At 41.4% G+C, this 72089-nt stretch overlaps 1 long non-coding RNA gene across 1 annotated transcript; it reads left to right on the forward strand.

The window, feature by feature from the left end:
* The first annotated feature begins 19564 nt into the window (after positions 1 to 19564).
* LOC122474284 lies at positions 19565 to 58348 on the forward strand. Its single transcript, XR_006294882.1, has 4 exons — positions 19565 to 19853; positions 40476 to 40517; positions 47963 to 48031; positions 58054 to 58348. It is a non-coding gene; the product is annotated as an uncharacterized LOC122474284 (long non-coding RNA).
* Positions 58349 to 72089: the final 13741 nt, after the last annotated feature.

Consider the following 72089-nt stretch of genomic DNA (forward strand, 5'->3'; position numbering starts at 1 on the left):
ACAGTGGTTGCTCAAGTGTTTCTTTCCCTGAGAAGTGAGGATGAGGGAATATGAGGTCCCTGGGGAAAGGGAAGCCACCTGGTTTGGGTGTTTTATCCATGAGCAAGTAAGAGAAAACCATCGTATTACAAGTCCTTCAAAGCGTTGATAGGAAAATAACTGTAGAAGAATTATGGTTTATAATCTTCTTCTGTACAATAGCCCCTCCAAAAATGAAGAGAGGAGAGGAGTAGGTCTGGGACTTAAACCATTTCTTGTTTCTGGCTCAATTACCTCAACTGTGGTGGCAGGCAGGGTGGCGAGTGTTGTGAAGGCCAGGGCAGAGCTTAATCTGAGTATTAATGAAATGTGGGAGCAACTCCCAGCACCAGCAAAATTGGAGAAGACTGTGGAGGTGAAAGCAGGCATCATGAAGGGAGCAGGAGTCACATTCCTGGGCAAAGAAGAGAGGTGTCACCAATCAGAGGAAAGGTGTGTCGCCAACACATCTGAGAAACATCTGGGACCTGGGCAGGTTCATGGTGAATAATTCAGACCAGTGAAGGTTTGGACTCATCCACTGGCCCCCAAAACCGGACTCTCGCTTACTAAGCTCTAGCTTCCTACCTCCAAGCCCCAATAACAACAGGAGAGGAGCCTGGCTTATGGAAGACTTCTAGATCCCCAACAAGCCATCTTCCAAAATCAGGAAGAGACACTGGTGCAAACCTAGGTGGGAGAATGGCAGGCGCCAGCTCAAGTTTGAGTTTGGTGAAACAGGCGTACATGAGAGCTCCTTAGGGGAGTAAACACAATGGGAAGATGACAGGGTTTGCCCTCCATTCTCCCCCTTCTGATTCCTACTCTAGGAAGGTTTGTTTTAATATGTCTCAAGTGACTGACTCAGCCTCTCCCACTCCTCCCTCATGGCTCGGTCTTCTCAGTAACAGCAGGGAGTCGAGGATCTTCTTGATGTCCAGGTCTCCAGAACTGCCAGGAAGCAGATCCAGGACTGGGGAACAATACATAGTTCTCATGGTGGGTGGCAGGCTTAGATGCCCACCCCCTTCGTGGGAGCTGTAAATCAGGCCTCTCCAGATCCACAAGTAACCCCAGAGCCACCTCCACGGTCTGTGTTCACACGGGGAAGCCTAGTTGTGAACATTCCAGAACAAGAGAAGGTGGCCTTAGCTAGAACTGAGAACTTTCCTATGAGAGTTCCTATGAACTTTCTACTTAGCCTATGAGAACTTGAACACTAGACTCTGATGCCTTTGGTTCTGGGCTTTTCCTTTAGTCCTGGGCTTCTACAACCAGCCCCAAGTCCAGAATATCTATGAAAATGCCATAGGATTTACTGAGTGGACCTGGAAAGGAACCAAACTAAAATGACCAGATGAAAATGGTTTCTGGGCTCGATCCATGTGGTAGTTTTCCAACTAGTTTGTCTGAAAGTTTTGTTGCATAATTCCCCACCTGTAAATGTTCCTTTGAAAGACAATTTTCCTATGCTTCAGATAATAGACATCCTACCTATGAGTGGCTCTAAAACTAATATCAACCAGGAATTAGGAATATCAGTTTTGATGAAACTGAGAATGGGGTGAGCCAGCCCAATAAAATACACGCTTAAAATGTATTTTACATTAGATTTGCAACAGTAATGGTATTTTAAATGTCTGTTGAACAACCTTGTACCCAGCATCATGGACTGAATGCTTATGTTCCCCACAAATGCATACATTGAAATCCTAACCCCTATTGTGACAAAATTAGGAGGTGAGGCCTTTGGGAGTAATTAGATCATGAAGGCAGAACTCTCATGAATAGGACCTTTGCTTTTATAAAAGACACCCCAGAGCTCTCTTACCCCTCTGTTCCATGTGAGGCTACAACAAAAAAACTGGCCCATCTGCAGTCAGGAAAAGAGTTCTCACCCTGATCTCAGACTTCCAGCCTCCAGAACTGTGAGAAATAAATTGTTGTTGTGTATAAGCAGCCCAGTCTATGGTGTCCTGTTATTCCCAGTAATAGGTTTATATAAGAAGTGGTAATTAAATGAATTAATGCAGTGACTTCCCAAGTCTCTCCATAGCCTACAAAGCCCTACTTGATCTGGCCCCTGGCTTCCTCCCCGACCTCCTCTATTGTCAATCTTACCTTCTCTTGCTCTGCGCAGCCACACTAGCCTTCTTGCTATAACTACAGCATCAGGTAGCATGACCTGACTTCAGACCCTCACCTCTTCCTCAGCCTGTATCACTCTCCAGGAGATCCACATAGCTCCATCCTCCTATCCCCAAGTGCTCAGCAAGGTCTTCCCTGGCAAGGCTACCTACAATAGTAGCTGTTTTCCCTCCATCTCTGGGTCTGGCTTCCTTCTTTATTATCACTTTAATCACTACCTGGCGTGATGTTCCAAAGCTTTTTGTTATTTTGCATCTGACTCTTCCACTTAGAATATAATCTTCATGAGGCCAAGGACTTCAGTTCTTGCTTGATCCTCAATGCCTGAAATGGTACCTGGCATAGAGAGTCCTCTTAATAAGTATCCACTAGATTAATTTTTAAAAAGTTAGCAAGTGAATTTTTTTAGTGTTTTAGTCTTGTCAGATACCATGGTAAACATTTTCATTTATGTAATCTCAAAAATGCCCTCTCAAGGATTTTCTTTTCTCCACCTCCTCCATTTCCTTCCATCCATCTTGCCGTCTCCTAATGGAGTTTATTGCCTAACTACCTATGATTTCAAAGAGTGTTGTCTGGTTTTCACCCACAAAACTTAACACGTTTATTTCTTCTTGTCTATACCTGTCTCTCCCTAGATTTTATGCTCCTGGAAGATAGCAGCATGTTCTTGTTGATCTGTTTTCCCAGAGCTGAGCCAATTCCCAGGCACATCTAAGTGTTCTACAAATATTTACTGAATGAACGAATAAATGAATGAATGACCTTCCACGTAAAGAGAAAAGAATAAGCAGAGACACAGAGAAGACAAGTATCTAACTCTTTTTTAGTTTTCAGAGGTAGAGTATTTGGAAATGGAATTTAGAATCAGTTAGATTTATATTTGAACCCATCTCTTACACTTACAAATTCTTTAGTCTTGAGCAATTTACATATTCTAAAATTTGATATTCCCTTCTGTAAGCCAGGAATAGATCTCCCTGCTCAAGGATTAAGTAACATAGTATAGGTAAGTACCTGGCATGCTAGTTCCTTTTCTTCCATGTGATGCAAAATAGTTATACATTCTCAGAGTGTCATAACCAATCGAGTTGGATTACAGCTCTGGAGAGAAGGGAGAGAATGGAAACAGAGAAGCTGATTACCCATCTGTCTCTATAATGGCTTTCCCTATAGGTGGTTTTTGCCACTTGCATATTGGTGACGACAGATGCAATTCTTAGGCCAGTGAGAGTTCCTCCATATTGCTTTAGCGCTGAGGGTCCCTTCAACCTGGAAGTGTACAGACATTCAAGATATTTCTATGGTCATATGAGGAAAGCCTGCTCCTCACAGGCTTCCTGGAAGTAAGACATGTACACGAATCTCTTCATGGGCCTTTCCTTTGAATTTAATTACCTGTCAAATAACAGAATCTTAAGAGGCCTTGGGAGAGTCTATCTTCAGTGCAGCATTTAAAAATCCTTCCAACAGTCATTTGTTTTAGTTCAAATTTTTTGTCTCAAAAGAAGATTCTTCTCCGGAGTGATCTATTTCTCCTGTATCTCACAATCAGGAGAGGAAAGGTTTCTCCAACACTAAGCAACAATTCTGCTTGCAGAGTTCTTTGGAGGCTGAGTAGGGAACCAATAAACACACCTCTCCCATTTGAGTTCTGAATCTATTTAAGAAAGAAACACTGGGGTCAAACAAAAGTCTAAATATTACTGTTACTGATGGAAAAGTGGTATTGGAAAATGTGAGATGAGAGGTTTATATGAACTTCTATTCTTTTTTCCTAAGTTCTAGATCTTGAGACAAGACTTGAAGCAAGTCGGGTCTGGCAGCTTCCAGCTACAAGAGCATCGTCACTTGCCTTATTGAGTATAGAAAAGCCAAGACACAAAGGTCACTCGTGAATAGCATTGTTTATCTTATCCAAAAGAGAACTCTCCACCAAAGTAGACTTTTACTTTCTCACCAGAGTCAGGAGCCAAGAAGCAGAGAAATGCTTTTAAATGTGAAGAAGTTCCTATGTTATGGGCTGGCAGGAAGATGGGGATACTGCTCTGGTTGTCCTGGTGCCTTTATCCTGCCTTAGTAAATCCTGGGCCCCTCATGTGTTATTCCCCCAGAGTATAACAGAGCACATGGCCTCCTACTGAGCCAAGGCTTATTTACAGTATGCCAGATTTCTCCTTCCTCACATTCTCTTTTTTAGAATCAGTGATTGTTTTTGTCACCTTATCCCTAGATCTTCTCTAAATTCCATATTTTTAAGTCAAAGGATCCTCAAAAATAACTGCTATGGCTAAGATCAACCATATGGGAATTAGGTTTTCCAACAATGGAAAAACTTTCTGCACACTGTCTGATGCCGACACTTGTGATTTATTGTGACTGAGTACTTCTTTCTTATTCAATAGTTTATTTCTCTCTCCTAAGTGACTATGTTGTACTTCCCCCAGTGGTCTTCACCTACCCATTTGGCCAACCCCCAGGGTCAAGAACATTCCTAATTGTAGCCCAGCTTTCCCAAGGGCTTACTGTCATGCCAATTTATATAAGAGGCCAATTTAATGAGGATAGCTCCATTCATGTATCAAAGATGTTAATTAAATTGCCAAATACCCCAACTTCCTCCAATTCACTCAAAGGAGAAAAGAGCCCTTGAATAGCCACCAAGTACCTGATCGAATTCAGACCCTAATTTCTGGGAGCCACAGGAGCACATGAGCAATTCTAGAAATGAGTACTGTGGTCTCAAGGATCAAGAGAGAAAGGAAGGAAAGGTTTAACTAGCAGGAGGGGGACGGTGATCTGCTGAGGGTAAAGAGGACCAAACACATCACAATTGTCCTTTGGCAACTAATAACAAGTATGGCAACAATGATAATAGCCCCCTACATAATATTACACCATAAGTCCTTCCTTTTCATGGGGAACCGTGAGTCTGCTACAATTATCTGGTTAATTAAAGAGGCAGCTGCTGTTAGATAGACTATGCACTAGCCTTGGTATCAATTTTCTGGTGCTACCATACCATTCTTAGAGCTGTGACCTTGGGAAAATCACCTTCCTCATCTGGAAGATGGGTATGGTAATACCTATGTCACAAGGTTGTTGTATTGCTCAAATGGGAATGAGGATACAAAAGCACTTTGGAAACTGAAGGACTACACGAACTGAAGGTATTTTTATTGCCAATAACAGCTATTATTCCACCATCACTGAAAGGCCTATAAAGGGATGAATATTACATTACCCATTTTACAGACAAGAAGGCAGAGGTACAAAGGACCCAAGTGATTATAACATTGGAAAGTATCATGAGCTTCAGAATCAGGTGGATTTGAATCCCATATACTAGCTGTGTGAGCTGGGGGTAGTTACTTAACTTCTCTGAACTTTAGTTTCTTACATAAAATTGGTGTTTTTGTGGGAATTGCCCAAGATAATACCAGTAAAGTACACGATACATTTATTTAACACCTAACAAGTATTTAAGAAATGGTAACTGTTATTGTTTAACCAAGTCTACTCTACACGGCAGGGTTGTTTCAGCCATCCTTATCTTACTGAATCACTTTCATCACTTTTTGTTATTTCTGAAAGACCGAGATGTGCACAGCCCTTAACTACTTTTACTTCTTGACTCAATTTGTTTTCATGGAATACACTGCCAAAAAAACAGGGAGGCAGTCACACAATAGAAAGTTTAGGAGAGACTGTGTTTTAGCTGGACAAGCATGAATGAACGGTTTCCCCTTTGGATATCCACAGGCTCTTACTGGTAGCAATGCTTAAAGGCCGAGTTAATTGGTATCAACTATGTACTATGTAAAACAAAAGGGTTTCCCCCACCACTTAAAGATAAGTTTTTCAATAAAGGAGAAAATGATGTAACAAGAAAGAGCCTTTGCAGCTGCAAATGGAAAGGCTTGGGACAAAGTGGCCGGTCACCCCAACCATTCCTCCAGCCTTTCCTAAATCACAAAAAGTAAAAGCTTAGCTGAGACTGGGTGAGGGTGAGCATACCCCATAGTTCTGGGTACTGTGACTCTCAGCTCCCATCTGTTGGCTGTCCGGGTTCCCCACACCTCACCCACCTGCTATGATAGGGTCACACCATGTCAGAGACTCTGGACAGCTGGTGAGATAATCTCATTTAAAACTTGTCTGTGCCTCCTAGAGAAAGGGGCCCTTGGGTATCAACATTTTAGGCTCAGCTCAAAGCACAGAGTCCCACTCTAATCTGGGCAAGATAATAGCATGTGTGTGCCTCTGTGTGTGTGAGGCATGTTTATGCAAGCGTGTGCTAGCATCTGTATGTATGTGCATTTATGCGTGTGTGTGCACACATACAACTTCCATTTCTGTGGAGCCCACTTGCTGCCTCAAGAGAGCAGTGAAGAGAGAGGCTATGGTGAGGTGAACCCAGAGCCATGGGGTAAATGTGGCTCAGGGAGGCCCAGGTTCTGGCTGCCTCCCATAGCCTCCTGTGCTTCAGACCCTCTGCCTTTTCCCCTTTGCGCAGTGAACATCTCATCCTTCCCTTCTCCAGTCAATGGACCTTTTCCAGTGAACCATCCTTGATCTCTAGAACTTAGTCAAACCCTCCCTTATTTCAAACTCCAAAACTGTGTTCCTTTCCCTGAGTAAATCACTCTCCTTCATGACATTTACCAGGAGCGCATTTTGACATTTTTTGAGTGATCAGTTGTCTCACCCACTAGGTGGAAATCTTCATGAGAGCAGGACAACATCTGTTATTGTTTACTAGTGTGTCTAGGCACATGGCAGATCCTACAAAAATACTTGGTACTTCAGGGAACCTTGAGTGGAGTCATTCCTAGTCTCTGCCTTTAGTACCTCCTTCTAGTAGGCAGAGGAAACTTGCAAATAGATCCTTACATTAGAATGTGCCAAGGGCTAGGGTACAAGTTTGTACTAGCAGCTGTAAGACTCAATACAGATAAGGAAAACTTTCTCTGCTTGGGTAGATTGTTCAGGGAGGACTCTATAGGGGCCATGCATGAGTTCCACTTTGACACACAATTCAGAATCCACCAGGCAAGGGAAGTCTAGCCCAGAGAACTAACAGCATGCCCACAGATGAGGGATGTGACAGCAAAAGCAGGCTTGGGACTTTTCCATATCTAAGAGCGGAAATGATGTAGGCTGCAAGATGATATGGAAAACGATGCCAGAGAGGGCAACCTGACTTGCATTCCTGCTTCAGAGGAGCAAGCCGCTCCCAAAATTCTTTGATGGAAGGAAAGATCAGAACAATGGCCACCTGAAAGAATGTGAAAAATGATTTTAAAAAATCGGCTACCGGCAGCTCCTTAGACTGAAGCAGCTGGAGCAGATGGTTTAGACCAGTGGTTCCCTAAGTGTGGCCCCCCAATCGGCAGCATCTCTGGGGAGCTGGTTAGAAACGCAGATCTTCAGGTGCCCCTCCAGAACTGCTAGATCAGAAACTCTGGGTGTGCAGCTCAATCAACTGTGCTTTAACAGACCCTCCAGGTGATCCGACACAGTTGGAGAACTACTGGTTTATGGAGGTTCCCAGAGGGCTGTAGCTCTTTTTTTTTTCTCCAGGATATAATTCACAGAGGTTGATATAAGAAGGAGTTCTTGAAAATAGCATTTTATTTATTGGCAAATAAACAAGGGCTTTGACATATCCAAGGGGCCTTCAGTCTTAAGGTACTTCCCCTCAGGGAGACTGAGTTCCGCCAGCAAAAACAGTGCCTCCTGTTGCAAGACAGGTGCTTCTGCCTAACAGGGGAGAGGAGGAAGCCTTGCTCAGGGCATGAGGGCAAACCTGGGACCTCCTCTGGCCACAGCCTGCCAAGCCTGCCTATGGGTCTGGAAATCAGGACAAGACAAGATTCCCACGTACAAAATTAGAACTTGGAATCAGATTAGTTATCTTGGATAGACTTAGCAGGGAGGAGTGTTATCACTGCACACATCTACACACAGGTCTATATGAAACTGAACTGAAACCATACAGTCTTCCAAGAGAAAGCCACCAGCCAGGGACAGCAAAGGAGTTACAGGATGCCTGTGCTACCCCTTGCCTAGAAAATTCAGGAACTGGTTTTCTATGGATTGTCTCAGGTCAGCCTCTCCCCCCTGCATTGCCATAGCCTGCTTTCCCATCCAGTCTGGGTTGGATGTAGCCTTCAGGGGACACTTCTAGATGTGTAGGACTTTTGTAATCACCTGTCGAAAGGAAGTAACATAAAGTCCAAGATACAGCAGCCAGTTGCGGTGTTTTATTTTTTAGACGAAGACTGTAATTACCCCTCAAAATGACTGAATCACAAAGCACTGTGGTGTGGCTTGACAACTATGAAGGAAGCATTGGATGTTGTATAAGTATTCTTTTCTCTCACCCAGGTCATTAACTTTTAGCACCTCATTCTTTGGCTGCCTCCCTTTCCACGGTGATCTGCCCACTTCTATGGCATAAAGGGGAAACACAAGGGGTTTAGAATGGGATGGACCTGGGCAGCTCCAACATTCACCAGCTGGGTGACCTTGGATAGGTCATTTCACTTCTCTGAACTCCACTTATCTGTGAAATAGGGAAAATAAGAACCTGCCATTTTTGTGAGGATGGAAGGAGATGATGTTTATGAAAAGTCCAGGATAATGACTGGTCCACTCTAAGAGATCAGTACATGTGGTACCTCTCCTTCCCGGGGGGTTGTTGTAAAGACTACCTGAGATCGTATGTGAGAGGCATTTAGTGTGCTGTGAACATGTTATTGTAAGTGTTGGCTGTTGTTATTCCTCTTCTCCTCTTTCCTTCTAATTTTTACCTCCAAGCTTTTCTTTACCATAGTTTTAGTTTTCATGGCAATTACACAATATTAGCTTTAAAAAGACACCCACTAAGTGTCATGCCCACAGCTACATGCGTCCCATACACTATCTCATTTAATCCACACAATGATTGGTTAATTCTCCCCCTTTTTTTAGAGCTAAGCAAATGCAACTCCAAGGAGTTACCTGTGGTTTAGGGGGCTCTGCAGTCAGGACTAGCTTTTGAGCCTGTCTCAGTCTGATGCTGCACATGGTCTCCCTGGGAGAGGCCTTGAAGGTCTTTGTCACCCAATCCCAATGCTGTAGCCACAAGGGACTTGTCCAGGGTCACATAACAAATTACAGGAAGCACCAGGGTTCAACTCACAGCTCCCAGTGCTCAGGCTCCAAGATCTCTGCTCCTATGTCTGTTTCAATCACACTCTCCAGACTCAGGAGAGGCAAGATCTAAATCATCCTTTCCCAAACTATCACCGAGGAGTCTCTAGTTTGACAAAGAATTCTCCTAAGGTGCTTTCTTTGTGGAGCTTCTAATCCCAGAGTGAGGTGGGGGGGGCGGGGGGTAGAGGGAGATCTTCAGGAGCTTAGTTCCTGTTTATCCACGTGTCATTCTTCTAGTCCCTGGGGTTATAATATCCATTTAGAAAGATTAAATCAAACAGGATTGGGGACAGAGAATGGGAGCTAAGACAGAGGCAGAGAGAGAAGAAAGTGGAATTCTCTAAGCATTAAAATAAAGAACCTAAGACATTACTAATTCTCAAATAGGTATCACTTCTTAAAGGCAAGCTGCTCCTTGGGAAATCACAGGCAGGTGAAGGCAGTTTGGGTGATTATTTTTTGTCCATGAACATGGCTTTTCTTTCCAGCATTCTCAGGTGCACTGGAGGCCCTGGGAAGAGAGAGGACTTTTTCAAAAGACACTTCCACCTCCTAATCCCTGTGCCTACAAACCAAATATTGATCTATTTAGTAAACCAGCCTGTGGGAGGAGAGATTGTAAAGCCCTGTTTACTCAGCAGTTGGGCCCCCCTGACAGCTGTTCAATGGGGGATTATGATGTCACAGTGGTAATTACACTATAAACAAGGGATGGGGAGAATAAAGCATGAAAGGAAACTGTAGGGCTAGTTACCAGGCAACGCAAAATATGTAACCTGAAACCCGACAAGCATGTTAATTTCCTTGCAAGCCTCCCAGATGTCCTCACTTTATGGCCAACGCTCAGTTTCAGTTTCAATTTGTTTATTTGCCCTTCTTCAGTCACAAATGTGGAGCTGAAAATACTGGGAGAGGAGAGAAGGCAAGGAAAAACGAGAAAAGGAGGGCTTGTGCTTTCCTCCTGGGATGTAAGCAGTCAGGAGAAAGCTAAGAGGTTTGGACTTCTTAGAAAGATATGGAGGTCATTGCCGAAGGAGGGAGCAGAACCAGGTAAAGCCGCAAAAGGCAACCGAGCAAGTGAGCCAGGAGAGAGAGGAGGAAGAGGGGAAAAAGGAACAAAAAGTGAGAAGATGAAAGTGACTAAATGAGAGAAAGACAAGGAAGAAGACTCCACTTCAGGATCAGCAACCAGAGGCTAGAAGGGGCCCCAGAGCCCCGCTGCACAGCCCCCCCTAGTGGTTGCCCCCACATCTTCTTCCATCCCTTTGGTGCCGTAACACTCCTTATAACGCCCAGCAGTCCTGCAATCCTTTGGGCAGCTGCATCCACAAGTTCTTATGTTGAGCTGAAATCAGCTTCCCTGTTGTAGACACCTCCCCTCAGGCTCAGGAACAGTAACTCACAGCCCCACAGAGACTGGGAAACAGGAACGAGGTATACCCTGTGTTTTCCTGCTCCTGGATTCTCATCGTGTCCACAGTTCTCCCTCCCAAAAGTGTTTTTGTTTTTTAAATCAAATTCTTCCTTCCGCAACCCCCCCCCCCCCCCCCCCCCCCGCTCGAGCAATTTTCAGTTTGTCAATGTTCCTCTTAGAATCCTGGCTTTGAAACTAGACACCCCCTCAGGAGAGGTCCGACCTCACAAAACTAAGTAGGATGGACCTCAGCCCCACCTTCAGGCCCCTCTCTTCAGACAGCTGCAGAGGTGTGCTGGCCAGGGCTGGAGCAGCCTCAGGAGAACTGTGAGGTTTCCAGCAATTCCGTGAGTTGATTTTTAAATCACTGGTAGCTTGAAATCTACCATGGTGACAGTAGTTACACCGTAGATATTGGCAAACACGACAAATCAGGGCTGCCCTTCCCCATCCTCCAGAGAGCTAATTTACCAGCTCACCGCTGTTCCTGGCCAATCACATTTGGCCTCTTTTGGGATTCAGTGATTCACAGGGGATTGACAGAAACCTGTAGCCGGGGACCCCTGCAAACCACAGACCTCCATACAAAAGCTACAGAAGAAGGATTTGTGCTAGGTAGATAGATGTAAAGAGTATGGAACAGGATTTTAATTCCCCTTGACTCTTTTCATCTATAGTGACCACCTTTGCTGACTGAGACCATTTCTCTTGGGACGGATTTCCACAGGGCACTTCCAGAGCCAGATGCCGAATGACCAAGTTGGGGGCCCAGAGGGAGGAGGGGAGTTCACTGAACTGAATTGTAGAAGCTGCGGTGCTCCTGGTATAGGCACAAAAACAGCAGCGGGTACGATCAACAGCTTTTCTGCAAACTTGAGGATTCTGTCACATTTCTCCTCCTCCTAAATTCTAATAATAACTGTCTAGAATGACAGTTTGGTGACAAGGCTAAATTCCAGTCCTTGCTCGGCCACTCCCTCGGTGTTTGATTGGAAGCCTATGCTTGTCCCTCTCTGGGCCTCAGTGTCCCTGTCTGTCAGCAGTGAGGATGGAGTCTGAGGACCTCTGAGTCCAAATGACTTTTGCAGCTGGCTCCAACATGGGCCACAGCACTGATATTCTCACAGGCACGGCAAGCTGAGCTCGGCACTGGGGGAGGAGTGTTTTTCCACACAGCAATTCTCACTGTGAGGACTTGTTTCTCGCCTCCACTCCTCCTGTTGTCCTGGGGATGCTTTGTTTGTTGTGGCTCTCCTCAGATGCACTACAAGTCGTCCTTGATATTGCAGCCTTGGGCCACGTTCTCTCCCAGGGAATCTCACCCGAGTCCAAGCTAACTTCCAGTCACTTCCTTAAACCCAGCAACCAAGCCTCAGATGGAGCGGAGACCTGGAGGAACTTGGCAGAGATCTTCCCTTTGGCTCTTACCTGAGCTGTTCACAAGGGAAGATGCACAATGTTTTCCTCTGCCAACATTATGACAACTTAGGAAGCATCCCAGTCCTGGTGCTCAGCATCCTCAAGCCGCCTTCCTCTCGAGAGTCCAGGTTTTGAAGTTAGAGTTCAACATCACTTGCCAGCCCATGCTGATTTCCTCTCCCGTTGCAGCCCCTGCTTCCTGCTCAGCATCTGTATACCTCTTGCCCCCACTTCCCGATCACTCTTCACACACATGTCCCTGTGACCTGATTCCTTTGAGGGTCTGTTCAGATGTTACGTCCCAGGCTTGCCTCTGACAGCTCTGTATGAACAGCAACCCTCCACACATCCCTCCTTACTCCCCTCCCGGTTTGGTCTGTCAGACTGTCACCATCAGATTGATGTATTTACCTGCATTTAACCCTTTCTCAAACATTAGATCCATGAGCACAGGACCTTTGTTTTGTTGACCTCTAAATCCCCAGTGCCTGGAACAGTGTCTGGCAGATGACAGATATACTATTAATACCTGCCAAATGACTGAATCTACAGTCCTCATTATTTGCAGATTCCATGTTTGTGAATTTGCCTTGTCCCTAAAATTTATTTGTAACCCCCCCAAATCAATATTTATGGCCATTTCATGGTCATTCACAGACTTGTGCGGAGGGGTGAAACATTTGATTTGCCTAACGCACCTGTCCCCAGTTGAAGTTGAGCACAGTGATGCTCTGCCTTCTTATTTCAGCTCTCTTTTGTTTGCAGTCTATCTGGTGGCACGTTTTTCACATCTTTGTGCTTTTTGTCGGTGATTTCACCGTTTAAAATGGTCCAAGCACAGTGCTAAAGTGCTGTCTAATGATCCTAAATGCAATAAGTCTATGATCGACCTTACAGAGAAAATACGTGTGTTAGATAAGTGTCATCCAGGCATGAATTATAGTGCTGTCAACCATGAATTCAGTATTAATGAATCAACAATATTAAATAATGTCCTTAAACAGAAATACACGTGAAACAAGGTTACGTATTGAATCTCCTGATGAAAATGTTCTGACCAGAGGCTCACAGGAGCCTAACCCTATATTTCCCTTAGAAGCAATGTTCATATTGTTTAACTCAGTGTCCACAGGCACTTTATAGCTATCATGAATAATGAAAATCATTTGTAGATGGGTTTGAATTTTGAGTGCTAACCCATTAAAAGCCGTGGTGATCTAGTGGGTGACTATGACTCTCTGAGCCTTAGATTCCTAACTGTCAGTTGATCATAATAGTGCCTATCCTCATAGCTGTTCAAAAGAATAAGTTAGATGATTAAAGTAACTAAATGCCTAGTGTAGCACATGGCCCAATGAGAGTAGACCATAATCACCAACTCCTCTTACCTTTCTCTTGTTCATAAACATATTTGCAGTCCACAGGACAAATACATTTTGCTTTCCTGCTTATCAAAAGCATTTCTCCATGTAGTTCTCAGGACTTTGAAACAGCCTATCAGTTGTCCTGATCCTTTCTCTTACTGTTGGACAATGAGCTTACATCAAATTTTGAATTATGCGATGAACAACTTTTTTCGTTGTTAATGTAACTTTTCCTCTTTCTTAAGGAATTTATTTCTTTAGATGAAAGTTCTAGGAGTGGAATTACTAATTCAATAGGTACAAATAGCTATAGAGTGCTGAAAGTAAGTTTTGATGGTGGTGATAAGAAGAGACTTCTTGGCAGATACTTGGTTGGGTGTGTGTGCACAAGACTTAGAGGTTCACCAACTGATTCACCCATTCTCCTGCAGCTTTCAGCTTCTTAAGAGAATACAGACCTGGGAGAAGCCTTAGCAACTACCTCATTATATCAAGAGGGAAACTGAGGTTATAGAAAAGAAATGGCTTGTCCAAGGGGATATGACCAGTCAGTGCCAGATAAGGACGGGGCTTCAGGTCCACTGACTTTCAGATCAATCTTCTTCCTACCACCCCTTGGCCATAATGAAAAGTAAAGTTTTCCTACTAGGCGTAGTAATGCTACTTTCTCAAGCTTTTAGGACCTATCACTTTGAGGAAAGGAAATGTGATAGATAAAGTTTGTTTCCTACTGAGAAATTTAAATGTGCTATTCTGTTCACTTCTTCCTTTAACTTCTGTGTTGACATAGTGACTAGCAGGATAGAAAAAGAGGCTTTGTGTTCAAGAACATGCTTCAATTTCAGAAAGACCGAGGGAGAATCTAAAGCCGACCAACACAGTTCTGTCCCTGCACCTGTTGTGGAAACACTTTTCGCTCAACTGTTTCCTGTAGGAGGTACCAAGACTACAACTTTTCTCACGAGACTGTGAAGCACAAACTAAGCAGCACTTTTCTGATATGAAGATAGCAGTATGCACATAAACCATCATGACAGTAATTAATGGTTCCTAGAAAATGACAAGGCCTTGAGGAGTCGTCTGCTCTATTAATAGTTTTCAAACCACTCTAAAACCCAGTTGTCTACTTTGCCTCAGAAAGTTCCCAATGACATCAGAACAGAACAAAGCACAATTAGAACTGTTCAAGTTTCATATGGACCTTTTTTGATCTTAGAAAACAGTTCTTGTTCAATTTCAGTTAAGAAAGAAAATTCCCCAGACGTTCATGGAACCAGTCTTCCCGATGGGCCAAGTAAAGCCAATGACCCTCAGGTTGACATTGAGTATGAGAAGAGTTTCACAGAAATGTGTGCCTCACTTAAAATCTTGGGATGAGGATGAGATGGGTTTATCTGCCATCAGAATAATTGCAATGACATAAGAACAGACTTTGCACCTTTTCTCTATAGAAGCTAGCAGCACCATGTGTTTGCCTAAGGTTGCCTATCTTTATAGGAAGGAAGGAAGGAAGGAAGGAAGGAAGGAAGGAAGGAAGGCAGGCAAGCAGGCACAGAGGGAGGGAGGGAGGAGGGAAAGAAGAGAGGGCAAAAGGGAGAGAAGGAAGGAAAGGACAACCTTTGAATTCCACAGAAATTTCTCATACAAAAGAAAATATACATTGACTCTCCAAAAAGAAATTCCTATCCCATTTCCTTACTATTTAGTAAAAAATATTTTCTTTTAACCAGAACCAAAGACTTCTTCTCTTTCCATTTGGATATGATTAACTGTCTTTTATTTCAATCAGCAGCTGCCACACGCATCTTGGATAAAGGGTCAACTTCTTCTCCCTAAAGCTAGTTTTTTTCCATAAAGACAGGTGTCTACTCTAACGTTGGTACCAAGAATAGTAGTGAAGATTTTAGCTATGTTTAATAAGGATCCATCAGCAACTATGTGTTTAGTATCCACTGAATACTCAGCACTGTCCTAGGCAATGGAAGATGTACAAAGAATTGAACAAAAAGTTATTCAATATTATTTAGCTCCTGCTCTATGATGACAAAAATGTTCCCATCCTAGATCCTGCTCTTGAGGACCCCAGAAGGGAAATGGACAGATAAGGGGGGAAATTAATATGATGTGACATAGCAATATAAAGGAGTATAAGTTATAAAAATAAAACAAAAAGAGAAATAATTGTCAGGGAAGTGGGGGGGGGGTGATTATAGAAGATTACATTCAGGAGGGAACTGCTGACTTGTGACTTCCGAAGAATAATTAGGAATGCTCCAGATGAATGACCTGGAAAGGGAAAGCACACAACAGCCAATTGGAACCTTCAACATAAAGGCCTTGAACTGTCATCCAACAGAGGGAACATTAGATTGGAGGTATAGGTAAAGGGCCAATGATAAAGGCCACTGAATGTCATGGTGCACATTTTAGACTCACAGAAGAAGCCCCCAAAGGATTTTGAGAACTCTTTCAGGCAGCAATATGAAGGGTAAACTGAAGGGGTCAGACACTAGAGATAAGATATTATAGGTAAGAAAAGGTCTTTGCCATGGCCTCATAGAATAGAAGAGAGGAAGGGAGAGCAGGGGAAACCATGTCAGGACACTCGACCACAGATAATTTCCCAAGGAGTGAAAATCCTATACAGCAGGTCAGCATTTCATAGCAGAGATCAGGAAATGCCCACACCCGGTAACAAACTGCAGTAGGGCAGTTTTAGACACCCACCTCTAGCCCCTGAGCTTTCCTTCCTCAACGAACTGATTCACAATCCTTCAAGTGAAAGAAAGCAGATACTGCTCATAGGTTTTCTCTGGGTCCAATGGATGTACAACTCTCTGACTTGGAAGGAGTATTAGTAGAAATCAGCCTAGGTTGAGTCTCACTGCACAACAAATGCCAAGGTGAGACCTCATGGTCAACAGGACTGTAATATGGCAACTGTCAATTAGAAGGTGACTCTGCAAGGAAATATTGAGAAGCCAGGAACACAGCCTTCTTCTCTCCATGCCCCGAGGCTAAAAGCCAGGGAAGCTGGACACGGAATGCTTGCTTGATGGGCTTCCTGAGAGGAAAGAGATGGTAAGACCACAGTAGCATCTCAAGACTCTGCTTTGGTGGGAAATATTCCATTTGATCCACTGCTGGCTACTTCAGTAAATTATGTGTGCCTTTCTGAAAACCACTGGGAAATGCTGAAAAGGAAAAAATACACAAATCAGGGTTCCAACATCAAAGATGGGAGTAGAGATGTAGCTCTCATGACATGTATACATCCCCTCCTCTTTAATCCCGTTGGTTCTATCAGGTGTCTCCCTAGAGAGTGACCAAGCAGACAATCCCATTCATAGTTCTGAAAGTGATTGAGGCCTTATAAGATAACCTAAGGTAACCTCACTAACTGTGCTGAATTCTATCCTAAAAGTTCAAAAGGGCATAAGGATAAAGTGGCTTAGTAAACAATGGGGCAAACAAATAATGAGGGTTATAAACCATCATTCTAGGTGATGCACCATAGAATATACTGAGAGCATTGTTAAATTTTTTATTAGACCAGTCTTTGAAAGAGCATGCCTTGTTGTTTTAATTTCAAGTACTATAACTCACATCACTGGATTCTTGTTATACCAGCCCTACTACTCAAAAAAAGTTTACAACAATTGACAATTCTTTTACCTGAAGGCCCACAAATTACACTAAAAAGAATCAATAATTTTCCCTAATCATTTATTTTGAATAAGCCATGAATGGAGATGAACGTGGAAGCGAAATATCTTATGAACCTACCAATTTTGATCTGAAGGACAGATTTGTCACCACATCAAAGCACAGTGGGTAATTACCAGGTGGTTGAAATGACAATTAACTCCATCGTTAATAATTATAATTTGACAGACAATAAATCAAGATGCCAGCCATCTGTAAATAAACACCCACAGAGCCAGCTGAATAGTATTGCACAATAGCTTAACCTCATAAAACCAGCAAACTAGTTCTGACTAGCGAGCAAGTAAATCTCCCAAAGACCAGAGAGAAGCAAATTTTTGGGTCACCATGTTCCTACACTTGTCAGCTGGATACAATTGAGGGCCCAGTGTTGTTTTATTTTGTTTTGTTTTGTTTTTATTTGATTTTTTCTAAGATAATTATTATTTTCCACAAAACACTCACTCATTTTAAAATATGGGATTATGACTTTTTGATGCAAATGAAACGATTCTCTCAAATAGCTCTACCCTGGAGCCTAATCTCCTCCTCAGGATACTTAGCCCTGACCACAGAGCAACATCTACAGAGTTTACTCTTCCCTTTCTTGAAGACCTCTCCTCACTTATCTTCCATTACACTCCCCTACTTTTTCGACTTTTCAGGAGTCCTTCCTGGATTTTGACGATAACAGTGATGTTAGTAACAACAACGACTACTACCTATATTCTTTGTTACTGTCTGCTAACTGATTTCTATGCACGTTATTGGTTAATTCTCTTAACACCCCTCTGACGTGGAGATCTTTTTTCTAATTACCCTTGAGGATATGGAGGCCAAGAATCATCCAGTCACTTCTCCATGGTCATAAAGCTGGTAAATGGTGGAGCAAAGGTTTTTAACTCGAGTCTGTAATTCCAGAGCCCTTGCTTTCAACTCTGCCACTTCATCTGTACAGTCTCTAATTATTACTATTTTTTTCCAAGTTTTATGTTGGCCTTCTTTTTTTTTTCAAATCTCACTCAATATCTTTTCCTTGGTCTGTCTTAGCTACTCCCACACATCTGTGACCTCATTGCTAAGGATTCCAAATCTATCTTTAACCTAGATCTACCTGCTGAGTACCAGCTCCTTGCAGCAACACACTGCTATGGTCCCCACTTGAATTAATTCTTTCATTCAGCGGATATCTATTGAACAACTTGTGGTCAGGCACCATTCGAGGTATAGGGAACAGAGAGGGGAACAGTACAGGAATCAGGGCCATCATGACACATGTATTAGAGATAGATGCAAGAGGGTGGGGGGAGACAAATAATAGATAAAAGCTAATGGTACATAAGAGTATGATAGATGGTGATATGTGCTAAAGAAAAAATGCAGAAAAGCAACGGATGCACTGGGAAATCAGAGGTAAGAGGGACCTGCCGATTTTAGTAAGGCAGTCAGAGAAGGCCTCACTGAGTAGATGACATTGGAGTGAAGACCTGAGGAGGCGAGGGAGATGACTAGGTGAGCATCTGAGGAGAAGCCGTTCTAGGCAGGGGAATAGTCATTGGAAATGCTAATAGGTAGAAGGATGTCACACATGTCTCAGGAACAGTAAAGAATCCACTAGGGCAGAGAGGTGCCAAAGAGGATGGGAGTAGGAGTCTAAATAGCATTAGAGCCAGGAGCTCTGAGGGCTGCATCTTGCAAACCATCACTGTAAATACTTTGGGATTTTGGTCTGAGCAAGATGGGAAGGATATAGAAGCTGTGAACAGTGTAGTCATGATCTGACTTCTTTTTATGAGGACCACTCTGGGGGTGCCTGGGTGGCTCAGTTAGGCATCTGACTCTTGGTTTCAGCTCAAGTCATGATCTCATGGTTGGTGGGTTTCAGCCCCACATTGGGTTATATGCTGACAGTATGGAGCCTGCTTGGGATTCTCTCTCTCTCTCTCTCTCTCTCTCTGCACCACCCCTGGTTGTCTCTCTGTCTCTCTCTCAAAATAAATAAATAAACTTAAAGTAAAAACCTTTACTTTAAATAAACTTAAAGTAAAAAAAAAAAAGAGAGAGAGAGAGAGGACCACTCTGACTCTGACAGTTTAGGGACTATTTCAATAATCCCAGGGGTGCCTGAGTGGCTTCATTGGTTAAGTGTCCAACTCTTGATTTCAGCTCAGGTTATGATCTCACAGTCGTGAGACTGAGCTCTGCATTGGAGCCACAATCAGTGTGGAACCTGCTTAAGATTCTCTCTCTCTCTCTCTCTCTCCCTCCCTCCCTCCCTCCCTCCCTCTCCCTCTCCCTCTCCCTCTCCCTCTCCCTCTTCCTCTGCCCCTTCCTCCCTACTCTCTCTGAAAAAAAAAATGACAATGTTCAATTATCCCATAAAAGATGATGGTGACTTTGAAGAGAGCGGTAGCCACGAATATGGTAAGAAACGATCAATTGCTGGATATATTTTGAAGAAAAGGAAAACTGAATTTGCTGAAGGATCAAAAATAGGATTTAAGAGAGAAGAATCATGGAGGACTGTAAAGAATAGAGCTGCCATTTGCTAAGAAGGGGAAATTTGCCAGGATACAAATCTGAAGGTAAGACTGGGGACAAGATCAGGAGCTTAATATTAAATATTCCCAAGTGGCTTTTGTACACATGTGTACAAAACGGACCAGATACTTATTGTTTCCAGTTGCAAACTCTCTCTCACACACACACACACACAGACACACACACACACACACACACACACACACACACACACACCATACATTTTTCTTGTATTTTCCTCACCTTCATTAACAACATCACACTATTCCATTCAGGCATTCATGCCAGATATAAGGGCTCTTTTTCACGCTCCCTTTTCCTTCAATCCCACATTGAAGCATCCCTCAATTCATCCCTCTCAGCATTAGACAAGTTCTCATGCCATGAATACACCTTGTTTTTCTGTTTCAGGGCACAAATCCTTCACTCGATCTAGATAATCCACCTAATCATGTACTTCCCTACCTTCCTTGGCCAATATCAACTTATTCTTCAAGATACAACTTAAATATCTTTCCTTTGAAGGCTTCCATGAGCCCATCAGCAAAATTATCTGCTCATTCCTCTTACTGAAGTATTACTTATCCATCAAGCCAGTATAACTTTTCCACTTTCGGCATTTGTTGGTATTTGTAGTATAGCATACATGTGGGAGTGACAAGAGATGAGACCAAAAGAGGAGAAAGGATTGAGTTTATGAAGGACCCTGAATGTAATGCTAGGGGATTGTACTTAGTCCTGAAGTTGATTAGGAATAGTGGCATTGTTTGGAGAAGGTAAGGGGCCGGGTTTAATGCGAGTCTTCAAGGAGTCACTCCACTGACAATGTGAAGGGTGAGCTAGACAGTAAAGTAAGTCAGGCAAAACTTGATGACTTCCTAAAATAAGGTAGGAATAATGGGGATAGAGACAAAAAAGAGAACTTTTCTGAACTAGACTCCATGCACTGAGGATAATAACATTTATTGAGCCTTGCTACTGAATCAGACACAAATTTAAGAACTCCTCTTGTATTAACTCATTTAATGCTCTTAATCATCTCATGAGGGAGGTAGTATTCCTATCCCTATTTTGCGAAGGAGTTAAACTAAGACATAGATTTACTAAGCTGCCCAAGTCACATAGCTATTAACTAATGGAGGCTGGATATGTATACTGTCAGCTGCTCCAGGACCCATGCTCTTCTCCCCTACTCTATACCTCTTACAACATAATGGATTAATATAAAACTATAGTTAGCTGCACAAGAACATTTTATCACCCATATCAATCCAAATTGAATGTCTACTTCAATCTTTTTGCAAAATTACCCTGCCAAAATACACCATTCGTGAACAGTATATTCTACAATTCGTGTTTATATGGATGCTTACCCACTATGTGATGTTTCTCTTAGCCTTTTTTCTCCCTCAGTCAAATGAGGGGAAACATCCAGCATATGGAAGCATTTCCACACTGCAAGTTATACTGAAGGGGAATATTATGCAATTTGCAAACACTGTCAAATGAAATATAAATATGCATTAGAAAAAAATGCTACACATAGACAAAAGTATCTTTGTATAGAAGATTCATTCAGTCAATCATTTTTTCATTCAACCAACATTAATCAGGCACCCAATTTATGGCAGGGGCAGTGGTCAGCAGTGAGAAGAGAGAGGTGAATAAAACTTATGCCTTGTCATGAAGAAACTCGCAGCCTTGTGATTTTTATTTTTAAATGGCCACAGCTGGATGAAAATATTGCAGTTGATTCTCTGTAACCCTCTTAAAGATAAACAGAGTTCTGTGTTTTGATTCAGATAGAGCCATGGTCTCTAGTTCTACCTCTTAGAAGCTGGACATGCCCCCACCCCCCCGCCACCCCATCTAATCTGATGAGCCTCCGTTTCCTCAAATGAAAATAAGATACTACCTTCCATGGTGGTTATGAGAATTAGGGATTATGCCCAGTACATAACTCCTAGTTTGAACCAATGAACAGTAAGTGAATGACTACTGTGGCTTTTCATTTTTCAATCACCAGTAAGCTTTCCAAGGGTCCAGCCAAAATTCACAATGAACCAAACATTCCCACCTGTTCCCAAACTAGCAAATAACAACATACAGCAAACAGAAACCTCCCTAGTGACTTCAAGTAGGAAGGAAATGGCCCTACGATCAGGAACTGAATTGACCAAGTTCTTGCAAAAGCAGCCAATGTCTTGTCAACAGCTAACGCACAACAGGAGGAAGGACAAACTTTTTGAGCATTAGCCTATGAATGTGGAATGAAAGTTGCTAAAGAAATGGTGAAGACTCATACAGCAATGCGGGGACCAGCTCCCTAAGCACCAATGCCCCTGTGGAGAGATGAAATCGGAGTTTTCCTAAAGATGTCCAGACAGGTTTTCTTTAAAAAGTGACACTAGGAAAACGGTCAGTTCTTTACTGAAAAGGGGACCCCAGTAAACAAGTTTTTAAACAAGTCCCACCTACCTTTCCAGCTATGAGTCAACAGGGGACTCCCAGTAAAAAAGAAATAAATGGTCAGACTGGTTCTCCCACCTCCACAGGGCAGGCATGTCACCGTATAAGGGATAACTAATTGGAGGAAATCAACAAATGCCAAATACGTTCTAAGTGTCCAACATTATGTCAGGCTCTTCTCCTTGGGCAACTTGTTTAATATTCACAACAATTCAAGCAGGTAGGTAAGTAGGAAGCTATTATTTCCATTTTGCTGGAGGAAGACACTGAAATTCAGAGAGGGTAAGTTAGAATTCACGTGAAGCAGTCCAACAGGTTTTCTCCAGAAAAGACCCCAAGATATGACCATTAGTAGGTGGAATTTGGGTCTTGATCTTCCTTACACGAAAACCTCTGTTCATTCAGTTATGCCACTCTGTCTCTCAGAGTAAAATCAGAAATGGGTTGGTATTTCAGATTTGGGGTATATAGAGACCCCAAACAAGTCTCTGCCCTTCTCTATCATGGACCCCCAGCAGGCTGACCTCATTGATGAGTACTCCCTGGGCTTGGCTAATGGGCAGCACCAGCAGGAGATTAGAGGGTGCAAGGAGAGGGAGGTCAGGCATTTCTTCTCCTGTTTCTACCCAGCCTTGCTTTCCTGAGTCATGCTGAATTCCAACAGCTATGGGGCCTGTGTCGGTCCACCCCTCTTCCAGGGGTCTAGAGTCCAAGGCCTACCTCCCATCCCTTTCCGCCTGGGGCAGCAAGTCCTTCCTGATGTTGACAACTCCTGGAATACACCATGCCTTGCGTATTCCCTTTATGGTGCCCATGCCTCATAAATACTCTCTTCACAAAATTATATTCAGCTAAACCCTTGGAGTGTGCCATTAGTCTCCTGCTAAGATTCTAATGATATATAATGAGTTAAAAACTGTTGTATATTTAATTCTACCACAGTTTAGATTCTCAAATTGGGTCTTTGGGTATCTAGTAAATAGCATCAACTTGTATCTTATGGAAATGAGTCAGCTGAAATCGAAGAGAACACATTTTGTTTGGATATGATGAGCTGGCCGGAGGGACAATACACTCCCCACATGTTATTGGCAAACTCTGTGGTGAATGAAGCTTCCCAGTCACACTTGGAATGTGATGTTTTTCATGAGGCCATGCTACAAAGATGAGATCCAAGGAATATGAAAACACACTTTGCAGACCCTGCCAAGAAGCTCTCTAGAATGTATGCAAAATGGAGCCGAAAGTATTTGTAACTCTGTCATAGAAAGTAAAGCTTCAGTGGGGAAAACTTGACTGAGATCACTTGAGCTCTCCTGTCTCTGGCTTTTGGAAAGGAGGAGTGAGTAATTTGAAAATGAATTAAGAAGCCTTTCAGCCTTAATGACCTTTTTGAAGTTTTCACAGGGCTCCTACACAACAGTAGTCTGTCCAGGAAACACATAAATCAAACAGGCCAAATTGTGGGGCTTGCAGTCATGCCTCAGTGGGTCTGCTCGGTGAAGGTTCAGCCTCTGTTTACACTATAAAAATGAAGTTGAGATTTTAGCTCCTGATCCCCAAAAGTATGCCTCTTGCCCCCACCCAAAAAAGTGCACCAAAAAACAATCACCAGATACTTCTCCTAAAAATTCCCTGCACGATTGTCTCCTCTGCCTTCACCCACAACTAAACACCTGACTTGTGGTTAATTACATGACGCACAGGAGGTGTTTGTCTTTGCAGAAGTTTGAAAGGACAGTTTTGTGGTTGGGGTTCTTTGGTCTTACAGCTTTTGGCCTTATTGCAAACACACTACTTCAATTTTTATGCCTTCTTTCCTGAAGAACATTCTATAAGACTATGTTTACTTTTCTAAATCCACCTATGACTCGTTTAGTATCTATCTTCCCTCTCTTCCCCTCCCCCCAACCCCAACAAAGTTTTCCTACATGGACTTTACACCCACAGTACAGTACACGGTAGGTGCTCAAATATTTCCATGAATAAATGTAAGCGTTCCATTAACCTATTTATATTTTTAATCAGTGACCACTGTTGTGTGGGTTAGGGAATAGGGCTATAGCAAGCATGAAAGTTTTAATTGCCCTGAACACAGGAGGTATTCTTCTTTATCCATCTGCTAGCTGTGTGGCTTCAGGAAAGGTAACCCATCTCTCACTTTTCCCTTCCATAGAACAGGGACATGAGCTCTTGTTTCACTGATCATTGTGGTGATTAAATACTATAAACTCCGTGAGGGGCATGGCACAGCGATGGACTCATGAAAGAGCCTTCCTAAAGTCCAGCCCAGGCCATTCCTTCTGAACTGGTACCAGGGACACACTATGTGAATAGAGTGAGGGATGGAGGAGATTAAGGGAGGTTCCTTATTTGGAAGAAACCCGGTTTTAGTTTGATTTAATCTAATTTCATCCTACTCAAAGCTTTGCTGATGTTTCAGACCTTGTACCTAGGCAACTTTCTTCAGGTTTCCCTAGAGGGAAGATAGTATTGTTAAGCAGTTTGCTAATATATGGCTACCAGGAATATTTCAAATGACAAATTTTACATGTTATCCAATTTTTCCATCTCTGAATCCTCTCCTAGCTCTCTAGCAGATGCCAACTGGTCCCCAATAGTTTGAGAAGTCTCTAATTCCACATGCGCTTCCCACATTTGACTTCTTCATCATTTAGAAACACTTCCTGTGTGCCGGGCACAGTGCTATGGACTGAGGTTAGGAAGGAATAAGACATGACCCCTCAGCTAAAGGCGTTCACATTCCAACCAGGAAGACAGACCAACAAATAAAATTCTACAGTGTAATCATGATGACGGGCTGTAGGAAATGTTGAATCCAGGGTCAGGATAGGGGTGAGGCGAGCGAGGCACCTATGGGGCAAAACTGAAGGAGCCACTCGCTGTCAGGACCCCGGGATACGCAGAGTCAGCACTAATACCACCCTGATAATGGAAGCCTGTTTAACTTTTGCACCCAACGCACGTCCTTAGTACCTTTGCCCTGGCCCTGGGAGAAACACAGCAGAAAGATGCAACGCCTCTCTACAGAGTCTAGGAAGTTTCCTGGAGCAGATGACTTTGAACTCAAGCCTCTGAGAAGGGAAGGAGTTGGCCAGACAGAGAAAGGTAAGGGTGGGGAAGGATGTGAGGGCATCCTTGGCAGACCGTCAGCCAATGCACACCTGTAGAGGTGAGAGACAGCATTGCTCACGGGTGCACCTTCAAGTAGACTGACACAGACGGCTCGCTGCAGGGTGGAGGTGACAGTGCGGAGAGGGGTGGCAGGACAGGGACTGACTAGGAATGGGTCGAGGGCCAGTTCATAGAGAGAAACAGGGTGTATATTTGGGAGGAGTGAATAATTTATCATTGAAGCGGGACACTTTTGGGGGTGAAAGGAGGTGCTCTCTATTTGTCAGAGCGGCGAGAGCAAAGTAGGATATGTCTGTGTACTGTGCATCCACAGGCCATGGCAGGCTGATGCCTCCCGACTCCATCCTCAGGCAGGCTTTCCCACCCCCACCACGTGTTGCACACACATCACTCTTCCGTATCTAGCGCAGACCTGGGAGAAACAGAGGAGGTCAGACAAATGGCTTGTGACTAGGAGTCCAGTTAAACTCCCTCATAAATGTGAGTTTTAGAACTGTGTTGAGGCCAGTATCACACCTTGTATGTAAAGACCATGTGGCCAGCTTGGCAAAGATCTTTCTACTCTTTAACAAGTGTGTACTTGCAAACATGAATATGTTATCTGAGTTTTGCTTTTCAAGTGGGAAAAGGACTGTGGTATTTTTGTGTATGGTAGTGAACAGGCCAGAAATTTAAAGAGTTTATCCCACCAAGCATGATGCCAGTCTGCCAGCTCACATCCCTATTACCCTCCAGGGGGTTCTAGTGATTTCTGAGTAAGCTCTGCTGAGGCATGGCTGGGGCATGCAATGCGATTCTGGATTTGAGTGAGGTTCCGATGCACTGACGGGAAGAAAATTGTGAAAGAGAATACTCATTTACTTAATGGCATTTAAGACAAATGAGGTCTTTTGAGACACATTGTCCCTCGTCATCATAACATTGTGATATAGTTATGATTCTATTTCACTTTTTATTATTAAGTATAGAAAAGTAGAGAGAAAAAGTGCAATAAACACCTATATATCACCTGGACTTACATAGCAATAACATTTCACTACATTTTAGTTCATGTGTGTATGCACATGTATGTACACATACACAATTTCCAAAGTAAAACACAGATATCAGGATATTTCTCCCTTAAATACTTGACTTTGCATTTCTAAATGATGAGAACAAATTCCTTCAAATACCTAATAAAATTAACAGAAAAAAACCACAGTAACTCTGTAACATCATCTACTACAATTTTCATACCCAAATTTTCCCAATTACATTCCAAATTTTCTGAGTTGTACCTTCAAGCATTTCCCAATCAAAGACAATGTAGTGCATTTGGCTATTATGCCCCTTCTCTTAAGTCGTTTGAAAATACAGAACAATCCCCATTTCCTTGGCCCATTGAAGAAGCCAGGCTAGTTGTTATGTAGAACGTCCACTTTCAGGACTTGTTCTCTTGCTGTGTTGTTTCCTCATGATGTCTATTCTTTTTGTCCTATTGACATTCCTAGGTCCTATTCCTTCTAGTAAGCTGGAAGTTGCATCTATAGGTTTAGTTATATTCTAGTTAAAAGTCTGTGGCAAGAATACATCATAGGTGAGTCTCTTTACTTCATATTAAATCACACTAGGAAGCACACTTAACCCAATTTACCATAAAGATATTAGTGATACCGACATCAATTTAACTGACCCTACTTAGGGAGGAGAACTCTAAAGTTAGGGAGATTAGTAATGTACCTAACATAATGCAATTAGTAAGCGATTGAGGTGGAATTCAATGTGTTACCTGCCCAAGCAAGTCAGAGGGAGGGGCTGAGGGACAGATTCTCAAAATATCGTAAGCAGACAACTAGGACTATATGACAGGGCCCAGATGCAAGACTACAAGAAATGCTCATGGAAAGAGAACTGTCTTCAGTGGCAGTGGGTGGGAATAAGATGATGAGTTGTGACCAGCTCAACATATGAGCTGATAAATGCTTAGTGGGAAACTTTCTTTTGAAAGCTTATATTACAGTCAATTAGGCATTAAAGTAAACTTTTTAATGCTCTCTTACAAACAGACTTGTGTTACAGCGTTTGAGAGAAGGCAGTCAGAGATATGTGTAAGGAGCTCAATGAGCTGATCTGGCACATAATAGGCAGTTAATAGCTATTTGTTCATTGAATGAACCTATTTGTGTCCAGTGTTTAGCACTCATTCTGCCTCAACCCTGACAGTTAATCAATCCCAAGGCCACTGATGCTAGTTCTTCAGTATCTCCTGATTCCATGCACTCTTCCACATCATTCCTCCAAATGTCTTATGGTGAGCCACCATCTCTCCTGAAAATACTGCAGCAACCTCCCAATTGGTCTACTCTCTCCCACACGTACCCCTTTCCAATCCATTTGCCACACTGCTGCCAAAATAATTTTAACATTGTGAGTTGGATCGAAAAGAGGCTTAAACCCTCTCAGTAATTTACACTCAGAGTAAGACTCAAGAGTCTTGCCTTGTGTGACAAGGCTCTGCATGATGTATCCCATCTACTTCTCCAGGCTCCTCTCTTTCTCTATGCCTTTTCGTTACATTGTTCTACCTCCATTTGTCTTGCCTTCTTCCTTGAACACATCCATCTCTCTCCTACTTCTGAGCCTATCCACATGCTGTTCCTCTTGTCTGGTATCCTCTGCCTCCTACTCTGCTTTATAGCACAGACATCCTGACTATTTCACCTTGAATAGCACTTTTTCCAGGGTGCTTTCTTAGACTTTCAGATTGGGTTAGATCTCCCTATTACAGTCTTCATTTAATGCCTTGCTTTTAATTTGTAGGTCTAATCAAGTTTGTGATTAAATGACTGCTTATATATAATTGCATGCATGTTTGTACATATGTCTTTCTAACTAACCTGTTAAGTGCCTATCTATAAGGAACCACCTATAATCCCCAGCACTCTGTATAGATCTAGCACAAGGTAGGTGCTTAAAAAATATTTAATATTTAATAAAAAATAGCTCAAAGTATGAATGAAGAATGAATGAATGAATGAATGAATGAATGAAGTTATTGTTTCATGCTTCTACTCACATATCATTTCTAAGACTGGTTAGTGGTTTTGGTCCTCAGTCCTCCATACAGTGTCAGCTTTGCAAACCCTCCTTTATCGATCAGGATTCTACAACATTTGGGTCTTGGGTGCCCTAACATTTGGGCCAAAAACATACTGCAGAGCAGAGCATTCCTTCTTCATTCATGTCAACTACCATGGGGCAGGTGTAATAGTAAAGGATAGAGCAAGAGCCAGGAAAGCCCAAAGGCAATAACTCTACAGATTTGCTGTAGGGGAAGTGGGAAGTGGAGATGACAGAGGAGACTTCCTAAATAAGCAGACTCCTGACCTAGGTAGTACAACTCTTTAGGAGTTGGCCAGAGGAATAAGAATAGAGAGGGTGGGCATTCTAGACAGATGGAACAGCATATGCAAAGGCATGGAGAAAGGCGAGAATATAGCACTTTCAGGGCACTGCAAGTAGCTTAGTGTGGCTAAAGAGTGAGCGATGAGACCAGAAGCTAGGAAGGTACATGAGATGTGAGTCTTCTAGCCATATAAAGGAGCTTAAACTTTATGCAAAATACAATGGAAAGCCAATGAAGGAGATATGGCAAGGAGTGAAATGAGTAGATACGAATTTTTAAGCGATTGCATAAACCATGTCTCAAACGAAGAAGAAAGACACACACTCCAAATTCAATTTGGTAAGTGTATTGAATTCGATTTGATAATTCTTGACTTTGTCAGGACATGTGTTTTTGTGCTTCTTTTTCTACTTGCCAAATCAAACATGCCTATAGCACTGTGTAGAAGTAGCATAATCTGCTACTTAACCCTTTCCTTCTCTAGTGCAGAGAAGATTGAATTAATGCATTACCTAATTACTTACATATGAGGCAGGGTCCCCCTTAGGTTGTCCCAGATAGTTGGGTTCTGCTGCTGGTTTTGTAGTTTTTATTTATTTAACCAGAGCTAGAAACATGGAAAACAACAGACTCTGAGCACGTGGATGGGTTTCCTTGCAGGAGTCTGAGCTGGCAGTTATTTTAATTAGCAACACATTTTATAAGGGCAGAATCAGAAATGGAAACATGTCAAGGCCTCTTTAGCTATTACGTTTGGCAGATTCACATGAGTGTGCCTGGGCATGGTAATCAGCTCCTGACTACCTTCCATCTCTCCCAAGGAAACACGTGAACATATGGAACTCTCCCCGTGCACAGGGCACCTCCTTGGGTGTCGGAGGACTTATCGATGTCACATACCAAATGCAGAGGACGCAGGAGTCCTCTCGGAGGTAGTTCTGGGAAACAAAGTCTTCTCAATTTAGGCCTTAGGTCATTCCTCTTTCATCTACCTCCAAGCCAATTTCTCTGTTCTATCCCCTTTCAAGAAACAACCTTTCTAGATATGCATCCCAATTTACTACATTTATCTCTCTAAAATCTACTTTGCAGTTGACAAATGATTTCCTCTTCTTATTGCCACAGTGGTTTCCCAGAATCCTGGGTGTGTGTGTGTGTGTGTGTGTGTGTGTGTGTGTGAACCTACCTTCTAAAAATTACTGGCACCTATGTATACTGTTCTAATATGAAGGTCTCCTCAATGAATGAAGCTGACAGGGCATCATCTCTATTCCCTCATCCATTCATCGAATAGTCACTCAACTTCTTTCTGTGCCAGACATATGCTAAGTGTGGGGCATAGGAAGAAATAGGTCTGTGAATTTGAGAAAGTTTCAATTTAATGGGGAAAAGTGACCCACAGACTGGGTTAAAACAAAGTGGTTAGGGTGGTGATAGACATATACACAAGGTTCTCCAGTTTGCAAGTGTCAGAAACCAATCTGAAGCAGCTTGATGAAGACTGAGAATTTGCAGGCAGGCGAAAAAATATTCCATTAAATTCAAAGTCATATTTTGGGAGCAGACTGGAGGACTTTAGACACAGCCTCTCTCATGCTATCACTCTTTCTTTGTGTCTCCTTTATTCTTCTCTCCCTGCTGACTAGCTTTCTCTGCCTCACTCAAGCTCCTAACAATTCTTTACCCAAATTCGAACAAATATCCCAGACTGAAATTAATCTCTTAGTTACAATTCAAACATTTCAGGGCAGAGAATCTGATTGGATTAAGCATCCATCCCTGGTCTGATCAGCTGTGGCCAGGTGGTGAATTGTCCACTACAACCGGTAAGTGGCAGTCACTCCATGCAAACACAAATCAATATTCTGAAACTCAACATGTGCAGCCTCAAATTTGTTCTCAAGAAGACCAAAAATTATTTTCCTATTCCATGTTGTTTTTCTCTACAATAAGACATTAACATCAATAGATACCTCTCATGTGATTAGCTAGTTTAGTCACATTTCTTGGGAGAATACAAAGAATCCACGGGAGTCAGTTTTAAACTTTTAAAAGAGAAATAGCCGAGGGAGGAGAGAGAGGAAAGAGATCCTTTCATCCTAAAAAACACAACGCACCAAAATTTCTAAAATATCTGATGAAACACCGTTTTGCGCTATGTTCAGTTTTTAGGCCAAAGATGCCAAAATTGTGGCTTATCCAATGAGGACAGCTTAGCACCAATTGGCAGAAGTCCATAAAAAGAGCTATCTGGTTATAATGTACTGGAATCTTACTCCTGTAACTTGTAGATTCAAACAAGCCCTTGTTCTGCCCCATAAACCCCTCCTGAAAGCTATAAGGGCTTTTCAAGGCCATTGACTTAAGACCGTAAATTATTGTTTGTAAATATAATCTCTCCCTTCACAATCCAACAACACCTACATTATTAAGACCTGTCACAACGCCTCTGGAACCAATGAATTAAAAGCACTTTTCAATCCACTTTGGAGCAGACTGGGTCAAAACAAAAGAGAACAACCTTGACTTTGGGGCGCATAGCCTCTAGTTTAATATCTGTTGCTTTGGTATTAAAAAGTACTTTTAAAAGTATATAACTGCTTTTGCTTTGAGATGCTGGCAGCCACAGTCAGAACTGTAGCAGATGATCTCAGTCTTCCCAGGAGGTGGCTGCAGTAAAAAGCAGAGTTGGTACTGGCCACAAATCTCACTGGCATATTGGGTGGCGTCTACCTTCGTTCATTGTCAAGCATTCATTCGACCAGCACTTGGTTCCTATTGAGCCCTGCCTGTGAGGTTCTGTGGGGAATCCAAGGACAGGCAAACCACAGTTAGTAAACACACATCACTTCCAGTCTAAAATGAGGGATAGCTAAACAGCAGAGCAGAGTGTACTAAGCAAGGTACAAGGCACTTGGAAGGGAGTGTAGTGGGTAAGGACCCTGGACCTGCCATTCCTAGCAATGTGACCCTGCTCAAGTTTTTACTGTCATTTAACATCAGTGTTTTCTTTTTTTAAGTTTGTTATTATTTTTACTTGACAGAGAAAGAGAGAGAGAGAGAGAGAGAGAGAGAGAGAGAGAGAGAGAACATGCATGAAAGGAGGGGAGGAGCAGAGGGAGAGGGAAGGAAAGAATTTCAGGTAGGTTCCATGCCCAGTGCAGAGCCTGACACGGGGCTCAATGCAGGGCTCAGTCTCATGACCGTGAGATCATGACCGGAGCCCAAATCAAGAGTGGGTCGCTTAACCAACCGAGCTACCCAGGCTCCCCAAACGTTAGTATTTTCATCTGCAAAATGAGGATAATAAGAATATTCACCTTACGGGGTTGTGGTGTATATAAAGTTAGCAAAGATGGAAAAAGAACATGATTGTTGTATGGAAGAAATATTATTTATCCTAGGCCTTAAGGGATGCTTTCTATATTGGAAAAATAATGTAAATGATATACCTTTATTATACATATTAGCTACACAAAATCTGGAAAATTTAGTAAGTGTTAAGAAAAGAAAAATAAACTCCAATTCTCATTTCTAGAGATGACTACTGTGGCAATTTTGGTAAACCTCCGTCTGGCCTTCTTTCTTCTCATATGTTATTACATCTAACAAATAGATTATATAGTTAAATTTCCTATAGTTTAGAGTCACATAAACTAGTTTTTCTCTTTATAATTTTCTAGTGCTTTTTATTTTGGAGGGCCTGCTCCATTCTACAACTTATACACTTTATTTTAATTTATACTGTATTACAGTATCCTCAGCTAGGGCTTCCTGAACTCCCTTGTACAACTCAAGGATAACAGGACAAGATGAAGTAATAGATGACAAATTAAGTAAGCTTCTCTTGGAAAAATAAAAAAGGAAAAGATCTATATTAAAACAGATGAAATAAAGTTGCTCACTCATTAACCCAATTTCTGTGGACACACTATGTGCTGTTGTATACATACTATGTGCTGCAGTGCTTGGCTCTGAGGATTCTGCAACTGCACTAGACCTTGTTCTTGTCCCAAAGAGAACCGCCCTCTCAGTGAACTCAGTCTGACCAAAGTCAGCTAGAAATCATTATTAAACTGTATGCCAATGGGAAAGGAAAGGAAACCAATGCATATTGAGCTTCTATTCTACATGCTGTAGTGAAATACCATCTACCTCTCATGGTGGCCCATTTCACAAGTGAGGAGACTGAGGTCAGAAAGGAGATGTGACTTGCTCTAAGTAACGGGGTAGGTGAACTAGACCTGCAACCAGCTGGTGTCGTGGACGCAGTTGCACAGGGCCTGCTGCTCAAAAGGCCCCAGTTGTCGCCATCTTGAAACGATCATTTCAAGTCATATTTTATTATCATTTTTATGAATAATTCATCTTTTAATAATTTTATCTCTGAATTTGAGTTTATAAGTGAAGCCTCATAGGACAATGGTGCACATTCTAGGAACTTAGAGCCCCCAACTCAGGGTACACTCTCCTTTCCCACCACTTTCCTGCCTGTCTGGATGGGTTCTAGGCCTCCTAATCCCTGATTCTGACTCTCGGCTGCCCAACCTTTCCCTCCCCGCCTACTACACTAGGCCTTCCACCCAGGACAGCAGCTGGGTCTTATTGGCAGAAAGAGCTCTGTCTTCTGCCCTTGCCCTCTACCCCAGTAAAGGCCTGTGGCCATGGGGACAGTTAATGTCAAGTATCTCTAGATGGGGCAAGGCAGTGGTTGTTCTTGCCATGGGCTGGCAGTGCCATATTCCGTCCAGCAAGCAACTCAGTGGGGCCCCCTTACTCAGTCCCATCCAGTTACTGACAATGGCCCTGCACAGAGATTACAGTCCCTTAGGGGCTGCCCATCAGCCATTGCGACCATGATCCTATGGGGAGGGGAGACAGACTTTCACAGCTGTGGCATCACATTTTCTCTTTCCACGGGCTTTGCCAACTATGAAGCGGCTCTGCCAGGAATCCAAACCAGAATGACCTTAAAGCCTTTGTTCCCTATAATCTCCCACAAAGTTAGGGATCATGTGAAACAGAGTGTGAGGTCAGAGGGCTTGAGCCAGCCACACGCCAAAAGTCCAGATAGGAACTTGTCAGCCCGCTGCAGCACCTCTGGGACTCCCCACCAGCTGCCAGGGAGAACATCCATCATCCTTTTGATCATGCATGTGTTGTCTCCCTCCTTTTCTCTCTCTTCCTGTGGGGCAGTTCCTTTGCTTTACTGTACAGAAGTAACTCTATCTACATGGCACTTCAGAGAAATCTTGCCAGTGGTAACAGGTGGGTGGAGTTGGGTGGAGACAGACCTGAGAGATCCTGGAAAGGCACAAATGCACAGTAGGAAGGAACTGAACCAGGAAGGAGGCAAGGGAAACAGAGATAAGGGGGAGAATGTTCTGGTTTTCACAGAGTTGAGTGTTTTCCCAGGACGTGGAACTTGCAGTGCTAAAGCAGGATCGCCCGTGGCAAATTCGGTTGGTCACTCTAGAGGGTCATCATAGAAACAGTGGCAACTAACAGGGCCAGTGTTTTACAGGTGCCAGAGCTGTTTCCCTTCTGTGATCAGATCTCATTCTGGCAACCACTGTGGGAGGAAGGCAGACTCGGTCACCCTCCCATTTATGAAAAAACTCAGAGAATACAAATGACTTAGCCTCAAAAACTTAGTAAGTACTGGAACCAGACTGCAAATCCCTATCAGTTAACAAAACAGAAATAATGGAATCTGATAATGGATATAATGTTCAGAGGAAGAAAGAGAGGAGATGGGTTTTTGAGTTGACTGAAAGCTAGATACTTCCTTGAAAAGAAATTAAGAGGAAAGAATCATTTGGGTTGGAGTATATCAAGCTCTGAATCTGGTGAGTGACACAGAATTTCTTAGTGGTCCAACGTCTTAAAAATGCTCCACCAAAATCATGTTTGCCTAATCAGTCAATCTGTCTTGGATGCTGCAAAGCTCTGCGACACACCTTGGCAATGGATTTCTGCTTCTACTTGGGAAATATTCTGGGTCACCTTCCTGACAAGATAAGCGTAAGAACTGGCAGTAAACTACTGTCACTGTACAGTGAGCAGGAAGTAAGCAATATGCAACTAATTCTCTTAAAGGACCCGAGTATGGGAACCACAGAAGAAGCCTAGAAGTGAGGGAGGTGTGGTGGCAGAAGTTGGGATTCTCTCTTTAGGATGTTTTTCATTTACATTTTTTTTTCATTTTACCATTACCCATCTCATTTCTTTCTTTCTTTCTTTTTTTTTTGAAGTTTATTTATTTATTTTCAGAGAGAGAGCACGAGTTGGGTAGGAACAAGGAGAGAGGGAGAGAGAATTCTAAGCAAGCTCCGCACTGTCAGCACAGAGCCCAACACAGGGCTCAAACTTATGAACCATGAGATAATGACCTAAGCCAAAATCAAGAGTTGGACACTTAACCAACTAAGCCACCCAGATGCCCCCCCCATTTCATTTTCATTTAATTTATTTCTTTGACAATCGATTTGCAGAAGCCATGCTACATTGAGAGACTGCAAAGTCACAGTCCTGCCATTGAGAAGCTCATTTATCTGTCACTGAGGTGGACAGCCTGTGACCAGTGCTATAATACAGGTCTGTCCCTGTTTTGGTGGAAGTCTCCAGAAGAATAATACAAATGAAGCCTTGAAGAATGAGTAAAAACAAAAATACATCAGGTGAAAAGGTGTAGAAAAGTGCAATTCATTTCCTTCTTCATTTACTCAACTAAGATTTATTTAGCATCTATGGTGCGCCTGGCCCTCTTCTAAGTGATTTGTCTCGGGATGCGCAGCTCAGGGATTGTGCTCAAGCCTATCTTACTCCAATTTTCGCCATACTGAGACTCCTCCAGAGAGGATCATGACCTTCTGGAAAAGGGCAGGGGCTCTAGGTGGAAGACAGGGGTTAGGTCCAAAGATAAATTTCTCTATAGTCCTCTACTTCAAGCTTACCTCAGGGTAGGCATAGGTACACAGAGAATTTAGGGAACAAGTACAACAAATGTAGAAGCTACCAATCCCTAAGCACATACCACATGCCCAGCACTGGGCTACATCACATTTTAAACTCATTCTAACTTTGCTCCTTATGCCAAAATGCAAACTCAGAGAGACTATTAAATACCTTACCCAAGGACACACAGCCAATAAGTAAGAAAGTCCAGTGTCTTTCTGACTCGTATGCTGTGTTCTTACCCCAGCACTGGACTTTCCCTAAAGCATGTAACGCGTGGCTGCCTATTTAACTGAAATTCTCAACCCTTCGTAACTTACATTCCACCAATTGCTCTACTTTTATAATTATCATTACTCCTTCTGCTACAAAAATTAGTGACTAGAAAACAGGAATTTTTATGACAATCATATTTCACAACAGAACTACAACTGGGCTTTTCTAGGCTCTTCCAGTACGGAAGAGCTAGATGAAATTAACTGCGTGAGCTTTAAGACCTCTCCTACTCTTAAAATGAGATTCCCTGAAAACTCCTAAATAGAGTTCGTAATTAACCTTGTTGAATTTCACTAGTGAGGAACACTTTTGAAATTTCCCCTCCCTACTCTCCCTGCTTTTTTGTTTGTTTTTGTTTTTGTTTTTTACTTGTTTGTTTGTTTTACTGTGCCTTTGTTGAATTCTCCCAAAATGCCAGTTGAGGTTAGCAAAGTTGTGCAAGACCTCACATTATCAATCTAGGCTATTCAAAGCATATGCTAGTACTGACTGCTTTGTGGATATTATTCCTCTTGGTTACAATTTATGACAACCAAATAGAGCTTTTGCTACAAACAAAGTTGCAATTACAAATTAAAAAAAGAAAAGTATCTGGGCAACACACAGAGAAAGGCTGTATCTCTGAAATTGACTCTTGGTTTTTGGAAGGCGCAGTGGGGCAGGGAGAGGGGGAGGACAGAGGATTATGCCTCCTGAATTCAGAGATTCCATCCAAAGAGCAGCCCAGCCTCACTTCTGTGGCCGAGAACTTCGACTCCAGCTTCCATCTGGTTTCCATAAGGCAAGGGAACTTGGCGAATGGCTGGCCACGTAACTGTAGCACGTGCACATCCTGACCACGAGTACCAGTAAAAGGAGCCAAAGGGAATGAAGAAATTTCCCTCAGTTCCTCTGCACAGTCTAGGGCAGGAAAAGTTGCTTTCGAGAGAAATAGAGTGCTCTTCTGCCCTGCTGGGCAGGTTCACAAAGAACTAACTGCTGCACTGAATCAAAAATGCCCAGACCTAATGATGGGGTGTTACCAATTATTCTAGAAATGTCAAGTAAATGATTTAATACCACTGCTGCAATTAATTCTATACAGTTTGCACACAGGAAGCAGGATCTAAGGGAAAGAGCCTATATGTGTATCCAAATGAATATGACCGTTCTGTTAATGTGGAGCCTTGAACAGATTACTTAAACAGCCTGAAAAGTATGCAGAGTGTCCTTAACTTATAAGATTTTTACTGATGATTTATATAAAACATCTTGTACACAGGGCATGCTTAATAAATGGTTAATTAATTAAGGTTGAGGTGATGTTTTCTTCTAAGACTTATAATGATTAAAACATGCTTACATGCTTTATGAAAAAGGTACATCTAGCCCAAGGATACTCCATCAATCTTTTCTATTAACACACCTTTGTTGTTTTTAATTTATACAATTTGCAGTGCTTTAATTCAAAGAATCATGGAAAATGCAGTTTGAAAGGCATGTCCAATTCCTTCACCTTACAGATGAAGGCACCAAGGATGTTACTTACAGCAGAAAAAGGGCCAAATGATCCCCAATACAGATAGCAAGTCAGTGGTAGATCCAGGGCCACCCCCGTGTCCTGACTCTCAGTTTTCCTGTTTACTATTCTACTTGATCTCATAAATCTTTCTGAGGCTACAATAATTTCAGTTGTCCCTCATAAAGACGCATCATAAAATTACAGATCTGGGATAGGTCTGAAAAGTTCCTACAGTACTGTTTATAGCAGTGAGGTAGTCTGAATGATGGTTCCCAAAGATGCCTCATCCCTGGAACCACTGAATGTTACCTTCGATTTTTAAAAAAGGGACTCTGCACATGTGATTAAGTTAAAGATCTTGGGAGAGGGAGAGTATTCTGAATCATCCCAGTGGGCCTGATGTAATCACAATAGTCCTCATCATAGGGAGGCTAGAGGAGTCAGGGGCAGAGGGAAGACCATGTGATAACAGAAGCAGTAACTGTACTGATGCACTCGGGAGATGGAGGAAGGAAGGGGCCATAAGGCAAGGGATATGGACAGCTTCTCAAAACCGGAAAAGGGAAGGAAAAAGATTCTTCTCTAGGAGCCTGAGAAACTTAACAGAAGACCATGGGGGAGGGGATGGGGGGTAGTTACAGAGAGGGAGGGAGGCAAACCATAAGAGACTCTTTTTTCTTTTTTAATTTTTTTTCTCAACGTTTATTTATTTTTGGGACAGAGAGAGACAGAGCATGAACGGGGGAGGGGCAGAGAGAGAGGGAGACACAGCATCGGAAACAGGCTCCAGGCTCTGAGCCATCATCCGCCCAGAGCCTGACGCGGGACTCGAACTCACGGACCGCGAGATCGTGACCTGGCTGAAGTCGGCGCTCAACCGACTGCACCACCCAGGCGCCCCACATAAGAGACTCTTAAATACTGAGAACAAACTGAGGGTTGATGGGGGCTGGGAGGGAGGGGAAAGTGGGTGATGGGCATTGTGGAGGGCACCTGTTGGGATGAGCACTGGGTGTTGTATGGAAACCAATTTGACAATAAATTATATATCTATGAACTTCCAAAAGGAACCAGCTCCATCAATACCTTGACTTTAGCCCAGTGAAACTGATTTTGAATTTATGGCTTCTAGAACTGTCAGAGAACAAATTTGTGTTGTTGTAAGTTGGTCAGTTTGTGGCAATTTGTTACTGCAGCAATAAAAAACTAACACAACACATAACATAGTATACAGAAATGTTGGCAGTCAAAATATCCAACAATCAGGAATTAAATAAATAAATTATAGAATACAATGCAGCCTTTTAGAAAGTATTGGTTCATATTTATTGAAATAGGAAAATGTGTATAATTTTAAATAAAAAAGCAGTTTATGACACCACATATAGACTATGACTCCATTTTTAAAGAGAAAATAAGACTGGAGGGATATATTCCAAATTATTTACAGTGATTATCATTGATGGTGGAACTTTTCTATGTACTTTATGTAGTTTTCTGCATTCTGCAAATATGATGCAGCAAATGTGTTAATTTTATAATTAGAAAAAGAGATTCTTTTCTTAAAAACACAAGTCTATTTTTCCTTGATCCTTTCATTTTATGAAACAGGAAACATATATGTAAAGCAAACAAGTTGCTGACTCAGAGAAGGGATAGCTAGACCAAAGTTCTCAGTTTAGATCTGGAAGCTTATCCTTAACTTATAAAAGGCATAAGAAGCCCAACTTGACTCATTCCTATGAAAGCTCATAGAGATGACACACACTTCCTTCTCTGCCTTCAATTCCCTTCTACAGACTGTCCTTTAGTAATTAAGAAGAGTTAATAAGTACTTCCTCCTCTGGTCAAGCCATGAAGAGTGCTACAGAGCATAATTTCATGGAGCGTTTTGCAGACTTGCACAGAATCTCCCAGGGTGGATGTCATACCAAAGGACTCCACTCAGAGAAAAACTGAAATGTAAAGAGACTGATATTCTAGACCATTGTGATATTCTCATTAGCCGTGAGATTGAGGTGCTTACCGGTTCTTTACTACTCATTTCTACTCTGCTCTTACGAGTTCTTTGACTCTTCTTGCTTTTTCTCATATCTCTTTCCTCAGAGCATGGGATATTCCTTAATCAATCATCCCTGGATCATGGGATATTCCTTAACCAATCATCCTTGGATCTTTCTTGCTGTTTCCTGTCTAATTCAGTCTGGAACATTCCTGAGTTCCTACAAAATTCCAAAGAGTGTACAGAGTTCTGGGGTTGCAACGATTAATAAAACAGAGTCCTTGCCTTCAACTCACTTCCAATCTGGTGGCACAGCTAAGCAATGCAAAAGAAGTAAATCTCTTATACGGAAAGTTAATACTAGAGACTGTCAGGTTCAGGCAGCACAAAGGAGAGATTAGAGCTCAGTGTAATTCCAACAGAAGAGGAATGATTTCACAGAGGGGACCTCTGCTATTTATTTATTTGTCTCTTTGCTCTGCAATTCGTTCCTCACTCTCTTCCCTGCTCTGCATTTTATCACCGGAGGGTTGATCCCTGAAAACTACATTTCCCAGGCTCCTTTGCCAAGTAGCTAGATTCAGTCAGTAAGAGACTCAGGCAGGAGACTGGAGGAAGGCAGAAGGCCAAGTATTTCTGTGTCTCTCTATGCTTTAGGTAGCCTCGATGGCTGTGGCTGAATCTCTGTCATGCTTAAGCATCCACTGGATGGCCCCCACTCCTTATCTCTAGGACCACCTCCTTCTGCTGTTCCTCCAGCCCTGGCGATAGCCGAGCAGCAGCTTCCCGTAGTGGCTCATCTCATAATTGTCTCGCCATCCTCTGTTGGGCTTTTCAGCTCTGCCAGCAGGTTTTTGACTCATTCCCCAGGTTAAATATCCTGCATTTAACTACCAGCTGTGGTTTCTGTTTTATAGACTGGACACTCAGGAGTTGAAGAGCCAGAAGATTCTTAATAGGTAAAAAAAAATTAATAAATTAATAAATTAAAAAATGAAGAAATTAATGAATAAATAATCAATCTAGGTAGAGATGACAGCATGGCCACAGTCCAAAGTGGAAAAAAAGTGACCAGGGCAATCAATGGAGCTGTGTCTCAGAAGTCATTAGGGAATATACTGGAGAGTTGATTGGCAATCGAGGGAGAATCAGATCACAGAGGCCCTTGAGTTCACAAATTGAGGAATATGGATTTTACTCCACATTGTTGGACAATTGTTGAAGATGCTGAACACAGTAGGATGACCAGACTTATTCTTTAGGAAGTTCAACCTGTAAGTGGCAGGAGATTCAACTAAGCAATGTTAAGGAGAGCCCAATGCAGGGCAACAGCAGTGCAAACAACAAGGAGAGGGTGCATTTGAGCAGAGCCCGTTTAATTTGGCAAAAGGAAAGGGAAGTGTTAGGGGTGTCTGGGAAATGATGAGCGTGAGTGACTGAGTGGCCATCCCAGTGACCAGGAGGAAACTGCAGAGGTGAGCCTGATCTGTGCTAACATGACAGGAAAAGCACTGCTTTGAAAACATGGACTTGAAACTCACAGTAGAGATACCTCTGGGAGAATTTTTTTTTTAAGCCCCTTTTGGTGTAGGCACCATGGGGTGGTACAGAGTACATAGATTTGGAATGAGGCTTTGTGATTTTTCTTTTTTAAGTAAACTACCTGCAAAGCGGGGCTTGAACTTATGACTCCAAGATCAAGAGTCACATGCTTTACTGCCTGGTCCAGAGTACCCCCGGAGGAGATTATTTTAAAAGGCATTCTCATTCACTGACAAATCAGTTTGCGGGAATGAAGGAAATATTTAGAAGATTTATGTTGACAAGAAGCACTCACCTTGATTAAATTAATGTAATTTTTAATGTTGTTATTTAATTATTAATGATAAATTCATAAGAAGATGGCATTTTCATGCCACAATGACTGTTCTGTTAACTTATTTTTATTAGTATTACAGGTAAAATACAAACTGCTTTCATGACCTATATTTTAAATACTAGAATGAAATCATCAGTTTTTAGTGATGATAAAAAGGAAGCTCAGCTGATCTTCTCCCTAAAGGTGACAGGGCTTTTGTCCTCTTCCTGTATTCCAGACCAGTAATAGCTTATGTGTCAAAATAATTAGCTTATATGTACATGTGTGTACTCTTCTAACTTCTTCATTTGTCTTTCCAAACCCAGAGAATGTCTACTACATAAACAACTTCCAAATGTCATTATATGAGTAAGCACTCTAATTAGAAATTAAGTGCCAATAATTTGCCCTATTAAAAACTTAGCTTTTAAAAAAGGAATGATTTATTTCCCTATTATGCCACTTGAATATTATCCTAAAACCAAAGAACTATTTTTTTTTTAAGATTTGTCAAAATCAGAGTACTTTAAAAACAAACTCGCATCTAGTAATACGACTTTGTTTATGTGATTTGGGGTCCCGATGAGTCCATTTGTTCCAAAATTTGCAGGTGCTTTATGAAAATGACTGCCTGAACAATGTGCATTTTGGAGCTACAAGGAGCCATTGAGATCTTGTATTCAATTTTACAGAGGAATAAACTGAGACTATAGGAAGTTAAATAAAGTGCCTAAAATGTCAGTTAGTCACGGAGGCCAGCCATATTCCTATCCGACATTCTTGCTATCACCATCACATGGGCCTCTCAGCTTCTAGCACTATGGCCACCTTTGGTACCACCCTGTATGAAACCAGAGCCTGCTGCTTGACCCAGGGGAGGGAGCCTCCCAGATCCATCAGAGTTCCTGCCTCTGATGACAGGTAGGCGTCAGAGTAGAACAAAGTCACTCAAGGTTCACCTTTGGGGAATACGGGTTTTATTAACTTCACACACTCACTCCTCTGGCTGTACAGCTGCAGCTTTCTGAATACAGTCCATCAGTCTCCAGTGGGTCCTCCTGCCAGTGCCACATCTAACAGCAGCAGACCTAGGATGACTCTGACCGCCTCTCTGGTGCAAATATAATGGATTTATGTCTCAACACACACACGCCACAGAACACTGAAGGGAGATTCTGGCTTGGGACAGAGTCAGGCACATGCTTGCAAACAGAGCAGGATGGGTGTGAATTATTCATTGCTCCCCTCCCTATGGACCCAGGACCACTCCTTTCATAGAAGTTCTTTTTTACAGGTTGCTGTACATCCTCCAAAATTCTAGAGCTGTCTCTAAACACAGTTACCAGTCTACTTTCTTTTTCCAAAACCTTCTTTCAGAAGAGCTTCTGTATTTCACCTCTATGATGTGTTAGGGTCTAAAGACAGGTAAATGGCCATTTTTTTCTGTGTTTCCTCTCATAGGAGACATGAATCTCTCTTATTCTCAGTAATCCAGGGGTCTGGCTTAACAATAACCACACATAATCTGCCTGAAACTTCCTGCTGCTGTGGGAGACAGGAGAAAGTAGATCTGTTATTGGATCAGTTCAGAGGCTCAGTTCCTCATAGGGTGTTAGGAACTGAATTGTGTTCCCAACCCCAAATTCACATGTTGAAGCTTCCATACCTTAGAATGTTACTATATTTGGAGAGAGGGTCTTTATAGAGATAATTAAGGTTAAATGAGGTCATGAGGCTAGGGTCTTAATCTAATATGACTGGCATCCTTAAAAAAGAAGGGAACGATGCCAGGGATGTGCACACAGAGAATAAGCCATGCAAGGAATAGAGAGAAGGCAGCTGTCTGCACACCACGGAGAGAGGCCTCAGGAGAACCCAAACCCGCCAAACTTTGATCTTACGCTTCTAGCCTCCAGAACTGTGAGAAAATTAATTTCTGTTGTTGAAGCCACCTGGTCTGTGGTATTTTCTTATGGTATCCCTAAAAAACCCATCCATAGGGTGATGTAGAAAGCAACATGGATCTTGATTTTGATTATAAAACCTAGCACCCAAAGGGTGCAAGAGGCTTTGTGCTTTTTGTCATGGGACATGATCAAATCTGACCAGTTTCCCTGTGGATGAAGCACAAGCCAAGGTATTCAATCTCACAAGCAATGGAAAGGAAGAATGGCGACCTTGCAGCCAGGTGGATTTCTTTTTGGCAGGCATGGAGCAGAGTCGTATGTCATGGAGCTGGGTCACATTTCATAGAGCAACCTATATCCAAAGACTATCTTGCCCGAGAAAATATCTGTCCTATCAAATATCCTTTAGTCTATACGTTATAGTCCTGGCATATATTGTAAGAGCTCATTAGTTCAAACCTTCCAGTTACTTGAGTTTTGTGAAAAAAGTTATACTAAAGTTTATCTTTATACAAAGTACAAATGAGGTGATGAAGAAATCAATCGATCAACTTCAAGGAAGTGGTATATTTACTTAGAGCGGCTTCAAGAACCTTAGAAATATGCATCTTCATGTAAATAATGATTGTACCAAAGCGTGAGGTGTTCATCTCTCATCATAGTCCAGTCCCTCCCTTTCTCTCTCACCCTAAAGAGCGGTTCTTAACCCCTGCTCACTTTGAAAGTTGATTTAGAGAAATTAGGAAGATGAATGAGAATACCAGAACCTACAGGAAGGACAGGATAGGATCAGTATGATTTATTACACATCTGCAAACATAGTCAAAATATCTACTACATAGTAGGTACTCCCTAAGTGTCCTTCCCAATCTCCTTTCCCACTTAATCTAAAAGTAAGCTTTACAACAGTGATTAATGTTGGTGCTGAAGGATCATGGAAGTTCATAAATTATACAGCTGAAATGAAATTAGAGACTATCAACTCCAATTCCTTTATGCTAAGTAAGATGTAGAAACTGAGGCCAACAGAGGTTAAGTGATTTCTTCAAGTTCATTCACTCATCAATGAATACCTGTTGTGTGGCAAGCATTGGGCTGGCTACAGAGTTGGTTGTTGACAAAGTCAGGACCAGGATCCAGGACCTTTGACCTTGAGCTCCTTCCACCCCTAATCCCAGTGCTGCCCCTGAATTAGTTTTGTTTCAGAAATCACCATGTGATCTCAAGCATATCTTGCCACCTCTGCCCATTATTTAGGGATAATTCTTATTCCTTAAATGCGGTAAAAGAAGATACATAAAATAAATCCTAAATGCTGACAGGATTACACTCAGAGAAAAGAAGAAAAACATCTACAAATGCCCCTTTGGGTGTTTGAGAATGCCTGACAGGTTTCAGTGACACTCTACTTTGAGTAGAACCACGACACAGATGGAACTGAATGCAAAAGGGCCATCGAGAGGGTGTGGACTAGGTCAGCAGGAGGGATTCTGTGAGAGCAGTTGTACCAAGTGTGGAGGTAGACATGGGAGGTTGGGAACAAACTGAGATTATTGCTGAAGAATGACTCAAACTGCAGAGACAGAAAGGAGTGGTGTTCTAGGCAGAGGGAGCAGAACAAACACATGTGCATGGGAACATCTGTTCAATGTGGAATCTGAAAAGGCTTTAAAAAGTAGAAAGTAGGATACAAAAACATGTCATTATTAATAGCTTATAATCCTCCTGTCTAAGAATTTATGTAAATAGGCTATTTTCAGCCTGATTCATTTTTCTTGTAAACTGGCTTCTTCAAGCTCCAAGAGTGCCTTGAATGCAAACACAACAACTTTGTTGAAAAAGTCAATATTTACCCTTTTATGTGCTTTCTAATTTCAACTTCGTCATTCAGCTAATATTTTAGCAGGGCCTCTAAACTGGCCATAAGGAGGCTTGAGATGCTTCCCAGGCCTGTGAATGAACCAAACATAGCATTGTACCTGCTATGCTCACAAACTGAGCTTAGTTTACTAGTGCCAAATTTTTTTTTAAAAGTGAGAGTGGTAAATTTCTCCAGAAGAAAATTTATGCGATCCAAGTAGCAGCAACACACACACACACACACACACACACACACACACACACAGCTTCCCATCTGTTTAATACTTTGGAATCTGAGACTCAAAAAATGTCTATTTTGTATAGTGTCCTGGAAACATTTTAAAAAGAAGAAAAATCTCAGTTCATAAGGAGATACTTCAACTTTCTCATGGTTATTATTAAAAAACAAATCTTGCCTCTGGCCTATGATAGAATATCTGGTATCAGACTAGTTCTACTATAAACCTTAAAACTAGAAACAAATCATTAGGAAGTGAAATTTAAAAATAGTATTTGCAATAACATCACAAACACAAAATTCTTAGAAATAAATTAATGAAAGATGGGAAAGATGGCCTTTAAAAACTAAATAAATGCATAGGTATACTATGTCTATGGATCAGAAAACTCAATATTGTTAATACGTCCATCCTATACAAATTAACCCATAGACTTAATGCAATCTCAACCAAATTTCTAGAAGACAAGATGATTCAAAAAATTTTATGTAAATACAAAGTGGCAAGAATGCAAAGACAGTATTAAAAAGGAACAAAGACTGGGCGAATTACACCACCTAATGCAAAGATTTATTACAAACTTCATTAAGCAAGACATCATCCTGTTGGCTAAAAACACAGATATAAATCAACAAGAAGGACTAGACAGTCCAGATGTAAACCCGAAAATATATGGCCAACTCATTTTTGAAAAATGCACCAACATAATTTAATGGGAAAGGAGAATCTTTTCAACATAGGCTTCTGAAATAGGTGGACCTCCACATGCCAAAATGCACATACACACACACACACACACACACACACACACACAACACCAGAATCTCAGCTCCTATTTCATGCCATACACAAATTTAATTTAAAATAAATCACAGACATAAAAAGGTAAAATTATAAAAATTTGAGAAGAAAACGTAAGACAAAATCTTTATAACCTTTGTGTAGGCAAAGATTTCTTAAACAAGACACTACAAGTACACACCATAGAGGAATAAAAAAGTGATAAATCTATCTTCATCAAAAGTAAAATAGTCTGCTCTTCAAAAGATAGTTAGGAAATTGAAAATGTAAGCCACTGACAGGAAAAAAGTATTCACAATGCAGACGTATGACAAAGTACTAGACTATAAATACTCTGCCAACTCAATAAGAAAAAAAATAAAATAAACCAAAAAATGCACGAAAGATTTAAATAGACACTTGATAAAAGAAGATATTCAACTAGTCATAAGTGCATGAAAATATAGTAAACATCTTTAATCATCATGCAAATACAAGAATGGCTAGAATTAAAAGACCAAAAATACCAAGTGTTGACAAGGACTGGGGGGCAACTCATACAGTGTTATGGATGGTAAAATGGCGCAACCACTCTGTGGTTTCCTCTAAAGTGAATCATACGCTTAGCATACTACTCAATGATTTTAATCATAGCATTTGCCTAAAAGAAATGAAAATGTATATTCACAAAAAGATTTTATGTGAATATTTAAAGCGGCTTTATTCGTAATAGCTCCAAACTGGAAATAATACAAGTGTTCATCAGTTGGTGAACAGATAACTGAACTATTGTATATCCAAACAATGGAATACTACTCAACAATAAAAAGGAATTAACTACAGATAGACACAACTACAGATAGATGAATGAATCTACAACATTCTGCTGAGTGAAAGAAACCAAACACAAAACAGTATATCCAAAATGACTCTAATTATATTAACTCCTTGATCATGCAAAACTAATTAATGGTGATGGAAATCAGATAAATGTTTGCATGAGGCAAAGATTATTGGCGGGGAGGGTGGTGCGGGGATGAAATGCAAAGGGCCATGAGAGAAGTTTCTGGAGTGATAGAAATGTTCTACATAATATTGAATTGGTGGTTACTCTTGTGTATACATTTGTCAAACTCATCAAAGTATCCACTTGAAATGTCAATTATTCTGGAATAAATTTGATTTAAAAAATAAAAATTATAGGAGCACCTGGGAGGCTCAGTCAGTTAAGCATCTGACTCTTGATTTTGGCTCAGATCATGATCTCACAGTTCTTGAGTATGAGCTTCATGTCGGGCTCTGTGCTGACAGTGTGGAGCCTGCTTGGGATTCTCTCTCTCCCTCTTTCTCTGCCCCTCCCCCACTTCCATGAACACACACACACTCTCTCTCAAAACAAATAAGTAAACATTAAAAAAATAAAGATCATAAGATAAACAGAAACTTGCACAGTACAGTTTACAAAGGCATTTCATTGTTGGGTTGAACTTCTTAATTCCTATCACCACCTTGTGAAGTAAACATACTACAAGCTTCTCTCGTGAAAAAATTACAAAATCGCAGTCTGTTTATGAGCTACAGTGTCTCACTTGAGCACAGGTTTTATCCCAACACCCCCTGGAAGAGTGAGATGAACACCCCCACTGCCCCACTCACACAAATTATAAAAGCTGTTTCGGATGGAGCATCACCTAGATTTTCAGGGAGGGAGAGGGAGTGCTTATAATAATGGCTATATTGATTTATTATTTACTTATCAGGTCCTGTCGTGTGCCAGACATTGTGGCAAGCTCTGGTCAAGCAATTCTGAAAACAGTTCTGGGAAGCAGGTATTATTATGCTCTCTATTCACAGATGAGGACGATGAGCCTCAGTGAAGTTAAGGGACTTTCCCAAGTTCACACAGCTAGTAAATGGCAGAGCTGGGGACAGATCTGATGGACTCAAAGGTGCAGCTCTTCCCATACACAGCACCACACTGGCTCCATGTTTAAGCTAAATGGAGCAGTTTCTTTTTGGCAACTAAATTTACCCAAGGGAGCTGGCAGGGAGTTGTCCTTTGGAGATTAAGCTAAGGTCAAATGAACTTCAGGATTGAGATGATGTGTTCCATACCTGAAGGATCCTGTGAGTGCCAATGCTTCTCTTAACCTAGTGGACACTGAGCTCCAAAGGAAAGAGGGATGTCACTGTGAGGGAACCTGTGCTGATCACCTCAATGGATGAATATTGATATGAAAAAGCAGGGGAGACTTGAGCGTGATCATGCAGGCAGTACTTGCTGGTGTGAGATGATGTTTTTGGTTAGAGACCTGGAATCACAGAGTCCTAGATGCAAAGTATTGTGGCATGAAGTTTTCATGCTGACAAATAGCTTATGTAGACCCATTTTTCTTTTAAAGAAGAAAAATGAAAGAGGCATCAAAACATAATGGGTTGTTATTATATATTTGGGGTTAAGTGCCAAATCTAACACTTGGTAAAAAATGAATTTAAAGCTAGAGAATAGTGGGTTAACATCCTGACTCTGTACTTGCACTGTGCAATCTTGGGTGGGTTACTTCTCTGAGCCTCCCTCACCTCGGCTGGCAGATGTGATAATGGCACATATTTCGTGGCACTGATGATAAGGCAGATATTTGTCAGTGCCTGGCACTACGTAATTGCTTGACTCCTCCTTTGAGTAACCCATCTGGAACCTTAGGCTTCAACTTTGTTGTGAATCTCTAAACTTCAGTACTGGCTGTACGAACTTGCCTGGAACCCCATCTATGTCCAGGGAATGGAATCTGCTAGCGGATTCTTCTCAGCTCCTTCCATCTCTCTCTTCCGGGGTCTTGCTTTCTTCCTGCATCCCAGGCTTAATACTATCCACTCCTTGCTTCTGGGCCTGCTGAGTCTGCCCAGCTGCCCAGAGACCTCAACTCTCTGTCATCAACCTGCCCGTGTTCCCTGTAGCTGGCTCAGATGAGAGGGGCAGGTCTGTTCTGATAAAAACTCAGTCACAAAGCCTCCAGGCCTTTCTGCTGAATTCTTTCCTAACTGGACTTTTAAAAAGGCAAACCTGACCATGGTATGCTCTTGATTAAAGTCCGCTTCATTTTTCCTCAAGACAAAGTCCAAAATCCCTAGCATGGCCTGCAAAATCCCACAGGATACAATTTATAGCAACCTACCTTCCGCTCTCTCCAATCTGCACCTCCACCTGCCCCAACCAGCCCTCCTCTGCCTTCCAACCAGATTGAACTACCTACACTTCCCAAATGGGCTATACTCCTTCTTGCCTCAGGGACTTTGCATATCCTATTTCTATTTCCTCCAATTCTTGTCCCCCATTTCCTTCAAAGCTCATCTTTTCTATTCTTCATGAATCAGTTTAGCCATCACTTGAAAAATTATCTCTGATTGCCAGGGCTATTCAGGACCCATCTTGTCTGCATCCCTGAATCTGTAAGCTTCCATTACAGGCCTGATTACTGATTAGCCGTTAATTGGCTTTCTTATGTCTTTTCTCAGAGAAGGTGAGTACTTGGAGAGTGAGACTACATTTGCATTGCTGTGCCTCCAGTATCTACCAGGGTGTCTGGCATCTAAGGGGCACTCAGGGAGCATTTGTAGAACAAATACATGAAAAGAACGACAGCAAGTCAGGAATGATGAGTGACGGCTGCATACCTTTGAAGGAGGCTACGGGCCCTGGAAAAGATAGCCCTTAGAGGAAAGAAAGCAACAGTCAGAATTTCAGCAATAAGCTTTCTGTGAGATTTCCCAAAGGATCCCAGCAAATGGGGCCGACTGCAGTCCAAGACCACTGGACCACCCTGGAAAAGCAAAGCCTTCTCAGAGTTGTGTGGGAACCCCTTCCACCTACATTGTGCTCTCAGCCCACTCAGTCTGGAAATGGAGTGTCACATATTTTGGTCGGTGCTGTGTGCTGGCCTGCTCCAAAGTTGAAGAGAAAGGCATTCTCTAGGCACAAAGAATGCACCCAGACCCACTGATTAGGAATGCATTTTTAAACCAAAAAGTTTGGGAAGAGTTAAGCAGCCTGGAAGCTTTTAGAGATCTTTGGCAAATGGGACTCAGCACAAAGACCTCCCAGGATGTAGAACTTGTCCCAGACAGGAATCAAAGCTGTCCCAGATCTGCTAACGATTTCTAGGGGCTTAAATAATTACCAAAGATCTATTTGTAGCAGGTCCCCAAGGTGGATCCTAAGACTCCTAAGATCTGCTCTCATATAAGACCTGCAAATGCAGGCTTCTTTGACCCAGCAGATGGGCAAATTTTGAGAAATATAGGCTGAGTTGAGATGATCACAGGATCCTTGAGATACACTTGTATAGAAAGACTTCAAACCCATTTCTGGCCTGGTCATTATATGGATGCGTCACTGGTGACAGTCTCCTACAAATTCTATTTCTTCATCTTGAAAATGCAGACCCACTGAGACTATGTTCCCAGAGGACCACAAATCAGTACAGTGGACTTGACATTGAACTGATACTGCACAGCAGTTGACATTCTCTGGGGTCTCAATGCCTGGATTCAACCTTGGCTCCATCACTCGTGTGACTACGAGCCTCACTTTCTACATCTGTAAAATGGGAATAACGAGAGGATGTGTAATAGTAAAGATACAGTAGAATTCGAATTTAGTGTAGAATCCTTGCAAGCTCCTGGCACACAGTACAATCAGTGAGTTTTAAGTACCATTAGTGAAGTGGGAGTCTCCCTAACAATCTGGGTGCAGAGTAGCCACAGGACTGACCACAACACAATCTTTGCTCAAGTGGCTCACCTCATAACACTACAAAACAACTCCATAGCCTCAGCTATAAGATGGTCACTGACTTGGGTTTGTTCTCTGTGTTAATCAGCATATATTTACCGAAATTATGTGCCCACCTAATGCCTGGCTCTGAGGCTACAAAGATGAAGAAGGAATGGTCCCTGCTTAATCCAGTTTTGTTAAATTCACTGATGGGCGGGAGAGTCAGATCCAAATAGATGTCACGGAAGAATAGTATCTGTCTCATTACAGTGTGATAAGTTAAGTGAAAGAGGGAGGCAGGGTTGCTGTGGATGCACAGAGCAAGGGCCGAGAGTGTGTGGAAGTCTTCCCAAAGGGCAGAGATTTGGGGGAGACACAAAAGAATAAATAGGCAGAGATCACCAGCTGAAGAAGGCAAAGGAAGCAAGTTCAAAGCAGTAAGTCCAGCCAGTGCAAGGGCCCAGAGATGCCACGCACTTTGGAAACTATTGGAATGACTTGGAGATATGGGAGTAATTCACCTCAGCTAGAGGCCAGGATATGAAGGTAGTGATGAAGCTGGAGCTTGATGTAAGTAGAAGAGATCTCAGGGAGATCCCATGAGCTGAATTTGGGTTTCTCAACCTCGCCACTACCACCATTTTGGGGCAGGATGGTTGTTTGTTATGGGGCTGTCCATGCATTGTAGGATATTTAATAGTATCCCTAGCCTCCACCCTCCAGATGCCAGCAGCATGTACACATCCCCTTCCCCACTCTGATGACCAAAATCATCTCTAGACATTGTCAAATGTCCCTCAAGGGGCAAAATCTCCTAGTTGAGAACCAGTGGATTAAATTAAGGACTTCGCACTTTGTGCTGGGTTAGAGGTTCCTAAGGTAAGGCGATATGGCCAAATATGCATTAAATTTCGATTGTTTCAGATTAGAAAGAGGACAAAGACAAATAGCAATGTGGCTATTGCAACCATCTAAGAAAGGCATTATAAGTGACAGCAGAAATGCTAAAGAAGGGATGTTCTCTACATAGAGATATAAACATAGATGTATAGAAAGTTTATACATCTCTCTATATATACTCTTTATACAGAGATATACATATATACTAAACATATAATAATATATACTAATATTATATATATAGTATATGTAATACTAATTATATATTAAGATGTATAACATATAATACACACACACTCATTGACTCTATAGGAAAATTGAGGGAGGTTAACAGAGAAGGGGGTGATGAGTCTTTACCTCCTATCCAAGGACAAATATGAAAACTTTGTTTGAATTGTTTATAATCCTCCAGAAAAATTATGAATGGCACCATTACACTTTAAAATTAGTAACACAATTTCGCAGACACATTAGCTCGTGAAATTCACACAACAGTCTCCCAAATTGGGCTTTGTAATCTGAATACTACATGTGAAGAAACTGCTATCTAGAGAGTTAGAGATTTAGCCAGAGTCACACAGCCAGTTGACTGTGGAGTGTGGACTCACTTGAATCTAATCCCGTTCTCTTCCCCGCCCCCCCAACTATGTCACCAAAGATGTTTCATAACATCCGGCTTATAATATTCTAACCCATTGCAATCAGTTTGATCTGGGGCATTTTAAAACTAATTCCATCTAGTTTTTCAAACAATACATTTCCAAGCAGACGATCTCATGAAAATACATAGAGAAGAGAACCACAAAAAGTTCTGGAAAGTTTTGTATGCCTCTTTCTTTTTCTTTTTAATTTTTTGGTATGTGCTTTCTTTCTTTTTTTTCCCTCTTTCTTATGGTGTTAATTAAGGATGCACTGTCCCTGTTTTACTCAGTTCTGGCTCTTATAACGAGAGCTCATCAGCCCTAGCTAAAGTACTCATCCCATACCCACCACGCTTCCTCCCCCAGTAACTCCCCAGGTTTCTGTGAGTTTGATGCCTAGAGTCCACGTGTCACAACCAGGCCATTGAGGGGCAGAGAGAATGAAGCCCTGCACTTAATTTGTTTGATTTGCTCTGTTCCTGACAAATCTTTCTGCTTTATCTTTAGAAAGAGGAAAAAAAAATGTTCCTTTTTTTTTTTTTTTTCATGGTGCGAAATTTACAGCTGATAAATCTGTCTAAATGCTGTTAACAGGTAAAGTGCACCTGGGGGCCAAACATGATTTCACCAGACCTATGAAGAATGTGTGCATTTTCCTCAGTTGTGCCCACACATCATTTGTTACACTGTTTGAAAGGCTTGGCCAGTGGCTGTACTCAGCTTCACTCCCACCCAGAGTCAAAGAGCCTCCACTTACACAGTTTTCCAACTATTGCAAGGGGAAAATTTCAGAGGCGAACATCAGTATTGTTCCGCACACTGGGAGAGAAACAGAAAAGTTACAGAATGTATTCAAACTATGCAGTTGCTCTATTTTTTTAAATTCAGATTTACTTGAGAATTGCATTAAAACTCAGAGGGTTAACATGGCCCCTGGAGGTGAAAAGAAACCAAAATTTATCCAGAGCTTTTCATGGGTTAGGTCTTCTACTTGTCACTTTGCCTGCTTATCTCATCGATTCTCACTGCAATGCTGTAAGAGATTATCCCTTTATCCTCATTTTCTAAAAGGAAATTTGGAGGCTCAGAGAATATAAAAGACTTGCCCAAGACCACTCAGCAAATGAAGGTAGAATTAATAATATTGTTCACTCACTCAGCTGTTTGTTGAGTGCTTTTGCCAAGCACTGTTCTGGGCACTGAAGATACATCTGGGAACAAGACTAAGACCTCTGTCTTCATGGAGCAAACATTCTGGACAGGAGACAGATAATAAACATGGTAAAGATATAAAATATCTAGTATGTTGAAACAACAAATGCTTCAGTAGTCATTGAGGCTGTTTACCAAATATTTCCTGTGCTCAGCTTTCTCTGTGTCTGGCTCTAGCAAATGAGTGGTAGGTGGAATCGCTTCTGACTGGAGTATGTGATTGCTGGTTTGAGACTCTCCAGGACACTCTCTATCCCCTCCCATGCTGATAGGCAAGGATTTAGGTGATAATCATCCCATCAGTCTGGGTCCCAGGTAAGAACTCAAGAGCTCAGCGCTACAAACAGGGTAAAGGTTGCATGCAAAAGAGAGGTTCAACTACAAGTGTAAGGAATGGACATTTAGTTAGGAATAACACAGTAAGGGGAGCTCTGAGGCCCTGCTCTGGAGTTCAAATCCAACAGTACAAATGAGCCTAAAGCCTGAAGCCAAGGAAATAGGGTTTTATAAGTCACATCCCATTGTGGAAAGAGCATGGTATAGTGCAGGAGAGACAGAAAGTGACTCAAGGAGATGTGGGTTCAAATCTCAGCTCTACCATTACTAACCAGCTGAACAAAAACCCTTGAAACAGTTGAAACAGCTAATAGATGAACATCAGTTTATTTTCAAATGCAAATGACAAAGTGGCTGTATAGAACTGTTGTAGTAAGGGCTAAATATGGTATATTATGTGAAGTCAAAGTGCTTGGTCCCATGTTCATTAACTGTCAGTGCTGCACTATCCCTGTCTCCCGCACCCCAGTAGCCTTCTTCAGGCCTCCGTTCCTGAGAATTAGAAGTTGTGTGTTGTCTGCAACAGGCTACAAGCATGACTTTTCTCCAATGACTGTAATTAGAGTCTTTCCTTTTAAGAGTCTGGTTCTTGTATTCCTCACTTTGGTTTCTTGTTTTGTTTTGTTTGTGTGCTTTCTTTCTTCTTCTTCTGTTTTTTGTTTGTTTGTTTTGTTTTGTTTTGTTTTTTGCTTCATTTGTCTTCAAAAAATCATTAATGTGTCCACTGTTCAACAACATGCCAAAGACTAAACACTGATTCTCATTTCCTATGGCAGTCACTATATTTCCTTCTCCTCTTTTTGCCTCTCTCTCTTTCCAAAACAAAGCAAAACAAAAACAAAACAAACAAGCAAACAAAGAAACCAGTGAGAGCACAGCTTCCTAGCTCCCCTGCAGTGGTCTCCATCCTGTGCATCTTCCTCTCCTCTCTTGGGACCTTGTCTGTTGATTGAGACATATAATTGGATTAAGCAGGTTTATGTCTCTGTGTCCTGTTTCCTGTACAATTTATGTCCTTCACCACACATCAGTAAGAAGCAAAAAAGGAAGTGTCTTCCTTGTTCACAGAGAAAAACCAATTACCCTTCTTCTAAAATGAAATCATATGTATTTATTTGGTGGGAAGTCTTCAAAGAAACCAAAAGGATCCCTCTAAAATATTCAGGCCATCTTTACAACCCCCTGGAGTCAGGCTTAATGTTTATTAACTAAAAGTTTATTGGTTACCTACTAGGCACTAGATATCAAATACAAACAAGAAGGGGTCACTCCCCTTAAGAAGTTCACAGTCTGGGAGGGAAGCAGACATGACTCATTACACTGCAGTGTGATTCATACAGTGTAAGACTGCAGTGGTCAGAAGTGGCCCAAGGGAAGGTGTGATTAATGCAGTGGTGCTTGGGGCAGGAATGGTGGGCTGGATGGGACGTGAGATGGTGATAAGGTTGGAGAGATCAGCCAGGCCTGGTCATGTAGAACTCCAATTATATGGGAGAAAAAAGTGTGGAGTTTTCTTGTTTTCCCGAAGAGAGGAGAGGATTAGAAGATGTGGATGTGGAGGTTGATTCCATTGTGAATCTGGATTGGTTCTAATTCAAAAATGGAAAGAGGAGAGAATGGAATTAATTAGACACTGTGCTGGGAAGTTAAACATATTACCTTGTTTGAACCTCAGAACACCACAGCATGTACCTGCTTTGCCCCAACCTGTTCTTATTGCCCCTATTTTATACATGAGAAGACTAAGGTTCAGAAACATTTGTCTCACATCTGCCCACTGGCCTTGAGAGACATAGCAAAGCTCTTGAGTGCTGGTTGGGGAACCAAAATGATATGTCCTTTCCACATGGGTTTTCTTCTACTAGTCTGTCCACGCCAAGGGCTTTTATGATTATGGCTTCTTTTTTTTAATTTTTTATTTATTTTGAGAGAGAGAGAAAAAGCACAAGCAGGGGAGGGGTAGAGAGAGAGGGAGAGAGAGAATCCCAAGCAGGCTCCTCGCTGTCAATGCAAAGCCTGACACAGGGCTGGACCTCAGGAACGGTGAGATCATGACCTGAGCTGAAATCAAGAGTTGGATGCTTAACCGACTATGCCACCCAGGTGCCCTTATGATTATGGTTTCCTAAACCCGACAGAAGCTAGATGAACGAATGGTAGCTGGAGAAAAGATGAATACTCAGTAAACTGTTCAGTTACCAAAGATGGCATAATTTCAGATAAAGATGTTAAGGCCTCTGAAACGCCTTTGCTCTCTCCCACTGTTTGGAACTTCAACATTGATACACAAGAGAACCTTAGACCCCAGAAGATCATAATTGAATGAACAGTGCTTGCATAAAAGACATATGGCCATCACAAAGCTTTGCCCTACAACACAAAGAAGCATTTCTTGGGGGTCCAAAGTGAACCATCTCATCATCACCAAGCAACCAGATCATATTCTCACATCTCCTTCTGACAGAGGAGACGGATGGTGGTGCTGGGGGCTCCAAACAACTCCCACAGGCAGGCAAGTTCTTCAGCAAGCTTCCTCCCTGGGGTCGACTACCTGGAAAAGGAGATCTTCTCCACCCTTGCTTCTGTGGGGTGAATCAGGAGGAGTGGACCAATAAATCTGGTCTTCCTCTCAAGTCCACATTCTCAAAAAGGATGGTGATTTTTATTTTGCAGTTTGCAGGTTCACCAGGACATATCAACAGGTGACTGGCCAATAAAGGCCCAAAACAACATGGATGTCGGGCAGGACCATGGGCACTGGACCAAGAACCTAGGTCTCCAGAAACCAGCTCAAGCCATCTCTCTGGATTACGTGTGTGATAAGGAGTTGCCAGCCTGGCTGGCAATGTGAAGAAACTCAGATGTGCAGCCAAAGAATCTGTTCAGAGGGTTAGGCTTCCAAAGAGGGAGGAAATAGTTCAGGGAAAGATGTGAGGGGTCATGGTGGCCCGGCCTACCGCTCCTCCCTACAGGTCAGCCAAGTCAGGCCCTGTTTTATCAGATGGGATGCAGCCTCTCTTCTTTCACTGCTTCCTTGAAATGTACAGCCCAGATTTAGCAATTCTTGCCTCCATTATGTTCGGACAGAACTGATTCTTTGGCTCAAGTACTGAAAAGCAGACATTCTGTGGGCTGCCTGGCACCCTTGGTCTCCCTTCACCCCCCTAAAAGCCCTTTAGGTCAGATGACGCAGATAATACCAATGACCTCTCTCTGACAAATGAGGACTCCGACAGAGGGAGACTGCCTGACTACTCCAGCAGTTTTCTCCTTGCATGTCCTGTGGGATTAGACAGTGTGGCCCTGGTTCTCACTGCCACACACTTACATGCTACAATTTTAAGCCAAATGAGTCTCTCCTTTTTCAAACTGCTGTAGGGCAATAGTTTCATAATGCGGAGGAACTCCATCAAATTTGGATTTTATTTATAAGATGAAAGGTCCCCTTTGTATGCAGGCACAATGGGAAGAGGATACACGTCAAGACCATCTTCCTGAACTCTTACGGTTTTTTGTCCATCTCAAAGCAATGCTGTGTGTCTAAAAAAAGCCAAGAATCATTGCTATTATTGCTGTTTTTGTTGTTAACATTCTTCTTATTGATTGATTGGTTGATTGATTGATAGTGGTGGTTGTTGTCATCCTGGGCTCACTCTCAATCTCTCAATTCCTAATTCAAACGTTTGTTTTTCTGGCTTCTTTACCAAAACCTTATAATGAGAAGAAATTTACCATCTACATGGCCCTGCTCTGCCTCCATCCCCTCCCTAATTTTTTCCTCACTATAGAAGTCATAAAGTCACACATTTTGCAGCCTTTATCCATTTCCTATGGTTGTAAAACTTCATGGCACTAGGATTTCTTTCCAACTATAAGATGTTCTAATTCAAAATTTTGTGTTCCTTTATGTCAGTGCTAAGCAACCTTTTTACTCTCAGGTAATTTAGGAAAAAAATAACATCTACACGTGATTCTTTTTTCTCTACAGTTCAAAATGAAGACGGCTGTATTGGGTCCCAAGAGGCCTCCACTGCTGGAGGGACTGGAGAGCTGGGCTCCAGAAAGCTCTTCTGCCCCTTCATCACAATGGCCTTGGGAGTTGAGGGTCGCTCCAGGGCAGACTCCTCAATTTTTATGCATCCCCTGAGAGCCAGAAACCTAAGGACGCTTCTCTGGCACCACCCTCCGTGGTGGTACCAATGAGTTCTAGCGATGTCAGTGCTGCTGTGTCCTTGTTTAATATACTTCTGAGTTGGTTATGCTTATAAAATACAGTACATTCATTTGTCAATAAGTCTTCTTTAAAGTCTCATTAAGAATTCTATGGTGGGGTGCTTGGGTGGCTCAGTCAGTAAAGCATCTGACCTCAGTTCGGGTCATGATCTCGTGGTTCCTGAGTTCAAGCCCCCATCGGGCTCTGTACTGACAGCTCAGAGTCTGGAGCTTGCTTCAGATTCTATGTCTCCCCCTCTCTGCCTCTCTCTCTCTCTCTCTCTCTCTCTCAAAAATAAATAAACATGAAAATTTTTTTTAATTAAAAAATAATTCTATGGTGAATGATGTATATAAAACTGATGGTCTGCCCTGGGGCCCATTTGACTTAACATGGCTTCTCCTGTGGCTATTTCATAATATTTTTGAATTGTGAAGAAAGAAAGTAATTTTTTTCTGTGCACATATTCCCACTGTTCTTTTTTGACAATAAAGTCAGTATGATGTTAAGGAGTCAGAAATAGGGTTTATAGCACTACTTGACTCATGGCAAAGTAAATGAAAGAATGATATTTGTTGTGATTTCTTCATCAATATAATTTTGGTGAAAAATGGATTGGTTTAAAATAGATGAAGTTTAATTATTTACTCAAGAAATACAGCCAATGATAACAATGAAGACTTGACTCGAATTTTATTCCATAGCCTGGCTGTCTTGCACATTTGGATTAGGAAGCCAGAGCAGATATCCAGTTTGTTTTTCAGGCTACCTTTTTCCTTTTCATTCTACAAATGAAAGAACAGAGGGCACAATAGGGTAGGGGTGTCTCCCTAGTCTCATGGAAGGTTGATGGCTGGGATGCGGTGAGAAGGGATGCCTGCTAACTCCCCAGGCAGAACTTGTCCACTCTTCCAGGGCTCCTTACTAGCTCAGGACCATTTTCTACTGCTATTCCATGTGGGGCACCCCTTAACCCTCTCTCTTTTATTGTATTAAATGGTTGATTACTGAGGCTCAAAGCAACATGTATAAACATAGTTCCACATCCCTGTGCACACATATTCTTCTGTTTCCTCCTAGGAACTGAATCTTTTAAAGTATGGTATAAGAAAACAAATATGTTCAGTTGAAAGGCAATGTGATAGAGTTAAAAGGGTTTGGGCTTTAAAATCAGACCAATTTGGGGCGCCTGGGGGGCTCAGTCGGTTAAACATCCGACTTCGGCTCAGGTCATGATCTCGCAGTTAGTGGGTTCGAGCCCTGCGTCAGACTCTGTTCTGACAGCTCACAGCCTGGAACCTGCTTCAGATTCTGTGTCTCCCTCTCTCTCTGCCCCTCCCCCCACTCACTCTCCCTTTCTCTCTCTCTCTCTCTCTCAAAAATAAATAAACATTAAAAAAAAACTTTAAAATAAGACCAATTTGGGTTTTAAAGCTGGCTATATCTCTAGCTAGCTGCATGGCCTTGACCATATTACAGTGCCTCCCTGAGCTTGAGGTCACTATTTGGACCATGGAGATGTTCCATGTACATTCCTTAGCCTTCCTTCCCATCCATGACAGTCTGTGCCAGGCAAGATAGCAGACAGATCATATCTGAAAATTCAGAACAGAAAAGTGGCTCCACAGGTTCTCAAACGTGAGGACATTTTGAAGTGAAAAATGTTCATGTGCTATTTCGATATCCCATGTGTACATGCAACATGTAATACTGATCCAATCTATATGTAGTTCTTGGGACATGTATAAGTTTCTCAAATCTTGCCATAACTCTGCAGGTATACCTTCCCTACCGTCTACAGTAAAAATGCCATCTCACCTTTGGTTCTCAGGATTATGCCCATCTAGCAAATCACCTTTGGTTCTCAGGATTATGCCCATCTAGCAAATACCTGATTATTCAATAACCACTATTACATATCTGCATTTTCTGTAATGACATACCAAGTAGAGAATATGTAGCATTAGAAAATATAATTTTCCGTACAACAAAAACCTACTGTGTACTTGAAGAATAAAAGAGCACTTTTAATAAATGGGGAAATGCATATTTTTAGAAAATATAAATTTAGAAAAGATATTTATCTTTCAGCTGTTAAGAAAGCACAGTTAACAAAGTAAGCTTTTTATCAGTTTACAACTTAAATATATCCTTTGAAATGTAAAAGCTGCAATATTTTTGTATATTCCCTTTTCTAAAACTTTCAGATAACTTCCACTAACATTTATAAGATTCTCATCAGGAAGGATAAATGCAGTTGTAACTGGATCTACTCAAATGAGGCATTAAAAAAAAAAAAAAAGTTATGTTGCCTGACTGGCCCAGAGAGTCAACAATAGTTTGAACACTCTGAAGGAGGCAATATCCAGGCACTTCATGGTCCCTAGGCCCTTTGGCTCTTCACCACCCTCAAAGCATGAAGAGGAGCTGGTGGTCACAGTGGTACCCTTCAGTCCAGAATCCGACCCAAGAGAAGTATCCTATGAAACAAGTCTGGTGAAAGTCCTAAATAACCCAACTGGGCTCCTTTCTGCCATCGCTTTGTATGTGAACACAACCCCCCTAAACCTTTATAGACACTAGGGTTTAATTTCAAGCTTTCTAGTCACTGCTTCATTCTTCTCCGAGAGTCAACCATGTGAAGCTCCATCCAATTTCCTTGTCACTTCTAAGTTATACAAGTGAGTTTTTACTGCCGAATGACAATTACATTAAATGGAAACGGTCTGTACATACAATGATTTGATGTGAATAAGGAGGCCACTTTCCCTGATCTTGTGGGTCTCTGGGTATGCTAATGTCTTTGGGACAGAAAAGGCGTATTGAATGAATGTGCTTGCCCAAGTGAATTCTCTTGTCAAGACCCATACTGCCTAACGCCAGTTCTCAGGGAGAATTCTCCACTGCCAATCTCAAATTGCATATTGTTAATGCGTGCCATTAAGATTAATCTTTGCTTTAGCTGTCAGTTCTTATTTACAGACCCCAATTTTCTTTGCTGCAGTTAACTCTAGCTATGAAATCTTCCCTCATTCTGAGGCCCTCATGCCACCTCAAATTGGCCTTAATTTGAGGATGGAACATGTATGGAGGGGATTAAGACCCACCTGAATTCACCGTTCAGTTAATATAGATGAAACCTCCTTATCTAGTAGATTCTTCAAAAGAGTATTAATAGTGTGGCCCCCAAATTTTATTGCACATACAAATTACAATGTTCTTGGCCGAACATAGATGACAAGAGGGAAGAAAACTATATTGATTGAAAACCTACCATATATAAACATTGTCATGCTCAAAGCTTTACGTACATTAATTCATTAACAACAACCCTATGAAGAAATTAATATTTTCTCCAAATTACAAATACAGAACGTATATCTTACCCAAAGTACCCAAAGTACTTACCCAAAGTAACCCAAAGTTACCCAAAGTAACTTACCCAAAGTCACAAAGATATTAAATATAGTGGCTGAATTTTTTTTTAAGTGGGGTTGGGATATCTGTTCTGCTAGTGCTCTTTCACTAGAACAGATAGAACAAGAAGTTAAGAGCTTCCAATTTTCTCACTTTCTCAACTAATGACCATAAGAATTATGTTCTAGGAGTTTATATTATTTAGCACATAATGGTAAATAGTTGCATCTCATATTTAGAGCATATCTAATTCTAAAGGTTGTAAAGAATTAGGGAACTGATTTTTTGGGATCCATTTTCTCTCTCTTGTCTCTCAACTAATTATTCTTTAATTTCAGCTGAGGGGTTCTGTTTGTACCGTGTCAGTCACTCCCACCAAAAAAGTACTTGTGGGTAAGAGTTTTCAGTAGTGGAGTTAAGGATCTATTTCACTAATTCAATTTCCTCAAGAAACCTGCAGCCCTCTGCATTTATTGAAAATGGACATTCCTTAGGTTGAGTCTTACGGAAATTCACAGGTGACCAACTTAACTAGAATGCATAAATATGACTTCTCCTCCTTGTCAACAGCAGTTTGTTGGCTCTTAGCACAGTCTACACAGGACTGGAATCAGAGGAGAGAGGAGCTATCTCTATATCCTAGCCATGGATATGTAGAATCAAAGGCACCAAAACAATGACTTTTATAGACACAACTTCTCATTTGGCATAGTTATGCAGTTAGTGCTTATGGGAAAGAATAAAAAAAACTCAAAGGGAGGAGGAGAGGAAAGAAAGATATAGCAGCTTCCCCAGATAAACTTTTCCTTGAAAACATTGAATTCAATCTCTGCTTAAAAATGTGGGGCTAAACATACATACTTAACCCCTTGCTCCCTCCTTCCCAAAAGGCACTATAATGTGTTATTATTGTTTGTTTGTCTGCCCATCTGTTTGCTTTAAAGTATAGATATAGAAGGACAAAGAAAACAGAGGAGCTAAGAGAAAGAAAATTTGGGAAGGTGGAAAGTAACTGGATGAGTAGTAATAAACTACCAGAATCCTAAACTGGAGAAAGATGTAATTTCAAAACAATGGGAACAAAGAGGATCCTACAGATTTGCTGAGAAGAAATACAGCTTTCATGTAAAGGTTTAAGAGTTGTACTGGCATCATACTTCCTAACACAAAATGTGGAAACAAAAGAAAATTGAACAATGCCTTCAGAATTCTGAGGGAAATTATTTCTTTCCCTGAAGACTATGCCCAACTAAGCTATCAGCTATATGTGATAGGAATAAATGTTCAGACACACAGGTTTTAAAAAGATAATTTCCTTGTAACTCTTCTTGGGAAACTACTAGAGAGTAAAGCAAAGAGAAGAAGGCTTGAGATCCTAAAAATAGAGAATCTAACATGTATCAAAGGGAATCTCCAGGATGACAGTGAAGGGAAATTGCAAGAAAACTCTCCCTAGAGAGTAACTAGTTTGAGAAGCAGGCACTGAAGGGTTTCGCATGCAGAATATTTATTAGCGATCAATACTTCTCAGATTATAGGAAGAAAGGAGAGGACAAGAGGACAAGAGGACAAGACAGATGCAAGACTGAGCAGACTGAAGAACTGCATTGTGATGCAGATAAAATAATACCTTGGCCACCCCCTCGGGAAGCTGTGGAATATTACAGCACATTGAAATTATCCCACAGTGGGCTGAAGTGCCTTTTATTCCCTCTTCATATCGATCTTTGGATACAGGCCACCTTGGGAAGGCCATGCCCTTGGGAGGGCCAGCTCTCTGCAGGGGAGGCAGAAGACGAGGAAGCTGACAGCAGCTGGAACAAAAAAAGATCCCGCCCTTGAAAGGGCTTCTGGGCAACACATCTCCATGTTCACCACACCATCCCAGGTGGGAGCAGGTTAAAAGAATACAGAAGAAAGTTCTTTAAGGAGATGAAATTAATAAACTATCTAATATGTTTTTGATTTTACACAACTGGGAGTAAATTTGGGGATGAACTGAAGAGAACATACAAACCTAAGCAAAGGACAAAAACAAGATTAACTCCAAGGACAATGAAATATTGTGCGAGAAAAGGAATCGTGCAATACTGCGTGCCCAGCTATGAATCATCTTTATACGGTCACATAATTATTTTGAAAGTGGGGAAATACGCACTGTGGATAGGGGTAAATCCTCATCTACCATAGTGGGAAATCAACATGAGCACTTTAAAAAGTTTTTGCAAACTAAGAAATAGCAACATTCTAATATTTAGTTGGCTTTCTCTGAATTACAAGTGTACAATAGAGTAATAGTGGTATTATTATTATATCATTATTGTTATTTATAAAAACAAACAAGAGGGCTGGATAGCTTTTATTTCGTGGCCTGTAAATCTATCTTACTAGAAATGATGCCTGCCTATCTATATATAATCTTCTGGACTATTCTATTCCAGAATATTTTAATACCTGACTAACAAGGGTCTCAGGTTATAAGTTCCACTTCATCAATTCTCATTCAACAAGTGGAATGATAGAAGAAAAACTTGCCGTGGCCCTGACAACAACCTGGATATTCATCAAATGCTCCGTGTTCCCAGACTTAGGGCTTTGCACATGATTTTCTGGCTTCTTGGACTGGTCTTGGCCCCATTCTCTGCAGAAGTTGCTGCTTCTCTTTGAAGCTTGAATGTCAGCCGTAGCCTGAGGCCTTCCAGGAGTAGGACCCCTGTATCTCAATACGTCTTCTGTTACTCTCTGACCGAGTCCCCAACATTTCCAACAAGCTCCCGTTATTTTATTTATTCACTCATCCGGTTTTCTTCTTAACTCTCTCCAGCCTCAAAAGACATTTCCATACAACTGGGGGCCCTGTCTGTCCTTTTTACTCTGTATCCAGGTACTTGGTAGGTGCTCAATGAACAGGTATTGAAATAAGTACATAAATACATAACATGAGCTTCACAGTTAAGATGATTAGGCAACCTTCTGATTTGGGGGTGTATTTCAGAGTAGTCCCAATGTCGCTGATGGTGGCTGTTTGATCTCGTCACTGCAAATGTGGGACTGAGCACTCTCAACTGAGTTTTCAAAGCCACTAGACAGATAACCTCCTACATTCCAAACCACACCTTTCTAAATGCCCAAGTTCAGAGCCACAGTTGGTAAGTCGTTCAGTATGTGCCAGCCGTTCCACCAATACAGAAATTGACAGAGCAGAAAGCAAAGATACGAACACATTGTTACCATCATTTATTGAGCATTTACTACCAATAAGGCACTCTCTCACCCTGGTAATAATCCCGATAATTTTGTTTTGTTTTTTGATTCTCAGTTTAAGATGAGAAAATAGAGGCTCAGAGAACTTAGTAACTTGTCTAAGAACACACGGCAAGTAATTATCTGAGTGCTAAATGAGAACTCAGGTCTGTCATTTCTAAAGCTGGTGCTCTTTCTGCTATAAAATGTCATTTCTAGAATTTAAATTTGTACCTTTTCACACCCAGAAGATCAAACCACAGTAGCTAAAACTGTGCTATTATAATAACACAGCCCTTTCATAAAAGGAAAACTTAGGAAACCAACTCCTCCTTCAGTTTGTTGTCAAGAAATTTAAAGAGTTTTTTTGTTCATGGATCACTTACGCAATTTTATATAATGACCCTGAGAATCACGGCTCAATCACTGAGGCCTCAGCATAAATCAAGAGAGGAAATGATAATAAATATCTTTGAGCTAATAATGGAAAAGTACCAAAGTCTTCCAGGGTTACAGGTTAGCAGGAAAAGATATAAAATGTAAATGACACTTCATTTACTGTAAGAACAAGGTACAAATGTTCAGAGTAATTTCTTTCCACCATGAATTCCTAATGAAATGTTGAGATCAATGTCAAGCAGATTACGGAAACAGGACATGGAATTGATGTCAAAATAAGTCAAACCCAGTGAAGTAAGTTAGAGGAAACGGGGCCATATGATCCTTTGTCTTTGGTTTCAAGAACAAAGAACCACATTTCTTTCTCTTCTCAAAGCAACTGTATTTAGAAGTTATTAGTTATGCTGAAAATACCAAATTTTTATGGTACAGTTATAGCTTCAAAAGATGCTGGACAAAACAAAACAATCTCCCCCTTAAAACAAAACTTATCAAAATAATTTTTAACAATCTTAATTTCAAGTTTCCATATTAATTGTTATTTTGATAGACACACGAAGATAATTTATAGTGAAAAATATATGGAAAAAAATCTTTGTTTGTGAGAACAGAGTCCCAGTTTCCTATTTTCAGAGAAATCATAATCACAATTTCTCTAATTATAAAATACACGTTCATTATTTGAAACTTGAAAAATGAGAAAGAAAACTCTTCTATAATCCTACAAACCATGATAATTTTCCTATAGGAATAAATACATTTATATATTACATATGTAATAGATATTTCATGCTTCATTTTAGGATGTTCATAATCTACTCCCTACTCTGTGCTTGGAGATTAGGGTTTTCCAGGATGATCATGATTTTATGTATTTTTTTTTAATTATGGTGGTCTTTATTGAACATGATGTGGTTCATATGCCTTCAAAAATTTTTTCATATAAATACATTTGGCAGTCTTGCTGGATGGTGTTTTCACACTGAGTTCAAAATCTATGTTATTAAAACCCCACAATCCACCTTCACGCCACCCATGTTATCAGACACCTGACCCGGAAGGACATGGGTTGAGGGTGTTGAACTGACATCCTAGTGAAGCCCCATCCTGCTGACCCTTCTCGGCACCATCCCCTTTTCTCTTTGCTCACCAGCCATCTCCATAGAAATCTCTTTCAGAATCTCACATTATAGGTATCAATGAAAGGGAGTGGGTTTTGCCCTTGCCCATGACTGCCATAAAACCAACCCAGAGGCTTCCTCCTCTCTATCATCAGCTACTTCTTTGGGTGTCGTGGTGCTCAGCATCTTCTTTTCTTTTTGTCTTTTTTCTTTTCTTTTCTTTTCTTTTCTTTTCTTTTCTTTTCTTTTCTTTTCTTTTCTTTTTTTGAGGAGGGTTTATAATTGTCCCAAGCCATGGAAAAGATGGCACAGAGCACTTCTTGCACCTCAGCGAGATCCTGGGCTGAAGAAGCTGTAGAGGACCACTGTGTGGACCCGGCCACCCCACCACATGGACACCCAGGTCTGCCCCTCCACCTCACACGCCCCAGCTGCACAAGGTCACTTCTCCTCCTCCTCCCAAACCACGCCGAAACCACAAGTGAGACAACTCTTCTCAGATTTCCTGTGTTGGCATAAAAGTTCACACCCTGCTTCCCTCCAGCCTTCCCTTTGTGTCTCAAAAGCCTGTGCTGAAAGTTAAAAAAAAAAAAAAAACAAAAAAAAAAAACAAGAAAAAGAAAACCAAGAAAAAGAAAGCCTGTGCTGAAGGTTAAAAAAAAAAAACAACAAGAAAAGAAAACCTCTCTGTTTCTTACCCTTTCAGTCCTGTTTCCCCAGAGTCAGCGTGAAAGCCGCCAAGGAAAGGTCACGTGCAAGGGGGGAGAGGTTCATATTCCAAAACATCATCCCACTGATTCAATTACTGTCTGCTCCTCAACAACTGTGAGCAGCATGAGGGCAGAAGCGCCATTCCTGATGCCTGCAGCCCAGTGCTGAGCACCACTTCTGGCACAGCTGTGCGGTCTCAGCAACTCCCCACTGAACAAATACGCACTGTTATCTATCACGATTTTTGCTTATCAGATATGGAGAAGTTTGGCTGCAACAAACGGTATTCTTAACAACTTCCAACAGTGCAAAGTTTCAATCAAGCAGAAACATGCTTTATTTCGAAGTGGAATACTGGAGTACTTCGTGTAAACTGTTGAATTAAACAGATTTATGATAGTTCTGCAAGAGTAAAAGTTTACAAGGTGTTTTAAAGAAACTGATATCACACGCCATATAATTTCCACAAGCATTTCAATGTAAGACTGTGTAATTCCTCTGCATCTGATGGTGATGTAAGTGCAGGCATCCAACACTCAGCCCTCCACCCTCAGTCAAATGGGATGACCAACGGATATAAAATTAGGGAAAAACCAGCATCAGCGTTGGAAAATAGGAAGGATGCCATACATATGCCCAACACGTTAGGGGATGTATATTTCATATAGGCTAATGGTAATGAACCCAAGGCACCATTTAGGCTCTATTCATGATTGTCCCTATGATAGAGAAGGAGTAGAAAGGAAGTAGAGGGACCAAGACAATCCCTAGAAGAGTAATTTGCAGGGGTGAAAAGAGATCTTGGGATGGGAAAACCCAACCATCAAAATGCTAGTTCTGCTGCTAGCCTTTCTCCTTAAGCCAGGACCCATCTCAAGAAGAAACTGCTCACAACAGAAGCAAAAGGCCACGTCAAGTAGGAGGCCATGCCAAACAGCGGGTTGGTCCTAGGTCCTGAAAAGAAACTGCACGTACGAATAAGAAAATCACCTTGAAGACATAAAATGCTTCTTTTGAAATATGTACTCTAAGAAATAACAGAAATATACTAATTGGTTTCTCAGAAAGACTCTGGAGGGCTTCTGAATGAGTCTCTGATAACAGAGTCAGGAGTGGAAGTAAAAACAAAACAAAACAATACAAAACAACTGTTGGATGTGGCATAGATGACTGACTGTCCACCAAAGATTCATGGTTTCCCTTCCATTGTTATTCTTTGAAGATACCTTCCACTTCACATTACGGTAGAGCCATAAGAACAGTTCTTGCCAAAGGAATATGAGTAAAAGTGAAGTTCGACTAAGGCTTTTGAGAAACCAGTATGTCTTCTCTGTCAAATCTGCCTGCTTTGGCAGAAAGGTCCTCAGGAATGGAAGAAAACTGGGACTCTGGATCATCAAGGGGTGGAGGAGGGTAGAGAATAAACTTCTATTGTTAAGAATGTTGGAGTTTAGGGGCACCTGGGTGGCGCAGTCAGTTAAGCGTCCGACTTCAGCCAGGTCATGATCTTGCGGTCCGTGAGTTCGAGCCCCGCGTCAGGCTCTGGGCTGACGGCTCAGAGCCTGGAGCCTGTTTCCGATTCTGTGTCTCCCTCTCTCTCTGCCCCTCCCCCGTTCATGCTCTGTCTCTCTCTGTCCCAAAAATAAATAAATGTTGAAAAAAAAAATTAAAAAAAAAAAAAAAAGAATGTTGGAGTTTAATTCATGCAAATTGTTTAATGGCTGCAAATTCCTACTTTCCCAGCATCCATGCCCTGTTACAATGTGACTGCAATGCCTTGGTGAGATAGGGAAACTAAAGAAACTCCATAAAGGACTGCTTTTTTGCTCCTTTTCCTGCTTCCATTCTTGTTAGGATCTGCATCCCTGCCTTACCCACACCTTATAGTACAGATAATGTTTGTCCTCCTTGTAAAGGCCAAGGAGTTGATTTCCTTGGAGCCTTCTAGCACAATAGACAACATCTAATGAGTGACAAGGAGGAGTTATCATGTGTATTTTCCAGGCCACTAATTCACCAAGACCCCTGGCTCTAGGGCACAAGTGGCTTACAGAAGACACCTAAATACTCACCTTTGCTCCTGGACACCTGAGGAGACTTGTCCACCAGAGCACAAGTCTCAATACAACCCCAGAACCCAGGTAAAGACAAGATTCACTCTTCTTTCTTTTCCCAGTCTCCCAGACATTCCGCACTCTCACTAGGTCTTCAATAAACTCTGTTCGCGCTTTCCTTACACTTGCATTTGATTTCTAGGCTGCACAAAGCCAAGAACCCTCTTGGCTAAAACTGTGGAATCCCTTCTAATTCCTTGGACCTAGCCTGAATCATTGGGAAAGGAAAAATTCTACTTCTTCTCTATACTGTCTTTACCAACTAAAGGAAAACTCTGTTTTTCCATACTCTACTATGCTCACACTAATACTAATACTTCACTTCTGACAACAGATGTGTGAGTATTTTTCCATACTAAGCAATTCTTCAATTCTCTGTGGACAGCTGGGTATTCTAGCTACCCGGAGTTCACATCAGATCCCACAGGTTAAGGGCTCAGTTCCACAAGACTACCCCCACTTCAGATGCCAATCACAAGTTTAGGTTTTTATCTGTGCTTCTCACCGACTGGCAATAAATTGGGGGTCCCATGAATCCCTCCTTTGGTTCAACAGTTTGTTAGAATGGCTCATAGAGCTCAGGAAAACAATTTACGAACCACATTATCAGTTTATTATAAAAGAATACGACACAGGAACAGTTAGGTGTAAGAGACGCACAGGGCAAGGTGTTGGGAAAGGGACATGAGCTTCCACGCTCTCTCTGGCATGCCACCCTCCCAGTACCTCCATGTGTTTGGCAAAGTGAACTTCTCCAAACCCCTTCAGTTAGGATTTTTATAGAGGCTTCACTATGTAGGTAGGATTAAGTCATTGGCCATCACTGATTAAGTCAAGCACTAGCCCCTCTCCCCTCCCCAGGGATTGGAAGGTAGGCCCGAAAGTTCCAACCCCCTAATCATGTGGTTGATTCCCTTGAGTCTATTCAGAAGCCCCCAGCCACCACCTTCTCATTAGCATCCAAAAGATATGTCACTGTGGAGATTCCACAGGTTTTAGCTTCAGAACAGGGATAAAGATCAAATGTATATTTCTCATTATCAATCACAATGCCACACCCTCTATCCAGAGGTGGATAGAATCTGGCTGGCCTTGTGACTTGTCTAGACTAACAGGAAGTGTCAGAAGTAACGTGGGCAAGTTCTAGAGCCTAGGCCTTGAGCTCTGTCTTCACCTATTGGGACATCCTCATCACCATGTAATGTGGCCTGGGTCATTAGAGAGAGAGGTTAGAGAAAGACCCCTGTAACAGCCAATACCAAGGCCTCAGACTGCATGAAACCATCTGAGGCTATCTTAGACCCTCTAGTGCCAGGTGAAAAGATAAAGACAATAGCCATGGGAGTGAGTCCAGGAGAAACCAGTAGAAGAATCACAGAAATCAAAATGAAGAAAAAAAAATAACATTAAAAAATACAGTAGAGATAAAACAGACATCTTTGTATTGCAAATTTCCAGAAACAACGCAGTGCTGTCTACAGCATTTTGAGGGGAAAATATTGTGACAAAGAATTCTATAACTAAACAATTGAGTCTGTATATGAAGCTAAAAAAAAAAAAAATCAATTAGTGATTTAATCAAGACATAAACCAAAATTTTTACAATTCAAGAATGTGGAAGTTGTGGTAGAAAAGCTTCAGTGATATAATTAAAGTTGTTTAAATAATTATAAACATGGTTTTAAAACCTAATATAGACATTAATAATAATTCTCAGAAAGGAAGCTACATGATGAAAATGATAATAATTTGGGTCAAAATCAAAACTTATTTTCAATAAAAATTAGGACATGAGGGAAAAAATATATGCAAGTATGTTAACTTTCTTATGCAATGGAAATAAACACAGTTTAATTCTCAACATCAATAATTAGAGAAAATACATTCAAATTTTTTTAATTAAAGGAAAAATATATAAGCCAAATTTAAAAACTGTCCTTCTTATTTTTATCAGTGAGACTTCGAGCAATATATCTCCGCTCCAGAGATCTTTTTTTTAAGTTTGTTTATTGTAAGAGAGAGAGAGAGAGAAAGAGCACAAACCATGAGATCATGACCTAAGTTGCAGTCAAGAGTCAGATGCTTAACCAAGTGAGCCATCCAGGCACCCCAGAATTATTAATAAATTATATATAAATACATGTACCATTGTATGTACATGTATATGTACATTCATTATAGAACATACAGTAACAGAATCATGAAAAGCATGAGATATAACCTGAAATTAACATTAATTTAAAACAAATTCTACTAATAATACAAACAACTTTTTGGTTTCACTAAAATAATAACTTTTATTGAGAGAAGAATGATTAAATTTGCTTTCAATGTTTTTGAAAATCTTGGTTCCATATCTTGCAATGTGGCAATTCAAAGGTGCAATTCTGGGTCCGTTTTTATTTCAAACTTGGTTTTCATGACTAATAACTAAATAAGATCTTTCAAGGAGATTAGACAAACTCAAGGCAAAAAAACATGTCATTCACTACACTTAAAAATCAAGACACTTGTGTTCTATTTCCCCCTCTACCAATTATGTAATTGTTATTGTTGAAATGTGGTAGTAAATTTCCACTTTCAATTGTTCTTGAAAAGGTACCAGTATGTCTTATATTTTTATTCTTCAACAAATGGTTTTAAAATTATCTAAAACTTTTAAATAGGATAAAAATTCTATTTCAAGTTTTTAAAGTATGTTGATATGAGAGACTATTTTTTATAAGTGTAACATTTATATTGATTTCAGCAATGTATCAGATAGCAATGGAAACACCAGGAAACATTTCCAAACATCCGTTTTGAA

The sequence above is a fragment of the Prionailurus bengalensis genome, chromosome D4 (genome assembly GCF_016509475.1).
Source record: "Prionailurus bengalensis isolate Pbe53 chromosome D4, Fcat_Pben_1.1_paternal_pri, whole genome shotgun sequence".
NCBI lineage: Eukaryota > Metazoa > Chordata > Mammalia > Carnivora > Felidae > Prionailurus > Prionailurus bengalensis.